The sequence below is a fragment of the Rosa rugosa genome, chromosome 4 (genome assembly GCF_958449725.1).
Source record: "Rosa rugosa chromosome 4, drRosRugo1.1, whole genome shotgun sequence".
NCBI lineage: Eukaryota > Viridiplantae > Streptophyta > Magnoliopsida > Rosales > Rosaceae > Rosa > Rosa rugosa.
In genome coordinates, this window is record NC_084823.1 from 46680582 (window position 1) to 46751880 (window position 71299).

The 71299-nt window shown below is 37.7% G+C and overlaps 5 protein-coding genes and 1 long non-coding RNA gene across 11 annotated transcripts; all 6 read left to right on the forward strand.

The window, feature by feature from the left end:
• The first annotated feature begins 682 nt into the window (after positions 1-682).
• On the forward strand, positions 683-12340 carry LOC133744910 (uncharacterized). The gene is made up of 16 exons (XM_062172936.1): positions 683-733; positions 914-952; positions 1066-1273; positions 1811-1887; positions 2020-2080; positions 8823-8899; positions 9044-9157; positions 9257-9349; positions 9844-9927; positions 10054-10291; positions 10812-10891; positions 10982-11095; positions 11320-11409; positions 11628-11672; positions 11836-11874; positions 11964-12340. The coding sequence occupies exons 1-16, from the start codon at positions 683-685 to the stop codon at positions 12078-12080; spliced, it is 1527 nt and encodes a 508-aa protein (XP_062028920.1). The 3' UTR covers positions 12081-12340.
• Positions 12341-17910: 5570 nt separating this feature from the next.
• LOC133745118 (uncharacterized) lies at positions 17911-20553 on the forward strand. 3 transcript variants are annotated; one of them, XR_009863453.1, is made up of 5 exons: positions 17911-18468; positions 19598-19744; positions 19850-19933; positions 20019-20108; positions 20203-20553. It is a non-coding gene; the product is annotated as an uncharacterized LOC133745118 (long non-coding RNA). The 3 variants fall into 3 exon arrangements; XR_009863454.1 differs by having other exon boundaries at positions 17911-18293; XR_009863452.1 differs by having other exon boundaries at positions 17911-19744.
• Positions 20554-23908: 3355 nt separating this feature from the next.
• Positions 23909-27191, forward strand: LOC133744024 (putative glucose-6-phosphate 1-epimerase). Its single transcript, XM_062172136.1, has 8 exons — positions 23909-24756; positions 24834-24908; positions 25052-25108; positions 25209-25369; positions 25480-25614; positions 26193-26295; positions 26376-26475; positions 26696-27191. Exons 1-8 carry the CDS (start codon positions 24661-24663, stop codon positions 26863-26865), a joined length of 897 nt encoding a protein of 298 aa, XP_062028120.1. The 5' UTR covers positions 23909-24660; the 3' UTR covers positions 26866-27191.
• A 6430-nt stretch (positions 27192-33621) lies between these two features.
• On the forward strand, positions 33622-37973 carry LOC133744020 (probable inactive receptor kinase At4g23740). Of its 4 annotated transcripts, XM_062172130.1 has the most exons (4): positions 33622-33779; positions 33915-34024; positions 34433-35761; positions 37042-37973. In XM_062172130.1, exons 3-4 carry the CDS (start codon positions 34549-34551, stop codon positions 37713-37715), a joined length of 1887 nt encoding a protein of 628 aa, XP_062028114.1. In that variant the 5' UTR covers positions 33622-33779; positions 33915-34024; positions 34433-34548; the 3' UTR covers positions 37716-37973. The 4 variants fall into 4 exon arrangements, with proteins under 4 accessions (XP_062028114.1, XP_062028117.1, XP_062028116.1 ...); XM_062172133.1 differs by lacking the exon at positions 33915-34024 and having other exon boundaries at positions 33625-33779; XM_062172132.1 differs by lacking the exon at positions 33915-34024 and having other exon boundaries at positions 33628-33837.
• Positions 37974-43398: 5425 nt separating this feature from the next.
• On the forward strand, positions 43399-46382 carry LOC133744026 (ubiquitin-conjugating enzyme E2 10). The gene is made up of 5 exons (XM_062172138.1): positions 43399-43515; positions 43690-43762; positions 45058-45185; positions 45724-45828; positions 45995-46382. Exons 2-5 carry the CDS (start codon positions 43693-43695, stop codon positions 46136-46138), a joined length of 447 nt encoding a protein of 148 aa, XP_062028122.1. The 5' UTR covers positions 43399-43515; positions 43690-43692; the 3' UTR covers positions 46139-46382.
• Positions 46383-63269: 16887 nt separating this feature from the next.
• LOC133744023 (ethylene-responsive transcription factor CRF2-like) lies at positions 63270-65105 on the forward strand. Its single transcript, XM_062172135.1, has one exon. It carries the CDS (start codon positions 63913-63915, stop codon positions 64900-64902), a length of 990 nt encoding a protein of 329 aa, XP_062028119.1. The 5' UTR covers positions 63270-63912; the 3' UTR covers positions 64903-65105.
• The last annotated feature ends 6194 nt before the right edge of the window (positions 65106-71299 follow it).

The following is a 71299-nucleotide window of genomic DNA, read 5'->3' on the forward strand; positions in this document are numbered from 1 at the left end:
ATGACATGACATACTGAATGGGGTGATTAATATAATTAATCATAAGCCTGTAAGTATGATATACTGAATGGGGTGATTAATCTAATTAATCATAAGCCTGTAAGTATAATATACTGCATGGGATGATTTATATAAATAAATCATAAGCCTGTGAGTATATATTGAGTAAACAGTTGTTTGTTTTTGAGTAGGCATGTTGAGATGTGAGTTGATTGATGCTTGAAGTGACGTTGTACACTTCAATTATTATGCAAAGAAAATACTTGAGTTGAATTTATGCTTGAGTTGATTTTGTTACTTTAAATCGTGCAATCCTTTCATTTACTCATACGAGCTGTCAAAAGCTTACCGGGTTTGTGTTGTTGCAATCCCGGTACACTATTCAAATTGTGTAGCGGGTAATCCTACAGGTCAGGAAAATCAGGACGGTGATCGTGCGGGTTAGAGAATTTGTTTTAGTTTTACAGCAATTGTAATTGTGAGGTGAGTTATGCTCATTTGAGCCTTACAATATAATTTGGTGAGAGTGTGCTGTAATAAACAAATTTGAGATTTGGTTTATGTAATATCGAGCGATGTGAGGTGTGGTTGTTTTGAGAAAAAAATTCAGGTTGTATTTATGTGAGTTGTATTAATTCATGTTTCGGATTTGGATTTGTTATTCAAAATCCGGGGCGTGACAATGCAGGAGGAATATCTTCAATGGTTGGAACGCCCCTTCCATTTCCTAGAGGTGTGTGAAGGGATAAATCATGCTTTGTTCATATACCTACTTAAAATATCAAATAGTAGAACGACAAGAGTTTAGAAAATGGAAAAATATATACAGCATTGCATTTCAATAGACGCGTCCATGTTAAATTCTGTTGTCTAGCTGTTTCTCTGAGTATTTCACAATTCAATTGGCATGCAGGTGCTTTCCACAGTGTATCCCTTTCATCTCTTTCTTAACGTAAGTTTGCAGATCCTTCGTTATTATTTTAAATTTCTTGTTCTTGTCTTCCCACATCCAGGTAAGTGAGAATTCCTGAGTTTAATGGTTTTTATTCTGGTTGTAAATGATAGGTAGACACAATGACTGCTGTGTCTGCCGTGGGCGATTCATCTACACTACCTCGCCTCAGCCCTGGGGAGTATTTAGAAATTTGCATTAACAGTATTTGGCCTTCAATGGATGATATTGGGGACGAGATGGAGAAGTCTCGCCCTTTGATGAACGAAGGTGACCTGCTTGAAGCTTCCTCTCTATATTCCTTATTGGATGAAAAACAAGGTGCTTTTCTGTCTTGCTCTTATGTTGTTTTGTTTGTTGTTTGGCTGATCAGCTATTCTGATCCCTGATATCTATTATTATCATTATTAATTCCTTCTAATCAGTGATTGTAGACATAAGATGGAAATAAATAAATAAATAAATTGCTTACCTGAACTTTACACCTTTAGGTGTTAATTGGTTTGACATGAACCTTGAGTTACTGAACTTTTTACTACTAATGAGTAAATTATATATGTTCTGACCAAAAAATGAAACTAATTTCGTTCGAGTGAAATAGTCCCTTGTATGTTTAATTGTTTTTCAGTCTCTAGTATAATCCATATCCATGTCCTCTTATGGAACAATTTTCCATCTTTAATATCACAACTAGATGCTGGTCTCGGTACTATTAATTTGTTATTGGGAATGTATTTGTTACTGATCGGTGTTTAAGTTATTTACTATTATTCTTGCTATTATTCAAGAGAAGAGAACTCTTCTTACCGGACTTTGCGTTTTTGTGTTTTTCTTTTCTTTTTCTTTTTCTTTTTCCAGCAAAAAGGTTACAAGAAACTTGGCCTTTGGTGGAGTCTTTCTTAAAAGAGTATGGTAATTCATGCTCTCTGAATGTGGTATGTCATGATATATATATATATATATATATATATATATATATATATATATATATATATATATATTTAAGTTTGTGAAATGGAAATCCTCTTTACTATGGTTTGATGTGTATATTGAAATCGTTTGGGTAGGCTGAGCGTCACTTGACATTCTCAACAACAAGAAGGACCACAGAACCATATATTATTGACTGTTTAAGTAAAATAGATTCGAGAGAGAATTGTAGAGAGAGATGTGTATTATTATTGAGAATAGGAGCCCTATATATAGGGATTACAAAGTGCTAGTTCTAATGTTACAAGGAATACCAATCCGTGTAGGATTGGGAAATCTAGAACCTTCTCTCCTATTGCTATTCCTAGTTTGATAAGGCACACTAAGTCGATTTTCCTTCAACACTCCCCCTTGTGCCGCTCAAACTTGGTGGTGACGCTTCATCCGTTGCCTCGTTAAAAACCTTGCCAGGTAACAAAAACCCTGTGGGATAAAAATAACCCTGGCCGAAGGACAAAAAGAGAACAACACGTCCTTCACTCTTCGAGATCGAACATGCAGACATCATAACTCCCCCTGATGTCGATATCTCCCCCTGATTGCTACAATCGTGGGAGTTCGGATAACTTTCTCAATCCGATGCTCTTCACATGTTTCTCGAAGGTGGATTTAGGTAACGACTTAGTGAATAAGTCCGCTACATTATCCTCTGATCGGATTTGATTCACTTCAATCTTTAGAAGTGATTGTTGTTGCTGATTATAAAAGAACTTAGGCGATATATGCTTGGTGTTGTCGCCTTTGATGAAACCTAACTTCATTTGTTCAATACAAGCTGCATTATCCTCATAAATGCATGTAGGTTCATCTGGGGTAGACTTCAAACCACAACTTCCTTGAATGTGTCGAATTACAGACCTTAGCCATACACATTCACGTACAGCTTCATGTAGAGCAATAATCTCTGCATGATTTGAGGAAGTAGCAACAAGGGTCTGTTTCGTAGACCTCCAAGATATCGCAGTGCTTCCCATGGTAAAGACATAACCTGTTTGGGAGCGACCTTTGTGAGGGTCAGAGAGGTACCCTGCATCAGCAAATCCCATCAAAACATCATTGTTGTTTTGATGGAGGGAGATAGGAGGACGCCGGCCACCATGAGCGGCGGCGGCGCTGGCGGCGGCAACATGGCCGACGGCCATTCCATGGACGGGGGCGTTTTGCCTTTTGGGGTCCGATCCCAACTTTCCGTCATTCCTTTTCTCTCTGTAGGGATAGAATAGGCCCATATCAATCGTACCTCTTAGGTATCGAAAGATGGTCTTTACACCAATCCAATGGCGGCGTGTTGGCGCAGAGCTATGTCGAGCTAACAAGTTCACTGCGAATGAGATATCCGGTCTTGTGCATTGAGCTAAGTACAATAATGCGCCTATTGCACTCAAATAGGGCACTTCGGCCTCTAATGGTTCTTCGTCCTCATCCCTTGGACGAAACGGATCTTTTCCTGGCTCAAGACTACGGCCGATCATGGGAGTACTCGCAGGCTTCGCTTTATCTTCATTAAAGCGCCTTAGGACCTTCTGAGTATATGCAGACTGATGGATCAAAATCCCATCACTACGGTGCTCGAGTTCTAAACCGAGACAAAACCGTGTTTTCCCAAGATCTTTCATCTCAAATTCGGATTTCAAGTATTTAGCAGTTTCCTTCAACTCATCTAGAGTTCCAATTAGGTTCATGTCATAGACATAAACTGCTACGATTGCAAATCCGGAACTTGTTCTCTTAATGAACACGCATGGGCATATTTCATTGTTAATATATCCCTTCCCAATCAAGTAGTCACTTAGACGGTTATACCACATCCGTCCGGATTGTTTTAATCCATATAGTGAGCGTTTTAATCTTATTGAAAACGCGCTCCGTGGTTTAGAGCCACTTGATTTGGGTAATTGAAGTCCATCTGGAACCTTCATATATATCTCTGAATCTAGATCCCCATAGAGATATGCTGTAACCACATCCATAAGCTGCATGTCAAGTTTTTCGGAAACTACCAAACTGACAAGGTAGCGGAACGTTATAACGTCCATCACGGGAGAATATGTCTCCTCGTAGTCGATTCCAGGGCGTTGTGAGAAACCTTGCGCCACAAGGCGGGCTTTATATCTTACTACCTCATTTTTCTCATTACGCTTTCTAACAAATACCCATTTATGGCCAACAGGCTTTACACTTGGGGGTGTCTGCGTTACAGACCCAAATACCTGTCTCTTTGTTAGTGAATCCAATTCAACCTGGATCGCATCTTTCCATTTAGGCCAATCTGCTCTTCGTTGACATTCTTCAACAGAGCGAGGTTCGATATCATCATATTCTATGATTCCTTTTGCAATATGATATGCAAATGCATCATCAATCGCCATAGAATTTCTATCCATCATCTCATGTACACTAATGTAATTTATGGAGATCTCTCTATTCTCTGGAGTTGGTTCTGACATTGGAGCGTCCCCCAATGATGTCTCTTGGACATAACCATAATCCGGAATATTCTCATGAGATGGATTATTCACATCGATGATTAATGGATTATTTTGAGCCAAACTCGCTTTCTTTCTTGGGCGAGAATCCATCGAACCTATGGGCCTCCCGCGCTTCCTGGCAGGAGCCATGGGCCTAGCCACAACGTCACCATCACTGTGAGAGGGGACGTTGGCGCCATGCTCAAATCCTCTTGAGTTAGCGTCATGTCCTCTAGTTTTAGGGACATCAATCCTTGCAGGCACGTTTGCAGCAGGTATGTGTGATCTCGTCACTTTAGCGATATCAGAAAACGCATCAGGCATCGATTCTGCTACGTTCTGAAGATCGAGAATTCTCCGCACTTTAGTTTCGGACTGTGCGGTTCGGGGATCAAGATGAGACAGAGTGGGGACAGACCACGACAATTCCTGTCGTTCCTGTTGAACATTGATGTTCTTATCTCCCCCTAACGACGGGAAGACTATCTCATCGAAGTGACAATCCGCAAATCTAGCGGTAAAGAGATCGCCTGTCAAGGGTTCTATATAGCGGATAATCGTTGGAGAATCATATCCAACATAAATGCCTAATCGTCTTTGAGGACCCATTTTGGTGCGCTGTGGCGGCGCAATTGGCACATAAACTGCACACCCAAATATGCGTAAGTGTGAGACATTAGGCTCATACCCAGTCACCATCTGGGACGCAGAAAAGGGTTGAGTGGCAGTGGGCCTCAAACGAATAAGCACAGCTGCATGCAATATTGCATAGCCCCAAGCAGAAATAGGGAGATTGGTGCGCATTACCAATGCCCTAGCGACCATTCGTAGTCGTTTAATGGCGGCTTCTGCGAGACCATTTTGGGTGTGAACATGAGGAACTGGATGTTCAACTTCTATCCCAATGGACATGCAATAATCATCAAAAGTTTTTGATGTAAACTCCCCAGCATTGTCTAATCGTATAGACTTAATAGGATGAGCAGGGTGGTGAGCCCTTAACTTAATGATTTGTGCTAGGAGTTTAGCGAATGCAGCGTTCCTTGTGGACAATAGCATGACATGTGACCAGCGTGTCGATGCATCAACCAATACCATAAAATATCGAAATGGTCCGCATGATGGTTGAATAGGTCCACAAATATCACCTGGATTCTTTGCAAGAATGGTATATTTTCTTTGGTGTCCTTTGCATAGGATGGCCTCGATCCTAACTTTGCTAAAGAGCAGGCTGTGCAGAACGAATGATGGGCTTTAGAAACAACCAATGAGGATTTTGGTTGAGCCACAAAGTCACAAGTGACTTTAGAAGTAAAAGTTGGAGACAAAGGAGCCTTGGTGGCGTCAATGCCACCCTGAGGCCGCAGGGGGAAGGCGGCGCCGGCCAAGGATGGCCGGATTTGGGGGTGAACGGCGCCGTGAGGCGCATGGGCTCCTTCGGTGTCCAAAAACCGAGTATTACTTCTTTTCGTTCTGAAAAAGGGATGTCCGTGTGAAGTCTTTAATATACGGATTATCATGTCACGACCTGGGTGTCCCAAACGGTCGTGCCAAAGCCTATATGTGTCGGAATCCCATAAATCATCTCTCATGACATGGTTGGATTCAATGACTCGAATAGTGGTTGCATACAACCCACTAGAGCGACACATAAGTTTCTCTAAGACTCGTTTATGTCCGTAGTCATTAGAGGTGATGCAAAGGAACTCTTGTCCATTCTCACAATGTGTTTCCACATGAAAATCATTGGCACTTACATCTTGTAAGTAATAAAGTTCGAAAAATCAATCGATACTTTATTAATAATAGCCAATGATTACATCAAAGTTTCTTGACCAAAATCTAATCCAACATAAAAATCAAACCGTAGACAAATCGTAGTCACTCAATCCGTTCGGTAATTTCAATTTGGTTGTGACCAGGTAAGGTAAGGCGAGATTTTGGTGGAGCGTTGCTCACTTTTAAAACTGTTCTCTCAGATCAAACCTTGCCTAGACATCACAAGTACTCTTGAGTACGCCTAGAGGGAAAGAGTTAATACAATAAGTCATTTTATTGATTTAAGGCATAATTGCCATTACATAATTCTTGGAAAAATGAAAGACTATAAATAAAAATCTGCGCATTTTGTCTTCATCGCCATATTTAAAGTCTTTGTGAACTCGAAGTCTTGATCACCATGATGCGACTACCTCCGTAGGTACATTGCAAATTCAGGTCCATTGATCAGACGTTCCATATCAGAAATAGACACCATAAAGAGGATTCTCCCTTGATTGAGGCGCATTGGCGCAATATGCATAGTCCCTAGGACTGGTGGCGTTGGAAAGTGGTGCCCATGGCCAACGTTGGCTCCATGGTTTCCAACCCTATTTCCCTCAAAATCACGCCTCCTACGGTCGTGTGATTGTCGCCTTGAGCGATTACCTTCTTGAGCATTTCGATCATATGGATCATGACGTCGATGGCGACTTTCTCTAGCCATAGGACGATGCTCTTGATAGCTATCTTGAAGCCTATCAAATTCTCTTTTCACAAGTTCATTGCCATGTCTTTCAGCAGTGGCCATAGCTTCAATAAGCTGTTGGAAACTTGTGATCCGTCTTGCATTTACATGAGTCCAGAATAAGTCAGAGGACCTCATAGCACAGGCGGGGAAGGTATTGAGGGTTTTCTCAATCAACTGGTCTTCTGTGATCATCTTTCCACAGAGACGCATCATTACTCTGATGCGGAGGGCTTCCGAATAAAATAGCATGACCGTGTCAAATTCAGAGAAGCGAAGATCTTTCCATTCTGCTTCTGTATTCGGAAGGATGGAGTCACGAACATTGCCATATCGTTCGCGAAGCGCTTGCCAAAGCTTTATAGCGCTATCCTCATTTATGAACTCAAACTGGAGGTCACTATCCATGTGACGTTTCATGAAGGCAATTGCTTTAGAATTATCTTTCTCAGTTTGAGGGTCTGGAGCTGTTTTTATAGGACAAAGCTCTTGGATTGTATGCAATAAATCTTGGGCAGTAAGATGGGTCACAATGTCAATGGCCCAGTATAAATATCTTTTGCCTGCATAATCCAATGGAACAAAATCGAGTTTGTTCGTGTATGTCATCCTGAAAGATGAAAACAAGAACAAGTTAGTTTCAGAGTCAATGCTTCCACGACAACTAATTATTGAGATTTCCGAGCTATGCTACCAAGAAATCGATTTCCAAGAAAATTGGATTAGACCGAAACAATGATGTTTATAAGGTCGTTAATCGATGCTTGCGGACGCTCTTAGTCCGAAGTCTTACGAACGCTCTTAGTTCGTTTATAGCGCGAATCCCCACGATTCCGCTTTCTCAAAATCGAACCCACGTTATAAGAAAGGTGGGATGAAGAAGAAGGGAGGTTTTTAAGTCCCCGAGAAAAGAAGAATAAGTATTTAAATTTATGAACTTCAAAACTTACTCTTGAATACTTACTTGTATTTGGATCACGCGCGTGTCGATGCAGGCGTGATGGAGCGAAGCAATCCAAGTAGATGCGTGCAGCGAATGCGGGGCAGCAGGGGCTGCGGTGGTAGTAGTGGTGTAGGAGCAGCGAAGGCAAACTGTAGGGGCAGCAGCTGCAGTGGCAGCAGCAGAGCTGGTCGCAGGGGCGCGCTAGCAGGTATGCGCGCGAGCTGGCAGGTATGCTGGCCGAAAGGGCTGCAGGAGCAGGCGGGCTAGCAAGGGGCTAGGTGCAGGGATGCTTCGGTGGCAGCAGGCTGGAACGCAGGGCTGCAGGGAGGGGGCAGCAAGCAGCGATACAGGGGCGTGTGGCTGCGGGAGCAGCTCGCAGGGCAGCAGGGGCTGCTGTGCAAGGTTGCAGGCGGGGCAGCAGTAGGCGCAGGGGCGCACGCGGGGCAGGCTGCAGCGATGCTAGCACGGGCTAGGGGCTGCGGCAGTTTTTGGCGATATGAAATTCTTTTCGGGTTTTGGCTTTTTGGCTTTTGTGGTTTAGGGCTCGTGCTGATAACGTGTTTAAGTAAAATAGATTCGAGAGAGAATTGTAGAGAGAGATGTGTATTATTATTGAGAATAGGAGCCCTATATATAGGGATTACAAAGTGCTAGTTCTAATGTTACAAGGAATACCAATCCGTGTAGGATTGGGAAATCTAGAACCTTCTCTCCTATTGCTATTCCTAGTTTGATAAGGCACACTAAGTCGATTTTCCTTCAACACTCCCCCTTGTGCCGCTCAAACTTGGTGGTGACACTTCATCCGTTGCCTCGTTAAAAACCTTGCCAGGTAACAATTTGTTACTGATCGGTGTTTAAGTTATTTACTATTATTCTTGCTATTATTCAAGAGAAGAGAACTCTTCTTACCGGACTTTGCGTTTTTGTGTTTTTCTTTTCTTTTTCTTTTTCTTTTTCCAGCAAAAAGGTTACAAGAAACTTGGCCTTTGGTGGAGTCTTTCTTAAAAGAGTATGGTAATTCATGCTCTCTGAATGTGGTATGTCATGATATATATATATATATATATATATATATATATATATATATATATATATATATATATATATATATATATTTAAGTTTGTGAAATGGAAATCCTCTTTACTATGGTTTGATGTGTATATTGAAATCGTTTGGGTAGGCTGAGCGTCACTTGACATTCTCAACAACAAGAAGGACCACAGAACCATATATTATTGACAAGGCTTGGTGTCTTCTTGAACTTTTGTCAACAACTCATGTTCCAGTGCCTATGGTATGATTAAGGAGCTATTCTATGAGTTCAACAGTTTCGTTGTAGTTGCCTAGTTACTGGAGGGTATCTTAGACTGAAAGAATAGCATTTTGATTTCAGGCAATAGATATAATAGATGGCAGCGTGGAACATGATTACATCAAGATTGGTTTTCAAGAAGGTGGGCTTTGCTCAATACATGGGATCAAGGAGGTGCGTATTGCATAAATTTGGAGCAGTTGTTTGTCTATTTTTGTTTAAGCAAATCTAATTTGATAGTCAATTATAATTTATGTTTTCTTCAAGCATCATGCTGGACCTTTTGATATCAGCATTTTTAGTTTTGGAAGTTGGTGGGTTTAAATTTTTTGGGATTTTATGGATTTCCCAGAGGATTTGAATTGCATGTGTTTCAGAGGTTCGGTTTCCCACAAGAATTCTCATATTTTCATCTCTCTCTCATAATCTTCTTAAAGAACTCAAAATAAAGCACCTCTGGAAGAGGAACATAAGGATTTGCACATGTTAACAACTCCCTTTTGGGTTAAAGCTTGTAAAAGACCGCATGTCACTTTGAAATAATTAAAATAAGATAGTTTTAGCTTGCTACTACCGAGTGAGGCCAAGTCGTCTTAATTAGTAATGCTGCAGATATGCTAAAGCTCACTTTTTTGGATGTTCTTATCTCTATTAATTACGGTGTGCAGGAGGAGTACTGTAAACGATGGAATTGTCTTCGCTGGTCACTACAGGCACTTTCAGAACTGAAGGGTTGTGATCTGTTTCTTAATGTAATTGGTTAGCGGTTTGTTTAATTGCATTTGTGATTGTGTTGTACATTTCTTTTTCTTTTATTCTCACAAAATTTAGTGAGAAGTATACATTTATTGATTTTTAATGTGCCTACAAATGAATAGGCACACACTGTTACTGCTGTGGGGACTTCACGTGAAGTAAGTCGTTTGATCAGGTTGATTGTGGAAGACTGCATCATTTCCAATGTGTGTCCTGCAACTGCTGCCAGGAATGTGAGTGATAACTTATTCGAAACATACCGACCAACTGAAAACACAGAGGACCCACACATCACACACATGAAGATGAAGTATGACGGCATGGCTGAGATCACCTGTTTCTGTAGGTTTTACGCTAATGGTATGTTTCTCTGAAAGGCAAAACACACTTACAAATGGCCTATGGCAGTAATTGTAGTTATCCAATGTATATTGGGTTCATCTCATATAAGTAAAATATTACTCATGCTGCTCTTGGATCGTAGGAATCATATGGAAAAGGATAGTGATTGTGCATATAGGTTTAAATATTCTGGTATGGGCTCTGACTTGGTGCCTTTACTCCCTCCAATGCTTTGTGTCACTGATAACAAAGTTTACAATGATAACCAAGTTTTGATGGTGACATTTGCCATCTTGGATCTCCGTCTCTTGAGCCTCCTTTTACAATATTAGCTGTTTTTAGACTTACACCTACAAGAACGTATCCACCGCTCGTGTCCACAAAATACGACCGTATTTTTTTTTTTTTTTTTGGTTTCCATGTTCTGTAATTATTTCTTTGTTTCATTTTTGCATGTGAGATTCTCTATTTGAAAATTTTGTAATTCAAGTAGAACACGTTCTCTGTTGCTCATGAGCCTTTGCATTGTCCTGTGCAGCGACCGTGTTGGAAAAAGATTGGCAGATGTTGCAGTCGTGTTTGAAGGATTACAGCAATATTTCATGCACACTGGTTGCGGTATGTCATGAAAAATGCTGTTTATTAGCAGTTATTATGTTTGGTTCTGTCAATTTGTGTTTAATTCAATGCATTTCACATTATGGTCAGAACAACTGTGGCATGACGGTCTCAATAGCCAGAAGCATTGGGGATTCAGATATTGTTGGGAAGGCTTGGGATCTTCTTCGACTCATGTCAGCAACTAAAGTTCCGGCTCTTTTGGTAGGAATTGTGATTCTTTGTTATGGTTATCTCTTATATATTAATGATCTATTCTATAAGTTCAAATGATTCAAGTAATTGCTTAGGTATAATCAGGGTTTCATTTTTTCCACTTCTTCGTTTTGCTTGGAGTACTTCCAAGTGTATTTTTCAAAGGAATTGATTTTTTATTGGAGCTGTTTTGTATGAGTTCCTAATTTGAGATCACAACACTTTTATTTCAGGCAGAGATGATACTGAAAGGCACTCTGCATTGTGTCTTCATCAAGACTGGGTATGACGGTGGCCTTTGCTCAAAAATTGGGATCAAGATGGTCAGTTGTATTGCCCTGCGTAATCTTCCATTTTTCTTTTTGCCTTGTATTTAAAACTGACTGGAATGTTTATTTGACCTCAGAAAGGGTTGGCAGTATTGAGTTGAGTAGATATTTAGATTGAAATGAATATGCTTTCAGTTTTAGACATCTTCATAGATACTGGATATGGGAACGGTCACTTTACAGAGTTTTCTGATGTCTACTGTTTGATGCAGCGTCAATTTTATCTACTGCTGCCACGTCTTGAGTACATCTTGAAGGTTGGTAGAGTGATATAAGTTTCGTTTTACTGCTTTTTCCACTCATACCAAAATAAAGCATGGAAAGATAAATGTCAAGGCAAATATCTTCACACATTCTATTCTTGTATAAATGCTATTTGTGTTTGTTTTCCTCTGCTAACAACATAATTTTTGGATGCAGAATGCTGCAAGCCGAGCAGGTTGCAAGCTTTTGATCAAGGTAAGGTGGATTTCGATCCTTTGTGATTCTGATGGATTCTTCATTGTGCTTGGTGGCTATGAATCTGATTTATTTCACTTTGTGGATAGGGTGAAACTATAATTGTGTTGGGGAAATATCCTGCGGTCTTAAATTTGTTCGAGATGCGTGCACGGAAATGGCTGGAAGAACACAAGGATGATGATTATGAAAGTCGCAAAGATTGAAATGGTTGTTTTTATTATCTGCCCTTAACAATAGAAAGAGTTGTTTGTCTAGAGATGGCATTATGATTGTGTGCTTAATTTGTTACATGTCTCCTCGTCCATGCAACAATCCCTTGTCTGCTCGTCCATGCAACAATCCCTTAAGTAATCTAAGCATACCAGTGAGAGCCAATGATAAATTTGGTATCCTACATGTTTTTCTTTCTTGTTTTTAAATTTTTCAAGAAGACATTAAGATTTCAAATGCAATTATTATTATGTATCATGTATTATGTATTATGTATTATTACTTTTTTTTGGTGCTGCAATATACTTGGTTCAGGAAAGGGAAAGGGAAAGGGAAAGGGAAAGGGAAAAAAATTAATAACTATTTGTGGAAATGTCTACTCTGCTTTGTTGATCTTTTGCCATTGTAAATAGGCCATAACCCCGAGCGAAAAGGTTCACCTGGTCAATTATTGACCAAGAAAATAATACTCAACCACCCTTGAATGTAAATGCAATGGCAGAAAGAATTATTATTAAGTTGAGGTGTTTTGTTTTCCACCTTTCGATGTAAATCTAAGGGTTATTGAGCATAAATTCTTTAGTCAGCAACTGACCAGGTGAACACCACTGGCCATAACCTAGCCCAGCCTCCACATTGCTCAACCCAATAGATTGGTTGATATGTACGATTGAGAAGCAATGGTTTATTCAAAAACCCGATACTTTTGTGTCCATTAATGGATTTTGTGAGCCATTCCAACATATTCACATGATGCCCCGCCCTTAAATGGCGTAGTCCTACATCTTTACTACTATAAAGCCAACTCCTTTCTTTTAGTGTCAAAGGCTTCACCAAATTTTCAATTGCCAAAAAAAAACCAAAGTAACAAAAAAATCTCAAAGATATAAAAATAATAGTTTCAATGGGCATGACCGTAAAACTCTACAAAAACACTAACATCAAATTCAAACATACGATGAGAGAAAACAGAGGAAAAACTGCTTTGTCAAAAAGAAAAATTGCCTCATGCACGATCTCAAAGAAATTGGATGTTGTGGGAGTTTCATCCCTATCAGCTTATCAAAAGAAGAGACGCAATGCAAAAAAAAGCAACAAGGAAAATCAATTCTAGAAGAAGCAATAGAGGAAAATCAAATTCGGGTATGAAAATCCTTATTTGGTACAAAATTTGAAAGATTACATTCGGGGTGAGCCTAATTGTTCATTGGATGATGATAGAGTTTCATTTTTCATTAATTTTGGTTCTAATTGGTTTTTTTTTTTCTCTGTGCTTTTAGATTTTAAGGGATCTTGAACATATGAGGAATTTCTATGTAACATCTCCAGGTATGTTTTGTTTTGTTATAATACAATGTCAATTTGTACAATAATGTGGTGTGGATTATAAAAAAACAACACAAAAAGACATTGCACCCAATGAAACGGTAAACATTGATAAATAAACAGACGCTTACTTATAATAACAAAACATAGTAAGTAAGAAAAAAAAAAAATTGGGCACGCGCACCGGAATGATAGTAAAAAATAAAATGCAACTATGAGTAGGAATATTGAAGCTGTTTTATCAAAATGAAAATGTTTTTTTTTTCCTTCTATTTTTTTCGCCAAATTTGAACTCAAACTATCAAACATATTGCTAAATTGTGAAATTTGCTTGTTAATTTCCTCAAGGAAAGAGGGAGAGAGCTGGGGTAACCAAATTTGTTTTCCGAAAACAGGATTATTTGCATAATTTTTGTAACCTGATACTTTTAGGTCCATTAATGGCTTTTGTGAGCACAATCCAACCAATTCACACGAGCCCGCCCTTATTGCGTAGTCCCACTTAGAGAAATTACAGTGCATCTATGATTCTCAATATTGAAACGGTTTTACCAAAACGGAAATATTTTTTTGTAACAAAAAAAAAAAACGGAAATATTTTTTTCCTTCTATTTTTCTCCTTTTCCCCTAAATTTGAACTCGAACTGTCCAACATAATGCTAAACCATGAAGTTTGCGTGTTAATTCCTTGGAGGAAAGAGGGAGAGAGCTGTGGTAACCAAATTTGTTTTCCAGAAACAAGATAAGAGTAATTTGCGTAACCCGATACCTTTGAGTCCATTAATGGATTTTGTGAGCCCAATCCAACCAATTCACATGATGCCCACCCTTATGCGTAGTCCTACTTCGAAAAAGTACAGCTATGCTTGGGAATATTGAAGCGGTTTTAACAAAATATGAATGTTTTTTTTTTCATTTCTATTTTTTCCTTTTTCCCTAAATCTGAACTCCAGTTGTCCAACATATTGTTAAACCTTGAAATTTGCGTGTTCATTTCTTGAAGGAAAAAGAGAGAGGGTTGTGGCAACCAAATTGTTTTTTCGGAAACAAGATAATTCACGTTTCGCGTTTTCATTACCAAAAGGACAAATAAAAATTTGTTTGTTGGAAATATTATCAGTGACTTGATTATCCTTATATTTAAGACACAATAACAAGAGGTGAAAATGAGTATTCACAACCGTTGAATAAATGAGTACTTTTCATCCAACGGTTGATATTAAAAGTCCAAACCCCAACTCATAAAAGGCTCATTGTTCCAAAGACCTTGTAATTATAATTTCCTCATTGGAGACTCTAAGAGTGTGTTTGGATGAGGGAAAAAATGATGGAATTTTATTGAAAGTTAGGATTTCATAATTCCTAAAAGTCATTTCCCTCGTTTGGCATTATCAGATTGGAAATTTTAAATTTCTCTGTGGAAAAAAAATGAAGAAATTCATTATTTAAATTCTCCACTTTAATTTCTACCAAAATATGTGTCATTTACAAATTCCTTTGCAGTATCCAATTTTCATTTCCAAAACAAGGCTTTTTTCTAGTTTATTTTTTTATTTGTTTTAAACTTTCTTAATTTATTACACATTTCAAATCCTAATTAGATACAACTAAACAATAGAAATTAATGCAATTAATGGAATTTTAAATTGATGGAGTTGAAGATTCCATCATTTACAAATTCCTACGAAATTCATAATTTTCTCATCCAAACGCACCATAACTTCTTTCGCCGGCTGTTGAAATGGATAGAAGGGGCGAGTTTCGCGTTGTCACTAGCCGTTCGAGGCAGCATAACCGCAGGTGAGTCTAGTCTAGTGTGATTTTAATTTGTATTGGAGAGGACCTAACTATTTGACTTGGATTCAACTTTGGACACAGGGAGTTGGCATTGACAGGATTGAAAGGGAAGAGGCGGACTTGCAAGAACATGCCGATGAGCAAACCTGCTATGCTGTCGACCAGAGACGCGAGCTGGCTGCATTGTTGGGGAGTGAGTCTCCAGATGTGGAAGACCGCTATGTGCCAAAGATTCGAATCGTTGTCCATTGTAATGGTCATGCTCTATGCTTTTTTGCTTCTGAAATTAAAAATTGGTTTGTTCATTTTGATTGACTGAGATGAAAATGTGTAGGTTGGAATAGGCTGGGAAGAATGGCTGCAAGGTTGGCTCTCTTGAACGAAACTATCATGCTTGTAGCGCAATTCACAAGACTTCTGACTTCGAGCACATTACATTGCAAGAAATGGTAAGTGTACTATTGGTCCTTTCCCGTTTCTGTTCTTAGGAGTATGAAATTAAGTAACATACTTGAAGTTGTTTAGGTAGAATCCTTGTGGATGATGAACCATGGGAGTCGACTATTAGTAGGGTCATTGAGCAGGAGGATGCTATTGTGTTTGGGAACAAGTATGTCATTGTTATGACCATCAAGTACTGATTCAATAGTTTGTTATTTTTATTGTTATTGTGTGGTTGTGTTGGTTTGAATATTGTTTTCTTACTAAGGCAGCAACAAGGAGGAAACGGATTACATCCGATGGGGGGACTTTGGTGCTCAATATGTTATCGAGACTGATCCATCCTACTATTCCCTGGAGAAGATACAGACTCACTTTACTAGAACAAAAAACCTCATTTGTTCCTCACTGAAAACCAACATTTCATCGCTGTAGTATTTCCGCAAGGGAATTTTTTTCGTCTTGAATTCTTTGGAAAAAGCTCGTCAAGAAAAGTTTCAGCGACGAAAAAACTATTTCCTCGCCAAACCTTTTTTGCAAGAAAATTAATTTTTCTTGCTGTTAATCCTTGGCGACAATATTTTTCCTCACTCAAACTCATACTTTTACCTCGCGAGTATGAGCTAGGGTTTGGACCCTAGCTTACAGGTGAATTTGACATTCCTGGTTGATTATCGTTTGGATTTTATTTTGTTATGGATTTTTTTTCTAACTCTTGCACTGTTTACCAGGGTGGTGCTCGCAAAGTCATCTCTTGCATGAACTCAACCACACTACCACTGGCGGATCTAGGTACAACGTTGGAGGGACTCAAGCCCACCCCCAAAATTTGGGCTTAAAAAAAAGAAACTACATGTCTTATTCCGTACATTTTCTGGACCTAACTCTAACCTAGCCTGAGATTTCTCTCTCTCCATTTTCTGGACACATTATTCCGTACGTGTACACAGAACAAAAAAAAAAACCATATGAACATTGAAAAGATAGAACAAATTATCCCAAAAAATACAACCCATATGAACAGAACAAAACAAAACACACAAAAACCATATCAATAACAAACCATTTTCAAGCATTACATCATCAACGTTAACGTACATAATCAGAAACAAAACGATTGACCATTTCCTATATATAGACTTTGAATTCCTACTTACTCAAGGGCTCACCCATCTTTGCTTTCCTCCGGATTTTGCTTCTCCACCGTTGCCTTTGCCACCATCTCCACGAGCTGCCTCTCGAAATCACCTGAGCCTGGCCCAGAAGAAGCCATCACGACGACCACGGGACTCTTGATCTCCACTTCGAGCTTTACTTCAATTGGTGCTTTGTTCGTCAGTACCCGCACTTCGTTCGGTCCCTGGTTGAGCACCTTCTCGGCCGTTGGTCCAGTGGCGACCTTCAACACTCCCCCGAAAAGCTTGTAAACCATGGTACTCACTGACGTACTCTACACTGGCGGATCTAGGTACAACGTTGGAGGGACTTAAGCCCAACCCAAAATTTTGGGCTTAAAAAAAAAATACATGTATACTTTAAAAAAAAATATGGGTATACCCTTAACTCAAGCCCACCCGAAGTCTGGTCGAAATGTGACCCCAGCCCAACCTTTCTTCTTTCAGTATGCCACTTCCCCCGAGCGAAACCCTTGTTTTGTGTTGCTTGCCTAAGTTTTTAATATGTATCCTCTGAATCTCTGATTACAGTTGAAGACTCGAAGTGCCATAATGAAGAACCTAGCTCTTTCATAGCTGCGTCTCCTGCGAGTAAACGATACTATTCTTTTAACGACCGGTACAACAAGCTAAAGAGTGAACGTCCTGGTTTGAGTGTTCGGCGACCTGGTTTGAGTGTTCAGCCAATGTTGAGAGTGAACGTCTCTCGCCGTCTTCCATTCTTCACTTCTCTCAGAGATCAATTGATTCAATTCAATGTAAGTATAATTTCAATTTTGTTTAATTCAATCAATCCAATTTAGGGCAATTTTTAGGGTTAAAGATTGATCTCAAATTCAATTTCGTGGGTTGTAGACTTGTAGTGGATTGAAGATTACTGTCAAGGATCTGCCGTCTACGATGTGGATTTAATTGGCACTGGCAAGCTCAGTGGGTGTAGTTGTGTAGGTCTTACGCACTGGCGGATCTAGGTACAACGTTGGAGGGACTCAAGCCCACCCCAAAAATCTGGGCTTAAAAAAAAAACTACATGTATACTTCTTTTATTATTATTATTATTTTTTAAACTTGGTATACTCTTAACTCAACCCCACCTGAAGTCTGGTCGAAATGTGACCCTAGCCCAACCTTTCTTCTTTCGGTATGCCGCTTCCCCCAAGTGAAACCCTCGTTTTGTGTTGCTTGCCTCAGTTTTCAATATGTATCCTCTGAATCTCTGATTACAGTCGAATATTCGAAGTGGCCATAATGAAGAACCTAGCTCTTCAATCATATGTGCGCGTAAACGGAAATGCTACAGCCTACAACCTTCTTTTGACGACCGGTACAACAAGATAAAGAGTGAACGTCATGGTTCGAGTGTTCGAGCGACCTGGTTCGAGTGTTCAGAGAACGCTGAGAGTGAACGTCTCTCGCCATCTGCCCTTCTCCACTTCTCTCAGAGATCAATGATTCAATTCAATGCAAGTATAATTTCAATTTTGTTTAATCCAATCAATCCAATTTGGGGCAATTTTTAGGGTTAAAGATTGATCTCAAATTCAATTTCGTGGGTTAATTATAGACTTGTAATGGATTGAACATTGCGGTCAAGGATCTGCTATCTGCGATGTGGGTTTAATTGATGTGAAAATCAATCAAGGTCAGTAGGTGTAGGCGTGTAGTTCTTAGGAGGCTTCTTGAGTTCTTTTAAACTACATCTTTAATTGGGTTTAACAGATGCAGTACCATTTACTTCTCTCTGCTTCTCTCTTTCTGTTTATTTAAATGTTTAATTGTGAATGAGTCATTGGCACTATGAACTAGAAGTCTGGAACTATGAACTGGAACAAAATGTTTGTTTTCTAATTTCTATATTTGTTTATGTGACTATATATAGTTAAATTATCTCAAATGTTATAGGCGTGGTTCAAATGCTCACTACGTCCCCCTTGACTAGGTGTATCTTTTTTTAATTAATAAAATTCTCTCGCACCGTCGAGATTTTCCATAATTTTTTTTTTGTTTTTTTTTTTGTTTAAGAAATTCAAGCCCCCCCTAAGGTTTCAATAGTTAAATATAACGAGATTGAGAGAGTGAATTATTTGATATATCATTCATCTCACAATGGAGGCATATAAAGAGAATTACAGGAATACAATTGACTTACGTCTCTATTCTCTACCACACAAAGAATAGGTAAGTACTAACTACAATATAATTACAATATATTACATTCCTAATATTATACCATGACTCACGCTAACATCAATCCTGGATCCTCCACTGCACACTATCCATGTTTATAATTGGTGTCAATCACAATGAGTACACTCCTAATATTATGCATGAAGCTTGATTAAATGTGTTTTCCTTTTACGTATTTTGTTTAGTCCTATTAGAATTGACATCTTTGTTGATGATTCTAAGTTGGTGCTTATGCATTTTTGGTATGAGTTGCTTGTACAAGTAAATCGTGTATATATATAGTCCGGGGTATAAAAATGATTTCGATCTGGTAATTGAGTTACACTAGTATAGGTAAATTATTGATTTAAATATAACATACAAGAAGTACATGGGAAAGTCATAATGAACATGAAGAAGCCAATATAAATTTAGCTAGTTTCCGATAACTAAGCATAGCACATTAGCAATATGTGAATCATTCTGCATACATAATTCTAGTTTATTAAAGCCTCTATCATCGTTAAGGTCTGGAAACTTTGATGAGCTACTGTTATTTTGGCTTTAGTATAGCAACCACAAGTATTAACTTTTGTTTTGTTCAGGCTGTTCAAAACTATCTGCTAGTTCTCGACAGGAAATTGACTGGAGTGACCTTCTATACTCCCGACCCGCAACTTCTCTACATATGTGGAACTAAGTGTCATGCTTCAGAATAATGCAACTTATGCCTAGATCAAAGATGTTATTAAGTATGTCTTGTCACAGATTTTTTTTTTTTTTTTGGTATAGTCCATTGCTATTATATGACAATGCAGATGTTTTTGTTTCTGATATTATATTTACTTCCTTGATAGGCAAGAGTCTGATGGAGAGCTCAATGGAATCCTCGGATTCCGTGATGATCAGATTATGTCATCTTACCTCATTGGTGACAAGAGGTTAGTGGTTTGTTAATCATTTGTAGTTTGCAGAAATACCAACAGTTCTTTATCTTTTCAATACCCATATCCTGTTATCTTTTAGGTCCTGCATCTTTGATGCCCAATCTGGTACTGCAACGAGCAATAGATTTTTCAATCTTGTAGCCTGGTGCAACATGGAATGGGGTTTCTGGTAGGTAACTTTCTCTAGATTTTTACTGCTCATTAAAATTTTTGCGCTTCAACTTCAAACTTGATTTACAGAAATTTATTATTCTGTTTTGCAGTTCTCGTATGATGGACTTCATTTCATACATGGATTCACATCGCGTTTGAACCTGTGAAGATGCACTGCTAGTTAATATTTGAACTTTTAGTTAGTCTCCCCCACCCCCTCTTGGCTGAGTTGTAGAAACGGGGCATTGCACTTTAGCTTTAGTAGTTTTGATATTCGGAGAAATTTGATGGGGGTTGATATATAAGTATATGTAGGAGTTGTTCTCTTGATCTGTTTGTGTTTTCCTTTCACTCAAACAGGGCATTGCACTTTAGCTATAGTAGCTTTAGTAGTTAATTTTGATTTTCGGAGAAATTTGATGGGGTTGATATATAAGTATATATAAGAGTTGTTCTCTTGATCTGTTTGTGTTTTTCTTTCACCATACTCTTTAGTTTGTGTTTTTCTTTCGCTTTACTCTTTGTTTGTTTAAAGATGCGGTAGTTGAAAAAGTCAGCAGTGCAACTTGAAGCATGCAAAGCCACCAAAGACCTTTAGACCTGCTGTTATTTTGTTGAAGGAATTCTTGGTATTTCATTAGTTCATTGCACGGTTTGCACCCAAGTCCTCCATTTCCTCTTAACCATTTTTGGTGACCAATCCTTTTGATTTCTGGGTGGCTTTTAATTTTTTGCTTCTCATATTAAACCTCGGTTCTTATTTTGAAATTGCGAGTCAAAACTCAAAAGTAGGAAACAAAGGAATTCCCTAACCATTGCTCAGAGTTGGGACAATGTCCAGTTGTCCACAACTGAAATAGTCCATAAACTTTTGTATTTAACCCACTTCATGCTTTCTTCTCTAACATGGAATCCTGTCGAGTCCCTTGAACCGTTTTTCTCTGTTTACGTCATTGTCTTCATGAATTATCAGAACGTAGACATCAGAGTGTGCTTTCTCTAGGGAATCTTTTGCCTACGTATTTAGAGCTTTAGACTCGGCTTGGCAAGATGAGGCTCAATGATCCCAAAGGATAATACTTATATTCATTAATCAACGCCTAAGAAAAAGATCGCTTCAATTATATATCGATCATAATTTTCCTCTTTTCAATGGCCCATGTTTAATGCAGAAAATGTGATCGGATGGTTCAACTCAAATAATGCAGAGTACATTGAATACATCTTGCAAACTACGTTGAAACTCCTCCTTTACCAGCAATCGTGAATAACAGTTTGTTTATTTCTCTTCACGTGCTCTTATACAACAACAATGAGAATTACGTAAGAGTTTTTTTTTTAAATCTCAAACGATGTGAAATCAGAACTCGAAACGTGGAAGATGGAAGATGGAATCTAAAAGTAGGGGCAGAAAACTGATAAAACAATTTGTGAACAACGGTAGAAATAAGGAATCTCCAGTGGTGGAAACTTCAAATTGCACGTTCTATATATATTTTCTATTATCCTTTTTTCAAATGGGTAGTTAATTCTGTTAAAGACGATCGCACATTTCTTACTTGAGACTTGTCTATATCACGTGTGGAAACCCAGCACTGTTTCATATTCTCCTTTAGTCTAAATTTCTGATATATATATATATATATATATATATATATATATAGGTAAATATTTGTTTATTTGTATTGTTACTTGTATTTTTATTTATTTAGTGTGAAGAGATAAGAAGGGATTTGTTTTAGTTGTGGATGGGGGGTTGGAGATAGGAAGAGAACAGGGGACGAGAAAGAAAAAGGAGAAGAGGAGAAGGAAAGAAAGAAGAAGAAGAGCAGGGGGATGAAGAGAGGAACAGAATGAAAAGGAAAAGGAGAGGGAGAGAATTAAGAAGAGAGGGAAATAGAGAGATGTTGAGAAGAAAAGAAAACAGAGAGGTTTAGGGTTTAGGCTTTCCTCTGTTTTATAATTTTACTTGAATTTCTTTATTGCTCTATTGATGCTTGGTTAAGATTCATAGCTTTGCGAATTGGTTATGTGTGTGTTAGTACTTTTCAAATCTAATTCTGCCATTAATGATGCTTTCGGTTAAATTTTGGGCCGTTTCATAAATACCAACAGTCGTTTATCTTTTCAATACCCATATCTTGTTATCTTTTAGGTCCTGCATCTTTGATGCCCAGTCTGGAACTGCAACCAGCAATAGGTTTTTCAATCTTATAGCATGGTGTGACATGGATTGGGGGTTCTGGTAGGTAACTTTCTCTAGATTTTTACTGCTGATTAAAATTTTTGTTCTTCAACTTCAAACTTGATTTATAGAAATTTGATATTCTGTTTTATAGGTCTCGTATGATGGACTTCATTTCATACATTGATTCGCATCACATTTGAACCTGTTGAAGATGCAGTAGTAGTTACTTTTAGTTAGTCTCCCCCACCCCCTTTTGGCTGAGTTGTAGAAACATGACATTGCACTAACTTGAGTAGTTTTGATATTCGGAGAATTTTGATGGGGTTTGATAAATAAGTATATGTAGGAGTTGTTCTCTTGATCTGTTTGTGTTTTTCTTTCACTCAAACAGGGCATTGCACTTTAGCTATAGTAGCTTTAGTAGTTTTGACTTTCGGAGAAATTTGATGGGGTTGATATTAATATATAGGAGTTGTTCTCTTGATCTGTTTGTGTTTTTCTTTCACTATACTCTTTAGTTTGTGTTTTTCTTTTGCTATACTCTTTGTTTGTTTAAAGATGTGGTAGTTGAAAAAGTCAGCAGTTGCATTGCGAAGCCACCAAAGACCATTAGACCTGCCTTGTTATTTTGTTAAAGGAATTCTTGGTATTTCATTAGTTCATTGCACGGTTTGCACCCAAGTCCTCCATTTCCTCTTAACCATTTTTGGTGACCAATCCTTTTGATTTCTGGGTGGCTTTTAATTTTTTGCTTCTCATATTAAACCTCGGTTCTTATTTTGAAATTGCGAGTCAAAACTCAAAAGTAGGAAACAAAGGAATTCCCTAACCATTGCTCAGAGTTGGGACAATGTCCAGTTGTCCACAACTGAAATAGTCCATAAACTTTTGTATTTAACCCACTTCATGCTTTCTTCTCTAACATGGAATCCTGTCGAGTCCCTTGAACCGTTTTTCTCTGTTTACGTCATTGTCTTCATGAATTATCAGAACGTAGACATCAGATTGTGCTTTCTCTAGGGAATCTTTTGCTTACGTATTTAGAGCTTTAGACTTGGCTTGGCAAGATGAGGCTCAATAATCCCAAAGGATAATACTTATATTCATTAATCAACGCCTAAGAAAAAGATCGCTTCAATTATATATCCATCATAATTTTCCTCTTTTTAATGGCCCATGTTTAATGCAGAAAATGTGATCGGATGGTTCAACTCAAATAATGCAGAGTGTACATTGAATACATCTTGCAAACTACGTTGAAACTCCTCCTTTACCAGCAATCGTGAATAACCATTTGTTTATTTCTCTTCACGTGCTCTTATACAACAACAATGAGAATTACGTTGTGAAATCTCAAACGATGTGAAATCAGAACTCGAAACGTGGAAGATGGAAGATGGAATCTAAAAGTAGGGGCAGAAAACTGATAAAACATTTTGTGAACAACGGTAGAAATAAGGAATCTCCAGTGGTGGAAACGTTCTATATATATTTTCTATTATCCTTTTTTCAAATGGGTAGTTAATTCTGTTAAAGACGATCGCACATTTCTTACTTGAGACTTGTCTATATCACGTGTGGAAACCCAGCACTGTTTCATATTCTTCATGGCTAGCTGGTTGCCATGTCTTATACGTAAATTACACATAAAAACATAGGCTTTAATTTATTAAGCTTCCATATGCAAGTGGTACTAATTTATTAGTAGTCATGAATTCCTCTATCTATCTCTAATTTCTGACCCTTCAATCTCCTTTTCTTTGAATTAGTGATTCATATACAGATTCATCTTTGATTCTTTCTTCTGGAAAAGGTCTTGTCATTTGTCAACCTCATTTCTTTTTATTCCAAATTTTCTTCCTTTTGGTTGGACAAAGAACTGTTTCAATCACAGACACGTTTTGTTTTCTTGTTCGAAACCGCCATTTTGGGAATTTTAGGACTGTTTGGTCCAAATTTTGGAATCTCCACACGCTTTTTGGTCATTTGACTGCACAAAGATTTGAGCTTTCTACTGATTTTCTTCACCAAAAGCTGGATCTGTTTGAAAGTTGGAATTGGGTTTTTCATTAATTTCTTGGCTCTGTACGTTTTTGTTGGTGAGCTTGTTGCTGAAGAAAGATTGAGTTAGTTGAACTGGTGGTTGGGATTGGTTTTCAAGTTCACGGGAAGATTGGTTTGTTGTCACAGGAAAAGACCATTGAAAAGTTAGTGATTCTCAACTGTTTGATCGATTAAATGCCCTGCTGAACTTGTATACTACTTTTCTCTGAAGCCAGTTCCAAGCCCAAGGTCTTGTTTTTGGTTGAGAAAGATAGAGAGCTTCCTGTTTCTTCTTCTTGTTTGTTTAAATTGATGTGCTTTTTGTTGAAAATTTGAAATGAATCATTCTGGAGCAGCAGTAGTTGAAGTTACAAAAGACAAGAATGGAATCGATCAATTTCTCCTTCAAAATCCTCGAGGAGCTTCCGCTAGGGTAAACTAGACTCTCGTACCTCTTTATTTGCTTATTGTTTACATGCATTTTGATTTTGTTATGTGAATATAATCCAGGTTAGCTTATATGGAGGCCAGGTTTTGTCCTGGAGGAGTGAGCGTGGCGAAGAATTGTTGTTCATTAGCAGTAAGGTAAAGATCTTCAAAGTTTTCATTGTTGCCCCTTCATTGTCTAATTTGTGTTTCATAAAGAACGTGTACAATATGGACTATTCTTTCTTGTTGCAAATTACATAGATTAATTCTGTCAATCTCCCCTATTTATGTTTAAACAGGCAGTCTTTAAGCCACCAAAAGCAGTGAGAGGAGGAATTCCAATCTGTTTTCCACAGGTATACAATATATACACCTGTTCTTAACTTCCTATGCAGATTTTAACATAGGAAATTTTGATTAATTCGGGCTTATGGGTTCATGCGATTTGTGCTTTAGTTTGGAAATGGATCATTGGAGCAGAATGGATTTGCCAGGAACAGGATTTGGGCAATCGACAATGAACCTCCACCTCTAAATCCTAATGATTCTAATGGCAAGGCCTACATTGACTTGCTACTCAAACCATCTGAGGATGATTTGAAGATTTGGCCACATAGGTTTGAGCTTGAATCCTGAAAGTATCATAGTATGATAGCATGGCATATGCTTTATAACTTCAAAAATATATGTTCTTTCTGAGAAGATGATTTGAATCATGTTTTTTCAGCTTCGAGTTTCGTCTTAGGGTCTCACTGGCAGCAGAGGGGCATCTAACCCTGATATCACGCATCAGGAACATCAATTGCAAGCCTTTCAGTTTTTCAATTGCTTACCACACATATTTCTCCATTTCTGATATCAGGTACAGATTAAGAGTTTAAAATTTGTAAGCAAACCAAAAGCGAGTAGTAGCTATAGGGCTAGTCATCTTACCTTTTCCCTTCCCTATAAATTTGGTAGATGGTAGACCACAGTTGGCCATATGTCCCCAAATTTACACCAAAATGGGGTTCAACTATTTGTTTAAAGTTCTAAACAATGTGATTAAGTGTTTATATCCATGTTATTCTGGTAATAAATCTCTAACTATAATATCTAGCTACTGACTAATCTCTTGCAGTCAAAATATTCCTCTAACATTTCACAAACAAAGAAAGAAGAGAAATCTGAAATATGAGAACTTCATAGGAATGTTAATCATTATTTGCTTTGTGACATATATGTCAAGTAGGTCAGAAACAAAAGCTATACAGATCACATCATGATCAATGTCAGATACCAGTCCAATTAGAAAGGAGTAAGTGGTATCATACTTTTGGTTGATTTAGAATAAAGTACAGCATGAGCTTTGTTCGCCTTGTGTACCAATGAATAGGTAGTAGAGTGATTGTAAATTTTACATAGCTTTGAGAAATGAATTAGTATGATCTGAACTGACAGTGAAGTGAGGATTGAGGGCCTGGAGACTCTTGACTACCTAGACAATCTATGTGAAAAGGAGCGCTTTACAGAACAAGGGGATGCCTTAACATTTGAATCAGAGGTAAATCATGCTTTCCAAAACCTTCTCAACTTGTTAGTGAAGCCGAATGGTCCTCTTATGAAGTCTTCACTCTCGGACAGGTGGACCGAGCGTACCTTAGTTCTTCAGGTGCAATAGCTGTTTTTGATCATGAAAGAAAGAGGACATTTGTTGTACGAAAGGAGGGACTTCCAGATGTTGGTAAGATTCATGCCATTGACTTCAGTATTAAGAATTGCTATCAATAACTTTTAGCTTCCCCAGGAATTACAACTCTCTTTTGTCCTTAAGACATAGTTTGAGAAGTTCTGTTGGCACTTTAATAGTTAAAACAGCCACTTATGTGATCGCATATTTTTCATATATGTAGCACTTCGATTAACTAATGACTTTTGTGTTCTTCAACTTTACTTTTTCTTAGCGGTTTGGAACCCATGGGATAAAAAATCCAAATCCATAGTTGATCTTGGAGATGAAGAGTACAAACAAATGCTTTGTGTTGATGGAGCAGCAATTGAGAAGCCAATCACCTTGAAGCCCGGTGAGGAATGGACCGGCCGAGTGGAGCTCTCTGTTTTGGCTTCAAGTTAATGATCAAACGCTTGATCCTGACATGAGAGGTTTTCTGAAGACACCACACTCAAGAACAGAAGAATCACAAAACTAGTACAAGGGGGTAAACTTCATGTTAAGATTTCGTTTATTTGCAATAAGGTGGTGAATAAGAGCATGGTCACCTTCTTTTAATTTGGTGATGCTTGCTAATTAAGTAATTATTGAGGAAGTGGGAGATGTGTTTTTAGTTTCTCCCCCCATTGTAGCTATAGTGTAAAACCTACATGGGTGATATTCCTACATATTGAAAGTGTACATTGAACTGTAGAGGCAGTAACAAAATTAATCTATGCTGTTGCTTCTTTTTTTTTTTTGAAAGGATATTGCTTTTTGTTAATCTATGTTGTTGCTTTAATTGTGAGGGAAAAAAAGGGGGTAAAAATTGGAAAAAAAGGAGGTAAAATTTTTTTAAAAAATTATATAAATATCAGAGCTTAGTTTCGATCCAGGGACCTGTGGGTTATGGGCCCACCACGCTTCCGCTGCGCCACTCTGATTTGTTGTTTATATTTGTAAAGATTTTTATATATCACAAGGTATGTATTAGGCCTCTCACTGACAAATATCTGCTTATCAGTACTTTTCTTTTATCTTTTCCATTACACGTCCCATGCCTCACCACATTTGAAATTTTGAATCAATTTTTTGTTTCCACGATAATGACAAATGCATTATTGATGCTCGTCAACAATTTAGTTTATAAAATATTGTGATAATCTCTTTAACTTCTGGAATTTTAATCCATCAATGTAACAATATTTGCAATTTTGTTATTATGATATTCAGAAACGAAGTTAGAATCTTATTGTCCTATGGTACAAGAAAAAAAAAAACAAATATTGTACATCCTTTTTTTTTATATACGAATATTGTACATCCTTTCGTCATTATGAACAACAGAACAAATATTGCTACACTTTGCTGAAATTGCTTGAACAAAAATACAATTCAGACATCTCAATTTGCTATTTGAACATTTTCTAATTTTTGTAAAATAGGAAAAAAATTTACTCCTTCTATAAATGAGGTTGGGTTTTTTTTCTGTTCGTAGTCTCGAGTAACTAGAGATGTCCTACATTTATTTTTCATAGTTGAGTGCTCCGCGAAAACAGGAGACAGAAACTACATTTATTTTTCGGCGCCTGTCCGGCGGCGCCCCCGCGTCGACCATGGCTTCTGGCCTCATCGACGAATGGCGGGTGTTGCTGGACTGGTCTGTGGGGTCTCGAGGCTTTAGGTTTTGCTTTTTCTTTGTTGGTCTGGGCTCTGTAAGATGTTTCTCTCCTCTCAGGCGGCAGCGCAGGTGTGGATGATGAGCGATTGGCGATCGGCGGCAGTGCAAACATGGAGTAGGTAACCAGATCATGGCGGCGACATGCCATGGATCGTATGGTGTTGGTTACTGCTCTACGTTGTGTCAATAGTCGGAGCCTTCGATGGTGGAGCTTTCAATGATGGTTTCAGGCTCTCAAGCCGGTGGAAGCAAACGGGCGATAGGGTACAATAAACTCCTTACTGGTTTTTGGTTTGGGTTCGTGGTTTTGGCTTGGATCCCACCGAAAACAGGCAGGGGGTTCGGTGTGGATTGTTGTGTGGGTTGAAGTTCTTCGGCGAGGCGAGCTTGAAGGGATTGATTTATGGTGGTGGTTTGCCGGCGGAGCACCTGGAGAAAGAGAAGAGGATTGCAGCGGCTGGTTTTTGTTTTTGTTTAAGGTAGTTTTTTTTGTTAGGTTCTTCTGGTCTTTAGCATGTCCCTACTCATTTGAGCTAGGGTTGGGTCAAATTGAGGTGCCATGGATGTGGTGTCTTTCCTGGGGACGAATCGGTTTATTGTCAGTTTTATCTTATGGTCAATGTGCTGACGAGCGATCCTTGCACGTGGTCTAGTATCTTTGGGACATGGTGTGGAAGAGGGCGTTGGTTTTTCTAGCGGTTGTCTATAAGGTAGTATCGATATTCTCGGGATTCTATGCAGCCCGAGAAGTTAATTAGGCGATATAGGTGGTTAGGGGTTGAGCCCCTTCAGCTCATAGAGATCATTCATGATGACGGACCAGTAACTAGTTTAGGTTTCAAAGAGGAGAGTGGGGAATTCTTGTCCACCATTAGTCTTTCCCGTATTATGTAATCTTGTTTATCTTTAATAAAGGATTCTTATTCTCAAAAAAAAAAAAAAAAAAAAAAAACTTGAACAAAAATACAATGAGAAACCAGAACCAACCTCAGAAATTGCGATGACATTGCACAATAGACATGCACCTTGTGTTCCATATGTACTTAATACTAAAATCAATGTAGCTGCAAAAATGGTTCATGGTTGAGGACTTAAGGACAATATGCAGAAACATATGCTCCAACATGCTCGTGAAGTTGATAACAACCTTGATGTGTTAGTCTGGGGATAAGGAGGAACAACGAAAAGCATCCCTCAACAACTCACTTCACTCCTAAATCAATGAAAAAAGTTGGTTTCAATGAGAATAAAACCATGAGGTCCCTCCCAAAAACTCATCTATACACTCCTTCATGAACAATAACAGACCACTTCATCATTTAAATCTTAATAAATAATAACGGGCGTGGGGCTGAGCCTCCCAGTTAGGCTGGGTTCCAAACCCCTTTTCAAAAAAAAAATAACAGACCACTTCATAAGTGATTAATAGTCTTGGCATTATTCAGTTTTCAAGTGAAAAACAAGGTTTGACCTGTCCGCCCTTAAGTTACAAAGCTCCCACAGGTTGCGCTGTAAAGTTTAGTCAATTAAGAGAAAATACTATATGATAGCACACAGTGATCATGTCCAGTATCATGAAACTCTAGAAACAAATTCATATGCATTAATTAGAGCACTCTTCAATTCCTTAATGCATGGCCCTAGGCAATATCTTCTTCACCTCACTTGCCAAACAAGAGCAACAAACTAAACAATGCTACGAACAATGCTTGATATTGAGTTTGGTTCGTTGGTTCGATATTAAAATGACTCAATTTCTCTAAAGTGAGATAAACAAACTCAAATGGGTTAAAGGGTTTCAATTTCCTCTATTTTCAACCATCATTTTTCTTAAGGTCTTTTTAAATGTACCTAGCAAATCTCTTAATACACCCAACAATTAATTTATTCTAAATACTCTTTTTATATAGCAATTACCTTCCCCAAAATGCCCTCACCTTCACTACCCAGCAAAGAAAATAAAGCCTTATTTCAGATCTGCGTACCCAACCTAAGCAAACCCACGGTGTACGACAACTTCATTCAGTGATTTGGGTCTAGTATTCAACACATACTGAAACGCGACATGATTATACTCCATATTCATAAAGAAAGCTTGTGAATATGGTCTTACACTCCTCCTATGAGTAAAGGCTAGAGTTCATGTGTTATGGGAGATGGATAACAAAGGTTTTGATCAGCAAACAGAAATAATATTAACATTGCAAACTCAGCAGTACACACAACATCTTAATCCACGATCGTACTTGAATAGTTTCCTTCTACCAATAAGAATTGTCACCCAACAAAAAACGATGGATCAAAGAAAGGGTCACAGTAATCGATGGCAAAATTCACTAAACCACTCGCCCTAGCCAACTCAACATGGAGAGCATGATTGTGAGATTGCGAGATTGCTGTTAATAAATGAGTTGGGTGTGTTTTTCTGAAGAACACCCAAATTTGCTGGGTACAAGGATGAGGGTATTATGGGGAAGTTAGCTAGAAATATATAAAAATACTTAAAATAAATTAGTTGCTGGGTGTGTTAAGAGATTTGCTGGGTACATTTAGAAATACCATTTTTCTTATGTATGTTCTTTTTCTTAAGTTAAAACATGAAAGAGAATTTGTTTTTTTTTCCCTCTATTCCAAACTCTAATTTATATACCAGCCTATCAGGTGAGACCAAATAGTTTTTTTTTTTTTTTAATAAGAACTGGTGCGGCTGCCCTCAAACCTTGATTAATGAAATCGTAGAATACATGGAGGGACATGGAACCTATACCCCAGATAACAATATGCATAAAGAGAACTTCTTAAGATAATAACAGGAGTCTCAACTAAAACAATATATTATAACAAACACCAACTAGCGAAAAGACCAAATAGTTATAAGTTGACTAATGTTTAAGTAATCAGTGCATGATACAACTTATATGAGTCTTAAAAGAGGTAAAATATCACTCAACCTAATCCAATGAAGCTATAGCTAGTGTCTCACTCACAGTCATGCTTACTGAAGGAGATATAGTACTAGCCTATTCCATAAATTAATATTCCCAATCCAAAGCGTATGAAGCCAGATTTAGCAAATCAAAAAGCTAAACATGAATTAGACAGCTGCAAATGACCTGTATCTTCATGCAATCCCAACACTACAAAAGGAATGCAAGCCAAATCAAAGCACAAACAAAAGGTTTAGGTGCTATTGGATCATATTTTGGAAACTTCCAATTACTACACGAACCCAATTTGCTTTAATAATTGGATTCTCCCTATAAAACTATAAAAGAGTCTGCAAATAAATGAGAGTAGCTCTTGGAGACTATGCATAATCGGTGCATGATTCATTGCCTGATATGCATGGGTGCCCACCACCACACTAGCTATAGCTAAGCTTTAAAACTGAACCATAAACTAAGCATTTTGCACCAACCCAGTACGGACATTAACAATGGCCAATGGAGACGTGAAGCATTTGTGATTGAAAAAGAAATGCTAGTTCACAGTTGGTTGAAGCTAGCCATAAAGTTAGAGACATGCATTAAGACAAGGGTGGTTGTGTTCCTAGAGTAGAAACTCAAGAATCAAATTAATAAGATTTAATTTGTATGTGTATACTGTTAACAACCTAGATTAGGTCATCAAATAATGGTCTGTGTTTAAATTACTATATACTATTCCAACTAACGTAAGCTATGGGAATCAATGAAAAAAAAAATGAGGAAGAAAACAAATGAATAAGAGCAAGAGAAACCAGGAAGATAATGAGAGACTGATGGCTTTGTGTACTGGTTTTCAAGGGTAAGAGTTTGCTAAATGCTTTTCAGATAATTTTCAGCTTCTTCTTTAATTTTAGGATTTGATGCTGGTCACAGCAGTGGTTGGGTATGGTGGATATAGATTTAATTGTATGTAATTATTTATGGTTATGATTAAATAATGGTGAAATGGGACCATTGCTTAGAGTGGTAACAGTAGCAGGTGCTGAGATAGAAGAGGCTTTTGGGTAATGGAAGCTTAGCTGGTTGAAAACATAGTGAATTGCATTGACTTATAACACCCAATTCTATGAAAATAAAAGGTTGTTAGTAGATTCCTGTAGTTCTGACTTTGTTCATCTTTTCCAGTAATGATTATAGTAAGAGTTAATCTGCTAATTACTTTCAGAAAATCAGGATTTGGTGGTGGATTTCAAGTGGGGGCAAAATCCTTAATATATAATCTAAAAAAGTGATTCGATGATTTGATGCTAATTACTTGTAATACAGGTTCTGAGTCTGTAGAAAAACCTCCCAAAGTGGAATGTAATATATTTCTCTTGTAAGTTCTTGTTTGTCATGTGTATGACAAATTGCCTTAAAAAAAGCTTGTAGTTGGTAATCATAACGAATTAGCGTGAGAACTACTACCATCTCTCTCTCTCTCTCTCTCAAACAAAAGATGCAAAACCGCAAGTTATGGAAATGGAGTGTAACATTTGATAAAAGTAGGAGTATGGTACTATAGGAGAAAAAAACAATTGAATCATTTTTGGACCACGAACAAGTAGTTGATTGTTTATTACATATGACAACAAAAGAAAGTTACTTCTAGAGTGTTACACATGATTGAGATGTATCTTATTTGAAATGGATTGAGGGTTGAGACAAAAGGAAAACACTAGTTTATGGTGTTTTAATTATCTTCACTTTTTCTATGTAAGGAGTGCTACATAGAGGTTCTATGTGGGATCATATGTTTACAATTGAATAGCATTGCAACACTTGAGTGTATTATATACTTACATGCACCTTTTCAACTTCTAAAATTGAACTCAGTTTAATGTATCAAATCATAAGGGACACTTTGTAATTCTATTTTTATCATGATTTCTTTAAAAGTTAACTGTTGTGATACTACTATTGACGTCTTAAGCCATAGTATTTCTTCATGTCTTTGCTTTTTATCAAGTCAGCATCTAGGGCATCTATTTTGAAATCTAATTTTTGCTGTAGAATTAAGTTTTTCACCTCGTAAGATAAAAGTACAAAATGAAAAATGAAGGTATTGATACTTAACAAACAAGTCGTCGTGATTCATATTACATTTCCTTTAAACCTTTACCAATCAAAATCCTTTCTTTAATTTCTTGATAAATTCCATATCTAATGAGATAACTAACTACTAAATGTAGCACATGATTGACTTTTAATTTGGTAATCAATCTAGGGTACATTAATTAATAGGATCAATGTGTTTAACAACCCATAGCTAATTAAAGAGCCGCCGTCGTCCAATCCACCCATCCAATCCCGGCCCCCAGAATCAACCGTAGACCTCGCCGTTACCGTTATCAAAACGACAGCGCAGTACGAGAAGCACGTTCAAGAAATTAAAAACACACCCCACATGTCTGCCAATAAACGACAACCACGTCACCATCTCAACCACACCCCCCATCACCATTAACGGCGTTCCCGCTCCACTTTATAACCGCCTCCCCCCACCTCTTCCGCCATATTAGGCTCGTTTTCACGGCAAGCTCTGCTCAGAAAAAAAAAAAGCTTCACGGTTTTCTCTGTTCATTTCAACCACGCTTCTAAAACCGTAACAAGGGGGCGTTTGGTAATTTGCTCAGCCACTTGTTTGTTCGTTCGGTTTGGGTGGCAGTTTCAGAGAGCCATCATAACTTGTACGTTTCTCCACTGCCCAATGTGTTCGCTGTGAGCCAAACACAGTCTTTATTTTTGGTACAATTACTTGCTCAATGCTTCCACGTTTTGCTCTGTTTCTGAATAGTGGTTTCTTTGGATTGTTTTGGTCACAGAGGCATAGCTCTGTCTAGGTTTTTGTACTTGGGTTGGCTCCAAAAATCCAGAGGACGCTCTTGGGTCAGATCTGGAAAATTCAAAGGAAGGGTCTTTACTGTTTTGCTAGGTATATTGAGCTATCTGGGTACCTTTTTTTTTTCATTTCTGAGTAAAGAATTTTGGTATTGGGTTGTGCTATTTTTTTTGAAAATTTAAACCAAAAAGTTGGAGAAACAAAGAACAAAAAGAGAAGCTCGGTTTCTGGTGGTACTGACTTTGCTTTTGTGCATTATATAAAATAAGTACCTTTTTGACTAAAACACATTATTCAAAGCCTGCAAGAAGCAAAGCTCAAATTAATTTTCTTTTCTTTTTACAGCTTGAGTTTCTCAGAGTCACCTCAACTTTTTCTAGACAATTGCCTTGGAATCTGATCATTTTTCCCCCTTTCTCTTTTCCCTTTACATTCTGTCTTTTGTTTGAACTCAAATTTACTCTCTTTTTTTTTTTCTTTCTTTTCTATATTTGTTTTTAGTTCATCTCCAGCCAAGAACCACAGGGCAATGAAAAAAGTGAAGCCTTGCAGAAGAAACAGCTCACTCTCTGCTTGAAGAAGTTCTTGGGTTTTTGTTTTTGAGGGGTAGAAAAAAAATGACAGGTCTTTGGATTTTCTTGCTGGGTTTTGTTTTCTTGATTCATGGAAATGCAGACCCAGTTGAAGATAAGCAAGCCTTGCTTGACTTTGTGATCAACCACCCTCACTCTCGCTCTCTCAATTGGGATAGCAACACTCCTGTCTGTGACCACTGGACTGGAGTGACTTGCAGTGCAGATAAGTCCCATGTTATAGCCGTCAGATTGCCCGGAATCGGATTGAGCGGCCCGATACCGCCCAATACTCTCAGTAGGGTTTCAGGGCTTCAGACTCTGAGCTTTAGATCCAATGTGATTAATGGGCACTTCCCTTCTGATTTCTCCAATCTAAAGAACCTGTCTTTTTTGTATCTCCAATTCAACAACTTCTCTGGGCCATTGCCTGACTTCTCAGCTTGGAACAACCTCACCGTTGTCAATCTGGCCAACAATCGCTTCAATGGGAGCATTCCTGAGTCGATTTCCAATCTGACTCAGCTTTCGGCTTTGAATCTTGCCAACAACTCACTTTCGGGTGAAATTCCTGACATTGAAGTGCCCAAGTTGCAGTTCCTGAATTTGTCCAACAATAATCTGAGTGGTATTGTGCCTAAATCTCTGCAGAGGTTTTCAAGGGCAGTGTTTGGGGGTAACAACAACCTTTCTTTTGCCAATTTTCCGGCTGAGGTTCCTCCTGTTGCTCCACCCTGTAAGCCGAATCAGAAGTCTGGGAAGCTTGGTGAGACTGCATTGCTAGGAATTATTATTGCAGCGGCTGTTTTGGGCATTGTGGCGTTTGCATGTCTGATACTTGTTGTCTGCTTAAGAAGGAAAAGGGAAGATGGGCTTTCCGGGAAGTTGCAGAAGGGGGAAATGTCGCCGGAGAAGGTGATTTCGAGGAGTCAAGATGCGAATAATAGGCTGGTTTTCTTTGAGGGATGTCACTATGCATTTGATCTGGAGGATTTGTTGAGGGCTTCAGCTGAGGTACTCGGAAAGGGGACATTTGGTACAGCATATAAGGCAATATTGGAGGATGCAACGATTGTGGTGGTGAAGAGGTTGAAGGATGTTAATGTGGGGAAGAAGGACTTTGAGCAGCATATGGAGATTGTTGGCAATATTAAGCATGAAAATGTGGTTGAACTCAAGGCATATTATTATTCCAAAGATGAGAAGCTGATGGTATATGACTACCATACTCAGGGGAGCTTCTCAGCTATGTTACACGGTACGTTTGCTGTCTTCGTTCTTTGATGAATCTGTCTGCTGTCTTCATTCTTTGATGAGTCTGTCTATTGAAAATTTTTGAATGCAAATAGCATATTGCTGTAATCTTATTTTGGAGTTTGAATCCTATACATCATAGAGGTTGTCTTTTTATCAGTACATTGCTCTAGCTTTGGTGGAGTATTAATAGGAGAGGCAAAGCTTACAAAGAATTCAGTTAGTTCGCACAATTTATTGGAAATGTCGTAAGGATGTGATAGATGCTCGTTGGAACAAACCCAAAACCTAGAGGAATGCTACGAGGGTTTGCTCAATAGCTGTTTTGAATGGTTTTTGATTTGTCAAATATAACTGTGTCTTTGGCTCTTTGCTGTCTGGATGTATTACTGGTCAAACCTTAATATGATCCTGGTCCATGATCTATACTTTGTAGAATCTACTTTACTTCCTGCTTAAAGTGCTAATATTCTACTGGCTTTAGAATCTTTCCAAACTTGAATTTTGAATTGTGAAGGTTAACCATGACTTGGTTATTCAAGGATTGCTTTTGAGTCCAGTTGTGATAAATGCATGAAAATATCTAGAAGGCACCAATACTCCAATAGGGTATAAAGTCTTGTGGTTTATTACCCGCTATACCCCATCATCAAGGGAAACTGGAAAGTAGCTTCATTCTTTGCACCCACACACCAATGTTATTTTGCCGGCAGGGTATGAAGTTTTGTGGTACATCCCCTACTACTTTGGCCATCAAGGGAAAGTAGCTTTATGAGAGTATATGCACACACATAGATGTTGTTTTGTCTGAGACTTATAAGGCTTCAATATCTTTGACCAAGGATTAGGAGTTTGAAACTAGGATAATCCATGGTTAATCTATACAAAATCGATCAACATCGATGAGTCGTACAGGGTCAAACCTTGATGTGATCCTAGTATATGAGTTGACTTTTGTAGAATCAACTTTACTTGTTTCCTCTCTTCTAAGAACAGGCATCAGTGTTTTCCATTCCAATTTCCAAGCTTGTTTGTAACCATATGCTGCATCAGAAATACATTTCCTGAATGGTGTGGTGGTGTGAATATCTGATTTCAAGCATCATATGTTATTCTATTGTGAACCCCTACTTATATCTTCATCATGGAACTTCCTATGTTCAAATAAACAAACCTTTTTTGTGGTTGGTAATTGAGAGGAACTCAATCTTACTTGGCATTGACATGTCTTGAAGGACAATTTTCCTTTGACCTTGCTCTGCTAAACACTCTTTCCATTTTCAGGTAGAAGAGGAGAGGATAGAATTCCTTTAGATTGGGATACCCGACTAAGAATAGCTATTGGAGCAGCAAGAGGAATCGCTCATATACATACAGAGAATGGAGGGAAGCTTGTCCATGGAAACGTCAAAGCCTCAAATATCTTTCTCAATCCACAACAGTATGGCTGTGTTTCTGATATTGGTCTGACAACTATAATGAGCTCACTGGCTCCACCTATCTCCCGTGCTGCTGGTTACCGAGCTCCAGAAGTGACAGACACCCGAAAAGCAGCACAGCCTGCTGATGTGTACAGCTTTGGGGTTGTGTTACTCGAACTCCTCACTGGAAAATCCCCCATCCATACTACTGCTGGTGATGAGATTGTCCACTTGGTCAGGTGGGTTCATTCAGTTGTTCGTGAGGAGTGGACAGCAGAAGTATTTGACTTAGAACTGATGAGGTATCCAGGCATAGAGGAAGAAATGGTGGAGATGTTACAGATAGCTATGTCTTGCGTGGTAAGAATGCCAGATCAGCGACCTAAGATGCTGGATGTAGTGAAGATGATAGAAAACGTGCGGCGGATGGATAATGAGAATCGTCCATCTTCTGGAAACAGATCAGAAAGCACAACACCCCTCGGATCAACACCGCCGCCAGTAGTTGGAACACCACAATCGACCTCACAAGAGTGAGCCGTTTGGCATATTTCTCATCTGGCCATGAATTTCATTTTATCTCAAAATGTCGTCCTGCTCCAGTTAATGAACAAGTCTGCTTTTTTTTCTTTATCAACTTAATTGATTCCATTTAGGTAGAGTTAGGGCAACTCCAACAATAGGTTCTATTTGGGAGTGTTATTCTCATTTTAGCACCCCCTTATTGCACTATTCATATATGACTTAATTCTTATCTCCAACAAAGAGGTGCTATATGGAGGTGTTATTTCACTATTCTTGATTAAAATATATTCATATTATAATGTTGATGAATATTATATTAAAAGTATGTTAATATAGTTTTTTTTAAATAATATGTTAATATAGCTAAATACTTAAATAAGGTAAAAAAAAATATTTTAATTTTATCATAATATTTAAAAATTATTCTTTTCATTTAATTAGTTTTTTATTAAATGAATGGAGGATATTTGGTGTGAACTGTGAAGGAGATGGGTGAATGAATGAAAAATTGTGAAGGAGATCCTCCGTGAGGAAATAGAAAAGAATGGGTTGGTATTTATAGAATTTCCCACAATTTACTGTTCCAACGGGTATATTTTTTTTCCCTCAATTTTCTGGTAATTTTTTAATTTTTTTTTGGAACAAAATAGAAATAATAACCCTTGATTTAATAAGAGTCATTGATCACATTTATTCCTCAAATCTGAGCCGTCAGATTAATAGGGCCACTTTGAGTAAAAGCAAATAATAACCCATTTACTGGGCCCCATGAACAATATCCGAGTCTTGGTTTTGGAAAAGTCTCAAATATGAAACTTGGGATGAACCCAAGTCCTATAATTTTAGCACCAATTCCCCCTAAAAGACATTGTTGGAGATGAAAAATCCTATAATTCAACAAAATCTGGTTTTGAACCCTATTGTTGGAGTTGCTCTTAGGTCACATGTATCGGTGTATTAGTGAGACTGTTGATGCCGAAATGGCATTTCTTTTGGTGCTTTGTTACTCTGTCTTTCTCTCGCTCTCTAACCCTGCACACACATTTACTCTTCAGTTCTGGACAAAGCCTTTAGGCCCCGTTTGGTTGACCGGAATGTTACGGTGAGAAAATGAATTGTATTAATTTTCCTTTCAAGGATGGAATGGAATTGATTTAGCATTTCCATTTGTGGTGTTTGGAATAGGCCTGAGACTTTTGACCCGAAAACTCGCAGAACCGGCTCGAAACCGGCGGTTCGGTGCGGTTCCTGAACGAAAAATATAGGTTGTTTGTGGAAAACAGAACCGAGAGAGAAACAACCGGTTCGGTCCGGTTCCTGTATGTTTAAAACGCAAAAAACCGGAGAACCGATATAACGGTCTCCTTTTCCACCTGACATCCTATCATTAGCTTACAGATAACAGATCTAAAACCCTAAAATTGTAAACGCAGCCCCGATTTCACTCATTTCAGTTCTTCAATCTTCAGTTCTTCTCTTCTTCTTCCTCCTTCTTCTCGAGTCTCAACCTCATCCAGTCATCCCCGACTGAAACCCTAAAATTCGAAAACCCTATTCAGGCCTTCTACCATTCCTTCACGCCTTCACTCGATCGGCCGATCCTCAATTCAAAAATCCCCAAATCCCCAATTCTTCTGATTCCATTGATTCCAGTCCAAAGTAATGGCCTCTGAATGTTCTGAGTCAGGAACTCAATCCAGTCACTCCACTAATTCAGTAACTGGCAATAAGGTCGTGGCTGCTCCACAAAATGGAGATGAACAGAATCAAACATCATCTCCTTCTCCAGCAACTCGAGCTTCAAAAAGTAAAGGGAAGAAGAAGTTTGAGCCTGCGAAGAACACAAAGAGAAAGAAGGCCAAGAAGGAGAGGTCTGAAGTGTGGGAGCATTTCACCAAATTCGACAAGCCTTTACTGGAGGTTGTGGATGGACAGGAGACTGTAGTTGGCAGTACAAAGAGAGCTCAGTGTAAGTACTGCTCCACTCATTTAGCTTGTGATTCTAGGGAAAATGGTACTAGTTCACTTAGGAAGCATATAGAGCTAGTTTGCAAAGGGTATCCTGGTAGGAACAACTTAGAAGAGAGTCAACAAATATTAACCAGTGATGTGTTTGATCAGAAATGCTCTTTAGTTTCTAGGCAGTGGTCAGAAGATGCATGTCTAGATGCTGCATGTGTTATGATTGTGTTGGATGAACTGCCTTTCAGTTCAATTGAAAGGCCGAGGTTTCTTTATTTTTGTTAAGTAGCTGTACCAAGGTGGAATGTGCCTTGTAGGAGAGTTGTTGTGAAGAATTTTTTGAGCATGTATGATGCCAAAAGGCAGACATTGAAGGGGGAATTGAGGTCACATTCTGTCTGTTTGACAACAGACACATGGACCTCATGTCAGAACATCAATTATATGGTGATAACAGCACATTTCATAGATGCTGCCTGGCATATGCACAAAAGAGTCCTAAATTTTTGTGTTATACCTAACCATAGTGGGAATAGCATAGGAAAGATTTTGGAAACTTGCTTGGTTGAATGGAATTTGGATAAGGTATTGACTATATCAGTAGACAATGCATCGGCAAACAAGGTAGCCATAGAGTACCTTAAAAACAAAATGAGTGGATGGCCTAGGAAACCTTTGTTTGATGGGAGGTTTATGCATGTGAGATGCATGGCTCACATTGTCAACATAATTGTGAGGGCTGGTATGCATATAATGGATAGGTCAGTGGCTAGCATTAGAAATGCTGTTAGGTATGTGAGGAGCAGTGGACAAAGATATGATGCATTTAAGCTATGTGTTGAGAAAGAGAAGATACCGTGTAAGAAAGTGTGTGTGTTAGATGTGCCTACAAGGTGGAACTCCACCTTCATTATGCTAGACACTGCTTTAGAATTAAAGAAGGCTTTCGATAGAATGGCAGATGAGGAAGATGCTAGCTACAGAAGTTATTTTGATGAAGATGAGGAGCTTGATGATGAAAATATAGAGGCTGAAACTCAAGTTAGGCCGAGGCAGGCTAGGAAGAGGGTAGGGCCCCCTGTGCAAGCTGATTGGGATAAAGCAAGTGTTTTTGTGAAGTTTCTGAAGGTTTTCTATGATGTCACAGTTAGTGTGAGTGCACAGCTTCACCCTACAGCAAACGAAGCCTTCCATGACATAGTCACAGTCAAGGCAGAGCTTGATGAGCTGTTTCACAAGCCCATTGATAGTGATTCAAGTGAGAGTGACAAGGTTTTGTTTGGTATGGCTAACAAAATGAGGACCAAGTACAAGAAATATTTCGGATCCCTTGATGACATCAATGGGTTGTTTTTTGTTGCACTTGTTTTGGATCCGAGGTATAAACTGAAGAATTTTGATTATGTGTGTGAAACAATGCTTTACATGGGAAGTGAAGAGATTAAGAGGAGTTCAGATGAAGTGAAACAGCTTGTGCTGGATCTGTGTGATCTGTATGCGACTTCTAATAGTGATCATATTGCTTCAAAGAGGAAAAGAAATGTGGGAGAAGGCCCTAGCAGCAGACCAACACCAAGTGTGCCCACATGAGGGTTAACCGAGAAGAGGGTCTCTATGCTAGACTTGTGGAACAAGCAGCTTGAAGGTGAGGCAGTGGTGGTTGGAGAAGAGGTTGATAAATACTTGCTTGATCTCATAGAGAAGCCTCAAGACAACGAAAATTGGAAGATTTTGGACTGGTGGAGAGTTAATGGTTCAAAGTATCCTAACTTGCAAGTTGTGGCAAGGGATGTTTTAGCAATCCAAGTTTCAACAGTAGCTAGTGAGAGTAGTTTCAGCACAGGGAAGAGGGTAATTGATCCTCATCGGAGTTCATTAACTCCTCGAACTGTTGAAGCCCTAATCTGCCTCCAAAATTGGCTCAAATCTGATGCAATAATTGGGTTAGAATATATTCCAACCATTGAGGAAATGGGGTGGTTCGAGGATGTTGAAAAAGGTTAGTAACTTACATACTTGCATTTTTTACTTAATAATGTGAACTGTTATTACATAGCTTGATTAGCTTCGTTTTGCAACTTTACGACTTCTAATGTGAACTGTTCTTTGTTTGTTTGCGCTTATGTAGAACAAGCAGAAGAAGAGAGAAAAAGATTGGAGAAGGCCAATGCAGGTGCAGCAGTAGAAGTTGAAGAAACCCATGCCACTCAACAAAGCCGAAAGGCTAAAAAGTCTTCCAAATTTTCAAAGAGTAGTGATGCATCAAAATCTTCCAAATCAGTGTCAAAGACTAGGAGTGTGAAAAAAATAAAATAAGCTCAGGTTTGCTCACTGGTTTTTTTGTTTTTGTTTGAGTTGGTGAACTAAAATAATCAGTTCTGGACTTGGTGAGTTGGTGAAATTACTGGTTTTTGTTTGTTTGTTTGAGTTGCAGCAGGTTGTGTTTGGAAGTTGGAACTATGGAATAATCATGAATGTAAAGCAAAGTACTGGAATTGTGGAAGTCTAGAAGATGTTTGATAGTTTGATTGTTTGCTGCATTTTTTGAATTTTTATCATTGTTATTTCAGAACTTGATTGTTTGATTGTTTGTTGAACTTGTTGAATCACTTGAATGCTTGCTATCTTTATTTCATTTCTGTTTCAGCCTTTAATAATGTTGTTGTACTCTACAGTGTACTACTCATTTTATTTCAGTTCACTTTCATAGTTTGACAGTTTGTCACTTTGTTATTGTTCCAGTTTGATTATTGCTTGATAAGTTGATATGCTGCTTGATTGTGTAATACTGGTGTAATTGCTCATTTGCTTGATATGGCAGATATTGCTACTAGAGAAGGGTAGCACATAAGCATAGTGCTTTAGTAGTTTAGTTTATTCTCATTCTTTGATAGTTTGATCAATTGATGGCATTCATAAGCTAGAGAATGGTGGATTTCAGTTTCATACATTTCTGATTTCTGTACTTTTGATGGTCAAAAACAGTGAGTTTCAGTTGCCCAATTTGGAATAAATATGTTTCAGTTTTGCACTTTGGCAATTGATTGTTTTTGCAGTTTATGTTACCTTGTTTAGAACCAATAACAGACAAAACCAACCCGACTGAAAACGGTTCGGTTTGTTGTCGGTTCCAGCCTTAAATTTTCACAAACCCGAACTGAAAACATCCCCTTCAGTTCGATTTCGGTTCCTATTTTTTTTTTTTTTTCAAACCCGAACCGTCTTAGGCCTAGTTTGAAAGGATTCAAGACTTGAGATTAGAAAATGATTTGAGAGAATTAATATTGACTAGGGAAATCTTGAATCTTAAATCATGACTAGTGAAGAAAATGCATTTTTAAGGCAGTGCTTGGTCAATCGACTTCTATAGAGAGCGAAAATTCTCCATTGTAAACGCAAAATGCTCAAATAAGAGGGTTGGACTATTACAAAAATTGATTTTGAGGGCGGGTCAAATATAAGTACGCGTGATGGAGTCCGTATTATGCAATCTAAATGACGAGGCATAATTTAGCCGCAATCGAACACTCAAATCATACTTCTTACTATTTAGATGAATAGTAATTTAGGCCCTCCTAAAAGAAAACCCATCTCACCACCAGAAATCGAAATCAATGACCAGGGCCGGTAAGAAACGACATGTCGACATGATGACTCTACGAGGGGAGAGAAATTTACAATCTTATCCCCTCCGGGGTTGGGGTTGGGGTTTGCGTGGGATATATAAACTCAATCGTGAGTGGTGGTTTGGAGGGCTACACCCAGTCACCCACCTTCACAAATCAGTAATCACAACAATCTTTGAGAGGCAACAAACAAAACTATCTAATAAACCAGGAGGGTCTTTCAGGTAATTTCTCCACCTCTCTCTCGCTTTTCTGCGACCTGCAGAAAAAAAAAAAAAAAAAAAAAGAAGAAGAATTTGGGGGGTCCCCTATATTATTATTATTTGTGCGAGCGTTTTAGATTTGGGGGTGAGTTTGATCAATCTAGGGTTTGTCGTCTGTGTTTCGTTTTTGTGAAGGTGATGGCGTCCAAGCGGATCTTGAAGGAGCTCAAGGATCTCCAGAAAGATCCTCCTACCTCTTGCAGCGCTGGTATTTCCGATTTCCAATCCCGATCTGTTCTTTTCTTTGGTTTTGATTTTCAGATTTTTGTGTCTGCTGCTGACTTTGTTCGATTTGAATTTTGTATTTGTTGGTGAATATTGATGTCAAAGTTTGTATCTTGCTAGCTCTTTAAAGATTTTGGCTCTGATTTGTGAGCTTTTAATTAGGTCTTCATCGATTTGGTTTTCGTATCGATTAGTGATCAATTATATATATGAAGGAATTGTGTTTGTTTGTTGGTCGATTGAATCGCGTTGGTGAATACTAGAGATGATATAGGAAATAATGAATGTTGTCTAGGATAGTAAGTAAAGGTGCTACCTTTGTGAAGGAAGGTGGTAATCTTTGGCAAGCCCTGTTCTGGTTTTACTGATATAGGTAATATGCATATCATTTAACTTCTTGGGACTCGGACTCATTTGCAGGGTCCCATGAGGATCCAATTACGAGTTTTTTCTTTACATATGGTTATCTCCATACTCTAGGGCCGGTAAGTGATTCTCATTATGAGTAAAAAAGAGTGTTGGAACTCACCTAGGTGCTAAGACAGCATTAGGAAGGAGTTTTGTTATACATGGACACTGAAAAGGAGTTAGAAAGAGGGAGGTTGCGGCTGTCAAAGAAGTTAAATGGGATATTGGGAATCTGCAGATGAGATAATAACCAGCTTTTGGTGGGTTGGTAGTTGCTCGTCGTAGCGGTCATGGTAGGAAGGGCCTCACTTTTGTTCTAGGTTTCTTGATCGACCGTTTTTGCCCATGGATCTTCAAAATGGCTTGTCTGCTAGTGGAGGTTGAAAGCTTTTTTTTTTTTTTTTAACACAAATTTGCATTACATGACTCTCGATGAACTGAATTATAATAGTTCCTCCCCTTCTTCAGATACTTAGCTAGGCACATGCAAATGATGTAAAGTTCAAATGCCACTTTAGGTGCTATATCATTGATTATGTACTGTATTCTTTACTAGTTAATTTGAAGATTAGCATTACCATTATGTAATGAATGCAAGAATTCATGCTTTTGAGGAGAGTTTGGACCTATTTATGGAAACAGCAGATATCCATCTGCTGTATGCAGTGAAACTATTTGGAGTGCAAGACTTCAGATCGTCGAGGAATTTTTTTACTCTTTTATTTAATGTTCTTAATTAATTGGTAACTTAATGACTTGCTTTTCCTTTGTTGGAGAAATATGCTCGATGAAACACTGCTGATAAAAATTTTATTAACAGTGTTGTTCTATATTCAATTTAACTGTCTTTGCTTTTCTGAATATCTTTAGGCCCAGTTGCAGAAGACATGTTTCACTGGCAGGCGACAATCATGGGTCCTGCAGACAGTCCCTACGCAGGTGGAGTGTTTCTTGTCACCATACACTTTCCTCCAGACTATCCTTTTAAGCCACCAAAGGTACATCCTAGCATCCTATTAGCTTCAACTCGAAGTGTTATTCTGTTTACTTGGGACTCCCATTCTTTATTGCTCCTTTGTTTCCCATAGAAGTTCCTCTCCTGGCCATTATTTGTAGCAAGATATGTTGCTTGCTTAGTCCATGATCTGGGATCTGGTGTGAAAAGCTATAGCAAATCTTTACTCAATGCTTGAACTCTATATTCAAGCATATACTGTACAATCCACACGCGATACAACTTATTAGCCAATTTCAATTTGGTTTACTGTAATAGTTATGACCTTAAATGAATGCCTATCATGTACGGATCATTGTCAAGTAGGATTCAACAGGTATACCCTTTTAGCTTGTATAATTTAGTCTGAAGTCAAGAAAGTCCCAATTGTTAACAAGTGAACTTCTGCATACTGTCTGCTTTCATATAGTTATGTTGATTGAAAACAATCTGGCATGGAGTTTTAAATATTCTGTTGCCTATTTTCTCAGTATCATGGTCTGTGCTACTTCTCTGATGTCTGTTCTACTTGTTTTATGCAGGTTGCATTCAGGACAAAGGTGTTTCACCCAAACATTAATAGCAATGGCAGCATTTGCCTTGACATTTTGAAGGAACAGTGGAGTCCTGCGCTGACCATATCGAAGGTAAAATGTTTAATTTCAGTTTCTTTTAGTGTGTGGCAACTAGATTATCAACTTTTCTTATGGAGTATATACTGAAAAGGAAACAGAACCACGTGCTGCTATGTTATTTGTGTTACTGAAGCATGAAACTTATTTTGCTTCTTTTGTTTCTTTTGTTTTCCTCCAGGTATTGCTTTCGATTTGCTCCCTGTTGACTGACCCAAATCCTGATGATCCTTTGGTGCCAGAGATTGCCCATATGTACAAGACCGACAAGAACAAGTATGAGACCACTGCAAGGAGCTGGACCCAGAAGTACGCCATGGGCTAGTGTGCTGCTAGGACTCTGTGAGGACGGCATCTTTCCCTTTGGCATTGATCTTTTGATCAGACGTATGAATGGTATTGTTGTGATCTGTTCTTCACATAAATGGACCAAAAGGGAGAGTTTTCTGCCCTCGGAACAGAAATTGCTTTGAATTGTTATGCGAAATTTAAGTTATGACTATGAAACACATCCCTTGTGTCTGATACTCTCTTCTCTAAAATGAAATCACCTCTATCGTTGTCTGATACTCTATAAATCTTTTGCACTAGATAATGGCAGAGTAGATACTGAATTAACAAAATAGATCATAGAAATGCGGCATGTTCGCCTTTTTTGTGAAAATGCGTTGCAAATAGCCTCCAGATGTGCTTTACACTTCAGAATATGGATTATGAGGGCTGACATTCCTATACTGCAGAAGAAAATATATTGTATGAACCGACAGAAGCCTGTCAACAAAGATTTGAGAGCGGAAGCTTGTACCAGTATAGCCTTGATGAAACCAAAAAAGAGAGCTTAGAACTCCCCCAGACGTGCTTTCCGCTTTAAGAATATGGATTACGGGGGCTGGCATTCCTATACTGCAGAAGAAAATATTTTGTATGAACATAGAAGTATGCATTGGGCGCCTGTCAAAAAAGAGTTGAGAGCGGAAGCTGTACCAGTATAGCCTTAATTAAACTGAAAAAGATTAAACCGAAAAGGAGAGCTTTAGAACTCCCCTGGCCTAGGCACACTCGTTGGTAATTCCTTCACCGTTGCGCGAAAACCATCCATATAAATGGACACCTACGCCAACGAAATTTTCCCTTGTAGTCCAGAAGCTGTTCCAATCTGAAGGGATTCTATCCTCTGCTCTTCTACCTGAAAATAGGAAGTGTTTAGCAGTGCAGTACAGAACTACAGACAATGGACAAGCTCCAGCGAAAATTGAGTTCCTCTCAGTTACCAACCACAACTTGAAAAAGTTCCAATATAACATAGACGTTTGAGTTTCGTGGTGAACATAAATTTAGGGGTTCACATCAGGAAAACACATGATGCCTACAATATTTACACTACCCAAATACTTTCTTGTCAGACGAAGAGGGTTTGGAATTTTGTATAGATCATTAAGAAGTCAGCTGGAGAAGTAAACTTGCCACATCAGTTTCGTGGAGACGATGCCATAATCACATTTGAATCTTCTTCTTTTTTTTTCTTTTTCTTTTTACCAACATTTGGATCTGTTTGATTCTGCATTGTTTGTTATTTATTCATTTTGTTCATGTCGAGCAGACGGAGCAGTGTTCTTTGTTTACTTTATGGTTACAGCGTAAATAGATGGAAATCATCGAAGCAACCCTTTAATACGGATCATATATTTTTCTCTGCTAAACTCTATTATCACCAATGTATTTTATCTGTATATTATCACTCTGGAGGTATGTTCTATTCTCCCAAAAAAAAAAAAAAAAAAAAACAAGAAAGGTTGCTCGTATTAATTTTCGTTTTCATTTCCAGGAAGGCCTTGGGTTTAAAGCCCAAATACATATTTTGATGTGAAATATGTAAACCACTTTTTTTTTTTTTTTTTCTTTCTCCTTATTATAAAGAGGATCAAAGGATTTCACTCCTACCCCCATGATGACTCGAACCCATGACTTCGTCATTAGGGAGAGGGCGAGATACATATATACGTCATGCTTAGGAATAGTACCCCTAGTGACTAAGAACATTTTTCTTCACACTACAAAAACTTGAGTTGAAATATATTGCACCTAAACATTACTTAAATTAAAAAGTTATGACACTTGATATTTTCTGTTGTTAAGGTGGAGAACTGAACCAGAAATTCATTTTCTTTATCACCAATTAAATCAATGTTCAAGACCCATGATTCTTTTTTATCATCAATCCAATCACCGTTCACGTTTTTTGTAGTCCTAGTCATGGAGTCATGGGCATAGCAAGGGGTGGTTGAGAATTGATCTCTATGAAATTTGATTTTATGGTCTAATAATGTAGAACTTACTGTTAGAAATAGGTGCTATGAGTAACGGATCAATCCTCAAGAAACAGAACGTTGTTACTTGTTCGTAAGTCGTAACCAAAATATATACATTTACGACAAGGATTGCAAGTGATGTTTCAATCCTAAAAAAAAAAAAAATTAATAATAACAATACGTAAAGAACAGATGAAAGAATATCAAGCAATGAGAAGTCGAATTCATTAACTTGAATCTTTGAGAGAGACTTGCTTTGGTGCAATGTCCTAAGACAGAAATACGTCCCTACACATTTGCTGTAGATCTTCGTGGACGTTTATCCTGCAGGATACAACTCTCAATCCAAGGTTAGCAGTCTTGGATTCTATCGCGAATGCCAAATTGTGTTTTCTCTCAAAAGATTTTATGGAAGATATGTGAGTCTCAAAACTAATGTATTTTTGGAATTGGTATTTGTGCGTCTTTTATAGAATTCAGATTGAACGGTTGTATAAGAAGTTACAACTATTCAAATTGAACTTCAAAACGAACAGATATATTTTTTGTAATTGCTGTCATATTTATCTGAAACAAAAGAAATACGCATTTTCCTTTAAAAAAAAAAATACGCCTTTTTCTTTCAAAACAATAGAAAGATGCTCAAGTGCTTAGAGCCTGTGAGACCGAAGGCCCAAGGCCCAGTCTTTAATCACAAAGTTCCAACACTTACAAAGTTCCAAGTCCACACACCTTGCAAAGTTTTCATTGACCTATCTGGTTCTTCATATTTTTTCACTTTCCATTATTTATTGTTTACTAGTAAAACCTCTAAAGTTCCAATATATATAATTATATATATATACACACACAGATCCTATCCAGAGCGATGCCTCGCTCTGAAGTTTCAGAGCGAGGTTAGAGTTTAGGGTCACTTTTCGGTCGCATATCTACATCTCGACCGTTCAGTTTTTAGGTATTAATGTATAGATCATCTCTGCAAAATTTCAGCTAAATTGATGATCTTTAAGGTATCTAACTTGCTTAAACCAATGGACGAACTGAATCTGTTAAACCTGAACGGTACTAGCTTTAAGGCAGTTATCAATGTCTTAACGACTATCAATTTAGCTGAAATTTTGCAGAGATGATCTATACATTAGTACCTAAAAACTGAACGGTCGAGATATGGATATGCGACCGAAAAGTGACCCTAAACTCCAACCTCGCACTTTAAGTTCAGAGCGAGGCCTCGCTCTGAATAGGATCTGTATGTATATATATATATATATATATATATATATATATATATATATATATATATATGCGCGCGCGCAGAATACGGCAATTCAATCTTTAACTCTTCCATATTTGCGCGCTCGTAGCCTCGTACAATTTTCCTGGCCACAGTACTAATCTGAGTGACAAAGAGCATCACTGCAAGGACCCGAGTCCAAATCCCTTACACCCAAACATGGCTTGACATTAAGAAGTCATGTCACACTCAAGACTGAGTTGAAAATTGGGTTAAGATGGGATTACAAAATCTCGATCTACTTTTTCCACGAACCATATCATTCATAGGGGTACAGGTCTAGAACCCTTTTGAAGATTTCCTTAGCAAAGTGAAAAAAATACGGAGAAATGACAGTACGTGGTAAAGCATGCATCTTTTAATCCTTACCACAATATCACCTCCTTTATCAAAGAAAATATCATCTCCTTTCTCTGATAGCCATGCAGTCGTATATATAGAAACCCAAAAAGCTGCTTTAGAAGGAGCAGACCGTTGGGTCTCTGTAACTGAGGCCGGCCAAAGTGACAGCAAGTAGTTTACAAGTGGAACGTGGTAAAAAGTATAAACCACCCAGATAATTCAACCTCTTGTTAATTAATAATATGCACCAGTCCCTCTCTCTCTCTCTCTCTCTCTCTCTCTCTCTCTGGTGAGAACCAAACCCAAGTGGCTGAATAGGACATGGCTGAAAAATTGCGTTCTTGTCGACATGTTTACCATATCTGATAATCTGATATCCTTCGCACAGGGACAACACTCTTCCTGGAGAAGAAACAAACGAAGGGCTACAAACCTAAGCCAGGACCCTAAAGAGATAGTCCTACAGCTACAGGCCTAACCCTTTACCTCTTTGTTTCTTTTAACCCTAGCTAGTCTTTTTAAAAGTTAAAGCTACAGAACCATATATTGTCTCCGAGTAAAGAAAGCGAGAGCTGAGAGAGCCCCTCCATACCCCAGCAGAACAACTAGCTGGGATATATGCCCACATTAAAGGGCTTTGGCTTTGGCTTTGGCTTAGGCCTGGCTTTTTTACCCCTCTTTGTGTGATTGAAAAGTCGTCTGATGCTCTTCTCTCTTCCCATATGAAGCTTGGATTTTAAATATGGATATGGAATTTTTAGGGTTTAAAGTCAGAACGTAGAGACAGCTTTGAAGAACATCTGCGTATCTATTGGACCAAATCTAGGGTGGTGGCAGTGACCAGCCAGTGCGAAAGTGACACGTAGCATGTGCTCTATCACGTGACCATATCACGTGTGCTCGCGCTTGATGAATTAACCTACAAAACTATTAAATGGTGTCTGAGATATTGTATGTAGACCATACCTTACCAAGGTTCATGTACAATGTTCAAATTTGAATTATACTATTATGTACAATGGAAAATAATCAAAATATGTCCCAAAATGAGGGAGATTTTCAGTTTATTACTAACGAAATTAATGGAGCATTACATTAACATGTTTAAGGAAAATCAGCAACTTTTTACATTTGATATTTCTTTTTTCAACAAAACATTATATCATATAACTAAACTTTTCGAACAACATGCAAAATATTTGACAAACTATATAGTTCTCTTATTAAAGAACCCAAATTTTAAGCTATAAGAAAGTAGAAATTCTGATAGAGACTTGCAAAGAATTTAGATTGAAAACTCCAAACAAAAGATAAATTCTTGCAATTACAAATTTAAACCACCGTTGGTCGTTGATCTAGAAAGGTACCCGCGCATCAAGCCAGCAAAGTTCAACTTATTTTGTGATGGGAAATTAATATTAGAACATGATCTGAGTTTAAAAGACTACCTACCTAAACCTCAAGAACCAGAAACCATGGAGTCAAGAACTGTGGCCTGTGCCCTGTCGACAATCGTATTTAATTAGGCCTTGTTCCCCATAAAACCAAATAAATTAGCTTAGTTGTATCTCAGGCTATAGTTTCGTTTACATTATATTGTACACAGGGATCCATGTCTTTCTATGTCTAGCAACTTTGCACTTGCACTAGTTAATTCGCAATTGACCAACTTCTTTAATCTTTATCACACTGAGATTATTTAACTTGAATTGCACGTGGAAAGCTTAATGCAGAAAGGGGAAGATAATGAGTCGTGCACAGGAGTTGTAAAGGACCCTGGCCCCATAAAATCAGGCCGTTAATTACTACTATAATCAAAATTAGTAGTGTGCTTTCTGAGGGCTAATTGTCTCTACTGAGGACAAAGAGTGAGTTATCTCTACCTGCTTTGATCCCCACTCAAATCATATGATGTGGCCATTGTCGAGCTTGGTCGCCATTTTCATGGACTTCAAGCCGTTTGATGAAGTGGACTTGACCTAAAAGTTTTGGTTTAAGTATTATTACGGGTCTCTTTAATCACTTGTTGCTTATAACCTAATCATCTAACCATATATTAGTGCTAATTATTCATTGTACGTAGTCTGATCGTGTAACCATTTATTAGTGCTAATCATTCCTTGATCAATCGCTTTCGAGTTACTTAGTCAAATACTATAGATATACAAGTCGAAACTTCAATAAACATGTATCTTATAAAAAAAACATCTATAAACATGTACTAAAGCATGTGGAAGTGTGAAACTGTGAAGGTATATGCACATAAGCGATTATCAACCTGTCAGTTGATGTGTGTTATCAGAAGTTCAGAACTACAACTATATGCAAATACGCATGGACTTGAGACTATTAGAGTGAGGGAAACGATCAAAAACCAATGCATTGGAGAAAACGGAAGTTGAGACTAATGTTTGACCAAGTAAATATGGGGTGATCAAAGAGTTTTTATTATAAATTGACCTGGACACCTTGAGATATTTCAAGCTCGAGGTAATTGTCTGATACTCTAATTAGTAAGTTCCTCTAACTCCAACTTTACATACACAATTTTTGTCAAAAAAAAAACTTTACATGCACAATAACAATTTCTAATCGGTGGATGCAGTAACGACTAACGATCATTCATGTATGCATATAAGGATTGAAACAGCTAATCAAGATGTGAACCAGTAGCATGTTGTTTATCACATGCAGGAGAAAAAAAATGCCACAACGTTTTCTTTCATGGAAAGTAAAACACTTCGTTTGCATGACCATGCACTATAGTTGTGAACGTGCAAGCATTGAAGAGGGATATTATTCTGTTCCAAGTTATGGTTGGGTACCAAACGGGATGAAATCTGCTGTCCCCAAAAATACTGTGCCAAACCAGTCCCCATGCATTCATTGGTCCACAAAGAATAAAATATGGAACAAAAGATTAAGAAAATATTTTCTTAATCTTTATGGACCAATGAATGCATGGGGACAGGTTTGGCACAGGGTATTAGGGACAGCAGATTTCTTCCCGGTACCAAACATGCATGTAATCATTTAGACAATGACCCAATAATCAAACAGACAACTTGCGATCTAAGTCAACAAATTTCCTTACTACTGCAATTAATACTTTCAAGTGATGAATAAAAGTGATGGTCGGAATCAGGAAAGAACAGTGTTAATAATGGTGGTCCAAGAGTGAAGTTGGTGTGGTTTTATTTATGATAGACCTAAAGGCATTAAATCAAGTTTACTAGGCTTGTTGTTTAAATTTCCAACCTTGATTTTGTTCCCTATTAATGTTTTCTGTTGCTATTCTTTTAATGTTAGTTTGCACACTTTGATATTCCTACCTACACCGTACCATAAAACCCTCAATTTCTGGGTTTAAAACATTGCTTTTCCAAACAGAAACAAAGGAAGAGTAGGAAGTTGGTATTATTAGTCAATAGTATGTACTCGTACTGTTCTTCGAGCACTTGAAGTTGATGTCCAACTATACCCGGGAAACAAAAAGAAATGCCACAATATACGAATATTGTAAGCCTATTTGTTATATAGTTGCAGAAAAGAAACCACTACTAGCAAAACAGTCGATGCACACTGATTTTAATCATACTGATTTATATGAGCTACAGATATCAGTATGAATGATTATTTTAGACAGATATCTGTGTGAAGGATTAACTGACACAGATATCTGTATCTAATATGCTAAATTGGGACCACATGAATAGTTATTATAATTGTATGTACAGATATGTGTGTGAATAAAGAAGACCCACAGATATCTGTGAAAGATGTTAAATTAGTATTTGTTAACTCACACTAATATCTATGACTATAACTATATATACAGAAATCTGTATGTAATAAAATTAACAAATTGAGATTTCAATCGTAAAATAAATTGTATTTACAGATATCTGTGTAAATAAATAATATTCACTGATATCTGTGTGAAAACATGGACTGATATCCGTGTGATTAAGATAATATTCACTGATATCCGTTGAAAATCATTTTCACTGATATCCGTGTGATAGCACTCACTGACATCCGTGTGAATAAGATAATTTTTACTGATGTCCGTGTAAAAACATAGACTGATACCTGTATTTATTTGTACTTATCAGTTATCACTTCATTTTTGATTTTTCTAGATAAGAAAAAGGGTAAAATCCTCATAAACACCAGCCTCCTTTAGCCACCATAGATTTCAGATCTGGATCGAAAACGACATCGCATCCTCAACGGAAGCTCCATGGCTTGAGATATCTGCTCCTTCGCCATAGCTGCTGAGTTCTCGTTGTTTCTGTCTTTTCTGAGATCTCAGATCTGGGATCTCTCATACATATCTCAAATTTCAGATCCGTTCCCAAATCTCAAATCACTTCTGTGGCACTATTAGTTTCTCTAGCCTCGGCTTTGAGTGATGTTTTAGCTCCTGATATGATCTTGGTAATGGCTTTTGATCTCAAGCATGGGAGGAGCTCGGATTGAAGTTTTTCTTTTTGATTTTAACAAAAAATTATTTTTTTGTCAATCATGTTTAATCTTACTTTGAATTTAATTGTTTTGTTATATTGATCTTTTTTCAGGTTTGGTTATGGTTATATCATGTGGGATAATGAATAAGATGAACTGAGATATCTTGAGTGTTCTTGGGGTGGATACTGCTGCATATATGGCAGACGTGATTTTGTGAAGGAAGACTTGCAAGACAATTGCAGATTGGGAGAGTGATGACCAGTTCATTATAATTACCATTAAATTAGAACAAGAAACCAAATTATTAATTATTAGTATTTACCATAAAAATATGGAAATATGTTAAATTAATATTTCAAGCATAATTTTTTCTTTGATCTAAATTCACACTGATTTTGATCTGATGGTAAAAAATAAATGAGAATCTGAAATATGAGTGGGTCCCATAGAAAACACTCACACAGACTTTTTTATCTGTGTGCAAAGGCCAATGGCCACCCCCCTCAAATGGGACAGAAATTTAATCTGTGAGTGTAGGGTGGCCAATGACCATCCCACACAGATTTCAGTGAATAATGGGATTAATACATACGGATTAAAATCAGTGTCTAATAGCCTTTTTACTAGTAGTGAACTTTACTATAGAATCATCTTTTCAAACTAGTTAGTTTCAATTTTTTTTTTTTCATACAACCGTGAACCGTTTACTCCCTAAAATTCATTAAACTTGTACAGTTCTAGTGAATAAGTCAATAATGTTATCAAATTTTGTTATGGCTGTTTGGTGTGGGGTGTCCATAGTTGTAGTTTTGAGCTTTTGTTAGGCTTGCATGAAGCTCTGTTTTCCTTTCCTTTTTGTATTTGGGAAGGTTTATGTCTTCCCCTTTTTCTTAGCTTGTACGTTTTCTTTTGTTTATTAATAAAATAACAAATAGGGGGAAAGGGTGGTGGGTTCCCGGAGAGTGGCAGAACCCTCTCATTCAAGATCAAGGGTGAGCTTTGTGCCCTATAGTGTTTGTACGAGGAGCTAATATCTCCTAATTCTTTATTTGAATTTTCAACAAAAAAAAAAAAATTATCAATTTAATTAGCTATATGTAGTTCCACAATATCGTTGGGAGCCAGTTTCTTGAGGCGTTTTGGAGATAATGTTGATGCTGGGTATAAACCCAGCTACTATTGGGGTGGAGCAACTATTAACACATATATTGACATTATACAGTATAGGAGCAACTGTACAAGAATGATAAAAGAAAATTGATTGAAATTTGCATAAAACAGAAGCGACGAAAGAACATGAAACAAGAAATAAGTTAGAACGTACAAGGAAAAAATAATGAGATAATGTAATACGGCAATTACTTTTCTTGGTTTTTATACTCACTAAAATAATTATTAAAAAACCCAACATATAACTCTGAATTGAGAGTAGAGAATATTACATCAATTTGAAATGGAAATTTCTGTCCCTAAAAAACACCAATTTTTCTGTTTCGGGAGGAGGGGGATAGATATTTTCTCATGTTTCATAAACATCATGATTGGCGAATAACAATAACTCGAAACCGAGTAAAAGTACATATAGGTATTAGAGCTTGATTAATAAGAACATAGGGATAGGTTAATTCGCAATGGACCAAAATCTGATCAAATTAATACTAATACTGGGAATTCTCTCTAAGTTTTTCGTGGCTCAAAGAATGCAGCACAACCACAACTAGCTAGAAATATATATCTAGGAGATGATGATGATGATGCTGATTGACTTGTCTATCTCTCTAGAGGTTAAGCAACAGCACAATTATCAAATAACAAAGTGTTTAAATTTAGTGGTTTGAGAAGCCAAAACAAAATTTGAACATGAATATGATTTGTTTTTGTTTGGTTTTGTTTTGTTAATATGTATAGCTCAGAGACCAGGACCTCTCTCATGGATTTGTCGAATCCCATGTAGTCTTTGCTAATTGTTTTTTTATGAGTGGTTTCATACGGCCTTCTTCCTCTCCTAATTATAAGCAAAGCAAAGAAAACCAAGGCAGACTCCAAGAAAGCTACTACAGCTTTTGTTTTTGCTTCTTCTTTGCGAATCCAAATGCCCCCATTTTCTCTTCTCTTGTTAATCATCCACTGGATCTCAAAACACAAGTTTCAATATTAGTGGGAAGAAAATAAATAAAATTATCAGGAATCCCTTTTTATTATATGATTCAAATTTCAAGATATCATTAGTGTGATGTTTTCAGTATAATTCAGGAATTTTTTTTTTTTTTAATGAGGTTGAAGTACAAAATTTCTCACATTGACTCTGCTTGTCTAGTTGCTATCACTTCAACCTCTTGCAAGTAATTTGTTGAACACTTTATTCTCACACTTATAAATAAAATATCTGAACATATAGAAAGGTGAAAATAAATTTGAGTTGACGCAATCATCGTCACTAGAAGCACCTTAGAGTTGATAGTGAACGGTGTAAGTATGCTACTGATCTATTCCCTTCCTATTATATCGAAAGGAAGATACTTCGCTGACCATACCTGGTCAGCTTTGGCTGACCCTAACCACTAAGTGGGAGACACGTGTCTTCCTAAGCCAATTAAGCCTTCTACACGCGCTCGATCCCGTCGGTGGCGCTGTGCTTCATGACGGGAATGGAGGTGGAGGAAGCAAGCATAGTACTGCTGCGAAGCAGGGTAGTACCCCGGAGGAGGACTTGCCGTTGCTGGAGACGTGCCGTTACCGGAGACAAGTAAAGAGATATCTCGATCCGCGGTGTAGACTTTGATTGAGAGGGTGGGTGCGATGGTGGTGACTGGAAACCGGCGATGGGGAGTGGAGAAGGGGTTGAAGATTAAGGAGGAGGAGGAATGAGGTTTGGGGATGGTCAGCTTGGTCGGGGTGAGCAGCCGATAGGGAATGGAGAAGAGAGAAGGAGAACAGAAAGAGAGGGGCCCAAAAAAAACACGTGTTGGACCCTGAGTGGCGTTGGTCAGGACGGGCTGCCCATGGCTGGTCAGCCAAGTATTGTCCATATCGAAAAGAAATTTTGTTGATGGAGGAATAATTTTCCTAAAAGTGGTTGCACAAATTACGATTTGATTAAAATCTTGGCAGGATAAAGTGCATGGCAAAATTCAGGTTAAATAACAAAGTTCCATGCAATTTATAATCAATGACAAAATCAAATGAGCTATACAAAATCGTGATGAGGATGAGATAACAACCATATGAAAGATAACAACTTAAATGATTATAATCTACGAAATGTCACTTCATTCTCGAAATATTGTCTACTAAATTTTCTTTGATAAAAAAAAATTATGGATATTCGTTTTAGGATCAAATTAATTTCATGAGTATATTTATCCTTCTTTTTTTTTTTCGTAGATAGCATAATAGGATCACAGTAGTGACAATTTTGGGATTTGACCATAAAAATAATAGCATAGAATAATCTGCCGCCATAGCAACTCGTCTCCATTTGTTATAGTTGTGAAGTTGGGTATATTTGTATTGTAGTTTATGCACCAATTTTGTGTCTATATTGTTGAGACAAAATTCCTAATAGTTTTGCTTAGTTTCCCAAAATCCAAATTCCTACTGTGGCTGCCACTCTTCCAGGTATTTCTTTGTTAATATATATTGCAAATTTGGACCTGTTCAATTCCTTCATGCTGATTAGCACCCACTGGTTTTGTTTTCTTGCTTTGTGATCACATCATTACAACAATGTTGCTATCCATCATAATTGGAAGAGAGTCCATTAAGGCAAAATCTAAAGCACTAGGAGCTGGTAAGCAATCCAAATCTGGTTGTGCAACAAAGCGGCAAAATTATTGGAAAATGACGAATTTCCATTCCATTTTCCTGATTTGAAATTCCTTTGACATAAATCTACGGAGAAGAGCCTAGCATGGTGGTTGTGATGATCCAACTACCAAATGATTAGTGACGAAGAGGAGATTGAAATGTAACATAGGTAATTAGTGTTGTTTTTCGAGTGTCAATTCAACACTCATCAAGTCATCATGTTATGAAAATTATAATTTACGAAAACTAATCATGCTCTAAGTGAATAATATGATTACAGATAAGTGTTTGAAAGCGGATTAGGAATCTTCACTTGAAAGTTGGACATGATAGTTAATCCAGCTCAAATACTCATGCATGACGTACACCCTAGAATCTCTTATCGCAATCATAAAAACCTTTAGTCAAAAAATAAGTTGTGTTTTATCTACGATTCAAATAAATTTAAATTAACTCACAAATTAATATGATCATCTCATCATCACAATAAAACATTGCAATATCACATTCTTCCTCCAAATATCATCTTCAGAAAACAATTAGCATATTGGAATCCCATATTATAACCGGAAGTAACTAGTTAATTCATGCAATACTTAAGATCGAGGTCATGGATTCAAGTCAACATGAAGATAGGAGTGAAATTCTTTGATCCTATTTAAAAAATAATAATAAAAAGAATAAAAAATGCAATACCTACGTCCACTCCATTCAAATTTGACATCAATAAATTCTTACCGAAATACATAAGATGTGAAACTCTTTCACGACAAACCTGAAATCCGACTGGGGCAATACCCCACTGGAAAACAAATAGTAAAGAAAGAGAGCAAGTTGCCCCATAATAAAGACTGCTAAATTTGTTCCCAGTGCAGTAGTAGTAATATGCATGGGAACCCTCACTCGACCAAATAATTAATCTTCTCGAATTAAAATATTGAGGGTATAAAATTGCAAAAGAAACAAGCAGGACGGCTCTGATATTGTCTGACACGTTGTTCGAGGTCGCCGACTCGCCGTGGCAGCAAATCTCACAATATGGGCTACTTGGCCCATGCCACCACTTCTGCTATTAGCCCAGTTTTTCTGCGGGATGCAATGACTATATTGCCCTTGTGCGTTTTCACTGTCGCTACTCCATTCAACTTCTAAAGCCAATATTTGAGAAAACAAAAATATAGATCTGAAAATAGGTGCATGAAATGCATTTACTAACTAAAATATGTCATAAAAACAACAAGCATTATGTTTGGAATTTTGGATATGATCAGCATACGAACAATGTGGCTTCACAAAATTTCAATGATAAAATTTTATTTCTGTCTCGGTCTATTATATGTTTAGAAAGATGTTATGTTTGATAAATTGTACATTGAGAATAATACACGAACACAAAGATGAACACATGATTAACGTAATCTGAATTGTGAAACTGTGCAATATTTATATATAAATAGAAGATATGCGTTTATTCCCACTTTTAAAAAATTATTAAAATTTTCACATGTTTATGATTTGATTACGATCATTGTTTCTTTCTTATTTTTGGTCATTTCATACGTAATGAAATAAATCTTGAATTAAGAAACTATCATTTTCGTCAAAGATTTTACTTAAAAAAAAAAAGACATTAGTTTACAAATGTGGCCAAAATAAAGGGAGATTCACCGAATGAAATCACTTTGTCTTTTTTTTTTTTTTTTTGGAATAATCATCACTTTGTTTATATATGCATGAAGAATATGAGAGGAAACAAATTGTCACGAGCCTGACAGATTTTCATTAAATGTGAATGCTTTTAGTGGCTACCTTACGATTGAAAATGATAGCACTTCACCTAATACGTTCATCTTATTCATATTATTACACCACGAGCTAACTAGAAACATATAGTCATATATAACGTACGCTGGAGCCATTTATGAGCTACCAAATATTTACCTATCTATCTAAATCTCTATGTACTCCATGATTGTTTTTCCCAAACTAGCACCCACCCAGTTTTGCTCCATCTTTGATTCCATATATTCTACCATTCAAAAACATGTCTCAATTCTTCGTACAAACTTTAATGAGAAATTTCTTTTTATTTAAAAAAGAAAAAAACATTAATCAGAAAGAAATACACCTTATTCGAATGTTCATAAACCGCAAAATTTCATATTACGACGGTTACCCACTTGGAAACCTATTTACTATATTAGAATGAACAACTTAATAATTGTCCACACCTATACGAGCCATTTTAAAATAAGGACTAATTTCAGTTTACCCCCCTGAGGTTAAGGGTCGTCATCATGTTAGTCCCTCTAGTTTCAATTTAATCATGTTAGTCCCTGTACTCTCAAATTTCATCATCCGTGTCCAATTTCTACTATTCCGTCCAATTTGGACCGTTAAGTCTGACTTTTGAGGGCTAAAATGGTCATTTCAAGACAAAAAAAACTAAAAAAAAAAAGTTTTTTTTTTTTTTTCGTTTTTTTTTTTTGCATTTTTTTTATTTTCTTGTTTTTTTCTTTTCTTTTTCTTCGGTTATTATTATTATTATTTTTTTTTTATAATTTTGTATTCAACCTATACACCATAAGTTATAATAGGTTTATAAAAACAAAAAAAAATACTCTAGGTAGTTAAAAAGCCGCTCGCTGGTCTACGATATTTGTGATATATCTCCGATAAAGCGAAAAATTTTAGGATATATTTGTAAAATATATTTATAAAATATAATAGGTTTATAAAGTGAAGAATAATAGGATATATCCCCAATAAAGTGAAGAAATATCTGTAAAATATGATTAAAAAAATAAATACAGATATTTCTTCACTTTATTGGGGATATATCCTAAAATTTTTCGCTTTATCGGAGATATACCACAAGTTATAATAGGTTTATAAAAATAAAAACAAAAAATACTCTAGGTGTTTCTTTTTTATTTTTTTTATTTTTATAAATTTTTTCTTCAACCTATGCACCACAAGTTATAATAGATTTATAAAAAAATAAAAAAAATACTCTAGGTGGTTAAAAAGTCGCTCGCTGGTCTACGATATTTGTGATATATCTCCGATAAAGTGAAAAATTTTAGGATATATTTGTAAAATATATCTATAAAATATAATAGGTTTATAAAGTGAAGAATAATATGATATATCCCCAATAAAGTGAAGAAATATTTGTAAAATATGATTAAAAAAATAAATACAGATATTTCTTCACTTTATTGGGGATATATCCTAAAATTCTTCGCTCGCTGGTCTACGATATTTGTAGAACATCTCCGATAAAGCGAAGAATTTTAGGATATATCCCCAATAAAGTGAAGAAATATCTGTATTTATTTTTTTAATCATATTTTATAGATATTTCTTCACTTTATTGAGGATATCTTAAAATTCTTCACTTTATAAACCTATTATATTTTACAGATATATCCTAAAATTCTTCGCTTTATCGGAGATATATCACAAATATCGTAGACCAGCGAGCGGCTTTTTAACTACCTAGAGTATTTTTTTTTGTTTTTATAAACCTATTATAACTTGTGGTGTATAGGTTGAAGACAAAACTATAAAAAAATAATAATAATAATAAGCGAAGAAAAAGAAAAAAAAAATGCAAAAAAAAAAACAGAAAAAAAATACAAAAAAAAAAAAAAACGAAATATTTTTTTTTTTGTCTTGAAATGACCATTTTAGCCCTCAAAAGTCAGACTTAACGGTCCAAATTGGACGGAATAGTAGAAATTGGACACGGATGATGAAATTTGAGAGTACAGGGACTAACATGATTAAATTGAAACTTGAGGGACTAACATGATGATGACCCCTAACCTCAGGGGGGTAAACTGAAATTAGTCCTTAAAATAAAGTAAGAATCATTTGAAATCTGAAAAGAGACATATAAAGTGAGTAACTATTTAGTCACCTTAACAATCACTCAATGTATAATCAGGTCGAATACAGTTAGGATAACCAGACAAGGGTGGCTGGTGACTCCAATGATCTGCCATCTAAACCATTGAGATTAATCCAAACCATACAAACATAACACCCGAAACCACACATTATTACTACCTTGTTTGCTCTACCCCATAATAATAGCCCAAATTAAGACATGGCTAAAAAGGAAAAAGATTTGTGAAAAAAAAAAAAAAAAAAAATACTCGTGCCCCTTCCTTCTCTTTAATTTGTTCACATTGAATTCCACCCGTCCGTTTCAAGCACCACCATCTAACTAGTGGAGCAAGACAAAAACACCATCTTTATGATCCAACGCCTACAATGTTCAATTCCCCCAAATTTTGAATGCTGGGGCCATTACTTATTGCCAAGAAAAGCATGCCTTGCCCCAAAAGAAAAAAAAACCACAAAAAAATCAAAATCAGAATTTTCTTCTTAGGCTCACTACTTGGGCACCAAGCAAAGATGTTTCTCTCCGTGCGATCACGGACTTGGCCCTATCATCTCTCGACACGTGTCGGCATGTTGATACCTGAAAGAGGGGCAGACAATGCATGGTTAAGGAGTTTTCATTTTTTTAAAAAAAAATGGCCACAAAATTCGAGGCTGCCTGCCACGTTAAACTTAGCTGTAAAAAGATAAGGGGAAGAGGGGTGAAAATTTTTTAAATGGTAAATAAAATAACCCCAAATGGTACCAGTACCACCAACACCACCCACCTCCCCAGAGTCTAAGTAGTTATAAATTTAGCGGAATGACGGAAATGCCCCGAGTACAAGCTTCCATAACCGAAGGTTAAGAAGTAATTACTGCTCATTCAACGGGTCATTAACCTCATTAATTAATCCTTACTCCCCAGTCAAACCAACCCATGTGTCGTCTCACGTGACCCGAATCCCAAATTCCGAGAATGAAAATATGAATTTTTTCTTTATTTTGTTTTCGCCACTAGCTGACTCAGCAGCGGGCCAGTCGGCCCCACACCTGGAGCAACCCTCTCATTGGATCTCCTTCTCTCACCGACCCCACTTGCCCGACAGACGCGGCGCCTCGTAAAATATCTCGGACTCTCGCCAGTGAAAGCTCGAGAGCTACCCACCGGGCAGTGGGCTCCACCCGGTTTAACGGTGGATGAAAAGTAAAAAAGAAAATAAAAATTAAAGAAACAGAGAAGGCAAAAGAAATTTTAAAAAATTTAAAATGTGGGTCTTAAACCGGGTTTACCGATTTCGGCTGTTGGGATCCTATAAAAGTAGGTAGTTTTGGTATCCAGCGAATACTTTGCTTGTTTCTCTCTGCGTGTGTTATCTATCTTCAAGACTCCTCTCCTCACTCTCTCTCTCTCTCTCTCTTCTCATTTTTCTCAGTACTAAGCAAAAACCCAGTACTCACAGTCCTCTCTTTCCCAAAAGCCAAACAGAAAATCGTAGTCTTTCGGAGGCCGATTCCGGACATTTATTCCCTCTCCCTTTCCGGTTAAAAGCCACTCCACTCACTTCTATCTCTGCTTTTTTTCGGGTTTGAGCTTTTCGGTCTCCTCTCTAAGAGGGGGGGGGGGGGGGTAAGGTTTTCACGGTCACGCTCTTTAAACTTTCTGAGAAATTTCTCGTCCTTTGATGGAGCTTTTTCTGCTTGTGACTATTTAATTCCTTCCAAGATTTGATTTTTTTTTTTTTGGGTTTGGGGTTGAGCTTCTCTCCGTTTCGAGGCTTCTCTTTAACGTGTTCCTCCTGAATCGTTCAGGCTTTCCTTTTTATCCTCTTCTTTATTCTCTTCTCCCAAAGAATCTCTCCCACCTTTTTCCAATTTCTAGCTATTTCACGCTCCCACTGGGGGGGCTCTGTGACTCACTCACCTCTCTTTCAATGCGAATAAGCTGCGCTAGAATCTGAAGATTATTTCCGGGTCTATCTAGCCATGAATCCAGCCGTCAAGTACTCGCAGCACCGGAACCACACCAAGCTCGTCTCTAATTCCGAAGCCGAGGCGGTGCGGCCCAGGATTGTACGGATTTCCGTCACTGACGGCGACGCCACCGATTCCTCCAGCGACGACGAGCCGGAGGCCTTCTTCGGGCGCCAGAGAGTGAAGAAGTATGTGAATGAGATTTCGATTGAGTCGTGTTCGAGGGAGGCCGAGGAGGCGGCGGCCGCCGCGGTCTGGAAGAGCAGGACGTCCAGGACGGTGAGGAAGAAGACCGCCGGAAAAACCGTGGTTCCGGCGACTCACCGGACGTTGAAGCCCGCGGCCGGGAAGAAGTTCCGGGGAGTGAGGCAGAGGCCGTGGGGGAAATGGGCGGCGGAAATCAGAGACCCGTTCAGGCGAGTACGGCTCTGGTTGGGTACGTACGATACGGCCGAGGAAGCGGCTATGGTGTACGACAACGCGGCCATCCAGCTGCGTGGACCTCACGCGCTCACCAACTTCCACTCTCCTCCGGCGGTCGAGGCCGACATTATGTCCAACGTTAAGCCGGTCGTCAGTTACGGCTACAATTCCGGCGAGGAGTCACACAACACTATCTGCTCCCCAACCTCCGTGCTCCGCTGTCCCTCGCCGTCAAACGAAGACGACTCGTCGTCGCCGAGTCCCAAACAACAACCACCTCAACAACAACTCGAAGTCCGGGAAGACTCTTGTGTTTCCGAGAACTTCTCGGAGCTCTCCGACCACACCAGCTTCGAGAGCTTCATTCCAAACGACATCTTCGATTTCCAGACGACAATACCTGACTTCTTCGAAGAGAGCAGTGTTTTCAAAGAAAGCTTCTGCGATTTCGAAAATTTCGGCGACATCTTCGCCGATTCGGCTGTGGATTTCGGGTTCGGATCCTCCGCCACCACAACCTGCGACTATTTCCAAGACATCGGCGACCTCTTTGCCTCCGACCCTCTTGTTGCTTTATGAGTTTGTAATAATAACTACCACCGCTTGGTTTTTTCTGTTCTCGGTTGTTGCCGGTTTGTCGGCAAATTTTGTATCGGCGGGAATGAAAAATATCGGATCGCTTTTTTTTTAAATTATATTATTAATTTTGTAATTTCAGTTATTTGGTTTGTATTAATTATTTATATTTATTAACGGTGAAATGAGACCGAGTTCGGCTAATACGGTACGGTGTCGCTCTGTTCTTTTTGGGTCTATCTTTAAATTAGTCACGTGCTTAGGGCACGTGACTGACAGTAAAATCCGTTCAAAATGTAAACCGTGAACCGTCCCCCGGTTATTTTTATGAGACACGTTTGCAGGGCTACACGTGCTGTCAGTCCAGTAGTATCTATGAATTTATCACTTTTCCTCGTAAAGGTGATTTTATTTGAAGGAATAGAATAAGAAATTTTGACCAAATTAAACAAAAATTTGACTGGGTTTAAGATGTTAATCACTGCTTAATGTGTCTCACCCAAAAGATTACTAAGATTGTGGCAAAACAGGTGGATGATATTTGACTAATGAACCTCTAGGGGTTTAGCTTAGCTGGTGTAGCTAATTATGGTGGTGTTTAGGATAAGTGCTCAACTAAACTAGCTTAACAGTCGTAATTAAATCGAAAACCAGGTCATTAACAGGTGGCAGAACCCCTCTTCCTGCCCCTTCAAAATCAGTTGGGGGATTATCGCCAAAAAAAAAAAACTTGGGGGCTTCTATTTTTTGCTAGACATTAACATATAGATGTCAATGACATTAAGTGGCATTGGCATCACTTCTTACGTTAAAAAACACCACGCAAAATTCCACGGTCGCTCGATTTATCGGTATGTGGCCATGGAATTAATAGCATTGTTATTTATGAGTAATTTTATTCATACCTCTTGAATTATTATTTGGACCCCCTCTCTTAATTTAAACAATTAAACTTCTTATTTTGCCCTTGTATGCATATTACCTTTTACATCTGCATACGATCAAACAAGGATGTTTAATTCTTAATTGATAGATAGAATAGCTCAATTTATTCGACTGCAGCCTACCACCCAGACAAAAGAAAAATCAAGCAAGAGAAATATTAATCCACACGAGCAAACTATTTCTTCAAGGCTGAAGCTAAAACTTCTTTAATCATACAAAGTCACCCTCAGATGCCAAGTTTTCCCAGTTCCTCTCATGATTAGCGAAGGTCAATTAAGCACCAGACGCCTATAACTTCCACAAGAAGAAAATAGTAAATTTATTCCACTAAGTTTGAAATCCCATAAAGAATGGTATTTAGCAACCGATCAACTTCCACCTTACATGAAAAATTAAGTTTCAAAAAGAGAATGGGAAGGGAAGGAAGATTGTTGTGGTGCGCCTCTTCCATTAGTCTTCAGTTTGTTTGTTTTTTTGTTAGAGAGGGAGATAATGGGAATTAAATTTTTTATAAAAATTATGAGAGGTCTAAAAAGCAAATTAGAAGGTTTGAATAGAACCCCCATTTATTTATTTAGAATGAGAAAAATCGTAAGTCGTGATAACTGAAATGGAGAGGGGATGAATCAGTATGGGAATATTTTATTTTCATTAAAATGTTTACTTACCATATGAAATCGAATACGAATACAACTGATTACAATTGATATTGTTTACTAATGGTCATGAATTAAAATTAAAACTAGTTCGATTACTACATTATTCTTACAAAAATAAATGTTCATGATATATAAAAATAAAAATTTTAAAATGTAATTTTTTGTAACCAGAGTCAACCTTCAGGAGAACAAAGTGAGGGTAGCCGTTTTGAATAACCATAAATTACTGATAGCCCTAGAAATATATATATATATATATATATATAGAGGCCCGATCAGGAGCAGACGTCCGCACTTTCGCTAAAGTGCGGAAGTCGATGCAGCAGCGGCTTCCAGGCGGCGGCGGCGCGGGGCTGGCCGGAGGCGTCCCAGACCTCTTCTGGGCGTCGTTCGAGGTCGGAGGAGGTCGGGCTTGCCTGTTTATGGGCAGCCACCTCACCTGCAGTTGCAGGTTCTGTGCAGCACCGCAGAACGATCGCCAGCGACTCCACCGGACCGCAGACCCCTCCGCACGACCCCCAGCGTCCCTCCGGCAAGCCGCGCCGCGCCGTCGCCTCTCGATCGAGGCCGGAGGAGCGACGTCCGCACTTTTTCTGGGTTGCGGACGTCCGCTCTCGAACGACTTTCTATATATATATATCACTTTGTTCTCCTGAAGGTTGACTCTGGTTACAAAAAATTACATTTTAAATTTTTTTAAAAGGGTGGTGCTATTCACACACTAATTTTCTCTATTCACACACTCCCTCTATTTTTCTTTTACTTTAATTCAATTGATTTTTACAAATTACCCTAACTACCGTCTCTTGCAATTCTGATTATTATTTATTAAATTTTTTTTTTTTTGCAAGTCAATCATCACCAAATTCTAAACCCTCATTTTCCCGCAGACGAGGACTTCAAAACTCTTTGTGATTCCTTCTTTTCTTTTCCATCAAAAACTTCTCTAGCATAGTCATTCCATCTCTCTACTGTGATGCTTTGAAGTTTAATTATGGCAGAGCAAGCAATTTTAGATTTAGCATGAACAAGTTAAGTTTTGAGTGATGAGGAAGTAATCAAGGAAATTAAGTGTTTTGTCTTATTTACTTTTGCAGGGCAACTACAGTATTAACTAAAATGATGAGAAGCACCTTTGTTGCTTCCTGAACGTTGACGATTTTAATGAGGTAAACTGTTTTTCTAAGTCATTAGCTAATGTTCTTAAAATCTTATGTAGGGTTGATGATCCAAATTTTTTCCTTGCATCAAAATTTTGATCATAATCTTCAGATTTTGCACAAAGAAGTTAAGTTTTGAGCGATAAGGAAGTAATCAAGAAAGTTTATGTGACTAATGATATCCATTATAAAACTTTGCATTGACTAACATTGTGCTCTTTTTGTTTATGTTTTGTTGCAGATTCGTAGTGCCATTACATAACAACAATGTTTTGACTGAAGTGCTATTGTATTTTCTTTGGATGCTATTTGCAATATTTGAGATATTATTGCTTAGGATCTACTTGTTACATACCGGAAATAATGTTCCAAAGTCTAGTGTTTTTTTCAGCCTAATAGTTGAACTTTTATTTATGGGCCGGTGAGTGTTCTTTCAATACAATTATCTAAAATACATTATATTAAGAGTTTCATACCATTGATTATGCGTGTGTCTGCATTTGTCTAACCCTTCAGATAAGTCTTGTTCAATTAATTTTGAACTCTACTCCAATTTTTTATTTTTTATTTTTGTGCCCAAAAAATTTCCAAATTTGCAGACTGCGTCTGAAAATGGCTTATTGCTAATCTATAAGAAACGAGAAACTTTAATAAGCTAGGTGCAACATTAGAACCCCAGACAACAAAGGAGTAAAGCATGCGTCTTACCCCTCCTACATGAGGACAAACTTTGCAATTTAGATGATAATTGGTTCATGATTGACTTGCCAAATAGAAAAAAGAAAAAAAATAATCAGAATTGCAAAGGAGGGTAGTTAGGGTAATTTGTAAAAATAAATTGAATTAAAGTAATAGAAAATAAGTTTTTAAAATCCGAAATAGTTGCTTCACTTTGCCATCTCTCTTGAATTACGATTGGTTCTGAATGAGCAAACTGACTTTGCAGATGTTATCGACCAAATCAGTTTCTACCCGTTCGGTACACAAGTTGAAGATAAAGGATCTTATCTCTTTTTTTTTACTTTGTCAAGGGGAACCCAAAGGCTTCCTAGGCCCAAGATAAACCCCTTCGGCGCATGTGAAATGCTCCAACTGTGCATTGCAGCACAGTGCCTCGCCACTTTGACAGCTTCGGGGTTCGAACTTAGGTTGGGGAGCACACCCAACTAAGCAAGAACCACTAGGCCACTTGCAGTGGTTAAGGATCTTATCTCTTATTATGCGACCCTAAAATGCTGTTTAAGGATAAATTAAAAGCTAAGACACCACAAAATATTTGATTAAGCAATTTTTTCCAACTCAATAAACAAAAGAAATGAGTGGGATTCTGGCAGAGAATCCGGGAATCAACACGTGTCGAGCTCAAATGGAATTAAGGAAGTGACTACCATGTTCGTAGCCCTGTTGGTTATGGAAGATTTAATTTGTTGGAGACTTATTATTCAAGGCGACCTAGTTCATATCCTAGCTTTTCATGTACAATTGGAATTGGGGACGTTATGATTAGCACAGAGACACTTGGATATATATATATATATATATATATATATATATATATATATATATATATATAATTTGCTAGCGGAGCAAGTGAGACCAAAAACCAGCAATTGGAATGTTAATATTTTTCACTGCGGAACTAAAAGCTTTCTTGGGCAAAAAGCTTGTCCTTATTTTGGTCACAGTTAAAGAAAATATTAAAAACTCTTGGCAAAATGACAGAAAATAATTTGCTGTAAAAGCGAGATTGCAAAAGGGTGCCAATTATTGGAGTCTATCTTTTACATGAAGGACAAGTTTCATGAACAGTGAGAGAAGAAATGCCGTGTATTAGGTCATTCTTGTGTTAATGACTAGTGTTTAGGTGATGTCTTGTGTTTGTCTGTTGGTGAGATTTGGTAAGTTCCGTTAAAAGTGAAGATCATCATGTATAGATTGAAATGGGAAGACTAGGAGATGTCCTTCTAAAAAGGACATGTTGTAGCTCATAGTCAATGTTTCAATTGACTGTATTTAGTAAAGATAAAAGATAAAAAGTAAATATTTTTGTTGTTTCGGTGCTCAATTGCGCTGATTCATGGATTTAAATTTGGTTTTGATGCAGAATCCACTAGGATTGAAATAGAGGGTGATGCACAAATGGCTATTCTTACCTAGGATGTAGGGTTAGTGATGAAAGAGTTTAAACCAGTTGATGAGTTACTGGTCCGGTTCCAGTGCCTTGAGTTTGTTTCTAGGAGATTTAGTCATTACGCTTCTAATAGAGCCCGTCCATTTCGTGGCTAGGGCGGCATTATCAGTTTCTCAATCACCCGTTGTACTGGTAGGAAGATGGGATGCCTGGCTTTCTAGCTTCCATCCTTTATTGAAGAAGTTTCGTAGTCCTGCTTATTGGAAGTGTGATACTCATTCTGTTTCTAACAGAGCTCGTCCATTATGTAGCTAGGGCAGCATTATAAGTTGCTCAATCACCGGTTATTGTATTGGTCGGAAGATGGGCATCCTTGGCTAGGTTACCAGTTTCTATCGCTATTGAAGACGGCAAGACGCTTTCCTACTCTTCCTAGTCTTGTTTGTTGGAGTGTGCCAACATTTTTTTTTTTTTTTTTTTTTTTGCGCTTTTGTGGTCAAGACTTTTGAAGATATTACGATTGAAGTTATTTGCTTATCAGATTATCGTTATATACCTATAGTTACAATTAATGTAGGTATAATAGCATAAAAAATAATATAAGAAGTGAAAATTTCTCACCGTCTTAACTTAAAATATAACAATGAGGGGTGGGGGACCTTAGTTGTGTTTTCTTGGTCTCCGAAAATAATCAACGGGACTTCAACTAAAATTTATGTAACAAAAGGGACTTCACTTGGGGCTGAATCACTGACCATATAATCGACGGTCAGGGCCGTGAGTAATCCAATCAAGTGGTCCTGATTCCTGAATATGATCTGGAAAGCAAAGATATTTTCCACACACTTGTGGCTCGCTGAGCCCTACTGCAGCAGAAGAAAACTATGTTACATTAGATGCCAAACCTAGAGCTAGCTTATTAGTTATTCCTCAAACAAGCGCCAAAAACGCTATTAAATATGTTTGGTGTAAACCTGAAGATACCACCACGTACCTTAGTTTTGCATCCATACATACCTAATGTGACAAACATGCTCTCTGAGACGGATTCCGTCTCATCCTCTGTTTTGTTGCGTATCGTATTACTATTTTACTAGGCTAAACTTTCTGTGACGAATTCCAGGCATGCATGTTTAAGTTGCATGAATGAATTGTATTTATGGGGGAGAACCGAGGTGTCATTTTCTGGTAGATCATGAGGTTCTTCAAGTGTACGTTGCAGATCGGTAGCTAGCGAAGCTGGTTCTGTGTAATAATGGAGCATAGTGAAAATTAGGTTTCTGATATGAACCAGATCTATGCATGGCAAAGCTTCGCCTAGTGTCTGAGATTTTACCAGAGCTTAATTTATAGCCCAATTGAGAGGCAGCAGAATGCTCGATCGGTTTCTTCTTGGAATTTAAATCTTTGGTCCCCCTACTGTAATAATCACGCATCTGCTTCCTATGAGTATCTATGTATTGGTTCCCCAACACCCCCACACTCATATAATTACAGTCTACAAA

Bases quoted from the DNA above. Each gene is read 5' to 3' on its own strand.
- LOC133744023 (XM_062172135.1), top strand. From the start codon at position 63,913: ATGAATCCAGCCGTCAAGTACTCGCAGCACCGGAACCACACCAAGCTC.
- LOC133744910 (XM_062172936.1), top strand. From the start codon at position 683: ATGCAGGAGGAATATCTTCAATGGTTGGAACGCCCCTTCCATTTCCTA. The intron at 1,888-2,019 runs GTATGTCATGAT...TCGTTTGGGTAG, and splicing joins ATTCATGCTCTCTGAATGTG to GCTGAGCGTCACTTGACATT. The intron at 8,900-9,043 runs GTATGTCATGAT...TCGTTTGGGTAG, and splicing joins ATTCATGCTCTCTGAATGTG to GCTGAGCGTCACTTGACATT.
- LOC133744024 (XM_062172136.1), top strand. From the start codon at position 24,661: ATGAATCATTCTGGAGCAGCAGTAGTTGAAGTTACAAAAGACAAGAAT. The intron at 24,909-25,051 runs GTAAAGATCTTC...ATGTTTAAACAG, and splicing joins TGTTGTTCATTAGCAGTAAG to GCAGTCTTTAAGCCACCAAA. The intron at 26,476-26,695 runs GTAAGATTCATG...ACTTTTTCTTAG, and splicing joins GGAGGGACTTCCAGATGTTG to CGGTTTGGAACCCATGGGAT.
- LOC133744020 (XM_062172130.1), top strand. From the start codon at position 34,549: ATGACAGGTCTTTGGATTTTCTTGCTGGGTTTTGTTTTCTTGATTCAT. The intron at 35,762-37,041 runs GTACGTTTGCTG...TTCCATTTTCAG, and splicing joins CTTCTCAGCTATGTTACACG to GTAGAAGAGGAGAGGATAGA.
- LOC133744026 (XM_062172138.1), top strand. From the start codon at position 43,693: ATGGCGTCCAAGCGGATCTTGAAGGAGCTCAAGGATCTCCAGAAAGAT. The intron at 43,763-45,057 runs GTATTTCCGATT...GAATATCTTTAG, and splicing joins TCCTACCTCTTGCAGCGCTG to GCCCAGTTGCAGAAGACATG. The intron at 45,829-45,994 runs GTAAAATGTTTA...GTTTTCCTCCAG, and splicing joins CTGCGCTGACCATATCGAAG to GTATTGCTTTCGATTTGCTC.